Raw genomic sequence first — 72,089 nt, 5'->3', positions numbered from 1 at the left:
CACTTGTAGCTCTAGTGCATCCGTTGCATGGCAATCCCTACTCACTCACATTGATATCTATTAATGGGCATCTCCATAGCCCGTTGATACGCCTAGTTGATGTGAGACTATCTTCTCCTTTTTGTCTTCTCCACAACCACCATTCTATTCCACCTATAGTGCTATATCCATGGCTCACGCTCATGTATTGCGTGAAGATTGAAAAAGTTTGAGAACACCAAAAGTATGAAACAATTGTTTGGCTTGTCATTGGGGTTGTGCATGATTTAAATAATTTGTGTGGTGAAGATAGAGCATAGCCAGACTATATGATTTTGTAGGGATAACTTTCTTTGGCCATGTTATTTTGAGAAGACATGATTGCTTTGTTAGTATGCTTGAAGTATTATTGCTTTTATGTCAATATTAAACTTTTATCTTGAATCTTTCGGATCTGAATATTCATGCCACAATTAAGAGAATTACATTGAGAATTATGCTAAGTAGCATTCCACATCAAAAATTCTGTTTTTATCATTTACCTACTCGAGGACGAGCAGGAATTAAGCTTAGGGATGCTTGGTACGTCTCCAACGTATCTATAATTTTTTATTGTTCCATGCTATTATATATTCTGTTTTGGATGTTTAATGGGCTTTATTATACACTTTTATATTATTTTTGGGACTAACCTATTAACCGGAGGCCCAGCCCAAATTGCTGTTTTTTGCCTATTTCAGTGTTTTGAAGGAAAAGAATATCAAACGGAGTCCAAACGGAATGATACCTTCGGGAACGTGGTTTTTGGAACAAACGTGATCCAGAAGACTTGGAGTGGACGTCAAGCAATCAACAAGGAGGCCACGAGGCAGGGAGGCGTGCTTGCCCCCTGGGCGCGCCCCCACCCTCGTGGGCCCCTCGTAGCTCTCCTGACCGACCTCTTTCCCCTATATATACTCATATACCCTGGAAACATCAGATACGGAGCCAAAACCTATTTCCACCGCCGCAACTCTCTGTACCCGTGAGATCCCATCTTGGGGCCTTTTCCGGCACTCCGCCGGAGGGGGCATTGATCACGGAGGGCTTCTACATCAACACCATAGCCTCTCCGATGATGTGTGAGTAGTTTACCTCAGACCTTCGGGTCCATAGTTATTAGCTAGATGGCTTCTTCTCTCTCTTTGGATCTCAATACAAAGTTCTCCTTGATTCTCTTGGAGATCTATTCGATGTAACTGTTCTTTTGTGGTGTGTTTGTCGAGATCCGATGAATTGTGGGTTTATGATCAAGATTATCTATGAAAAATATTTGAATCTCCTCTGAATTCTTTTATGTATGATTGGTTATCTTTGCAAGTCTCTTCGAATTTTCAGTTTGGTTTGGCCTACTAGATTGATCTTTCTTGCAATGGGAGAAGTGCTTAGCTTTGGGTTCAATCTTGCGGTGCTCGATCCCAATGACAGTAGGGGAAACGACACGTATTGTATTGTTGCCATCGAGGATAAAAAGATGGGGTTTATATCATACTGCATGAGTTTATCCCTCTACATCATGTCATCTTGCTTAAAGCGTTACTCCGTTCTTATGAACTTAATACTCTAGATGCATGCTGGATAGCGGTCGATGTGTGGAGTAATAGTAGTAGATGCAGGCAGGAGTCGGTCTACTTGTCACGGACGTGATGCCTATATACATGATCATACCTAGATATTCTCATAACTATGCTCAATTCTATCAATTGCTCGACAGTAATTCGTTTACCCACCGTAATACTTATGCTCTTGAGAGAAGCCACTAGTGAAACCTATGGCCCCCGGGTCTATTTTCCATCATATTTATCTCCCGTCAACTATCTATTTCTATTGCCGTTTATTTTACTTTGCAATCTTTACTTTTACTCTTTATCATAAAAATACCAAAAATATTATCTTATCATCTCTATCAGATCTCACTTTTGCAAGTGGCCGTGAAGGGATTGACAACCCCTTTATCGCGTTGGTTGCAAGGTTCTTATCTGTTTGTGTAGGTGCGTGGGACTTGAGCGTGGTCTCCTACTGGATTGATACCTTGGTTCTCAAAAACTGAGGGAAATACTTACGCTACTTTACTGCATCACCCTTTCCTCTTCAAGGGAAAACCAATGCAGTGCTCAAGAGGTAGCAAGGCAAAGGTGTGCTTACGAATTGGTGGGATTAAGTCCATCACTTTGTAAGCCGGAGTCGGCATCTTCTGATTCTCCTTGTCATAAGCCGGATGATACTTGGAAAGATCCGAGTCATTGGCAATCAGAGTGGCCATTGGACGTATTTCCTTTACGCAAGCCGAGAAGTCTTTCTGATCAAAAGGTGTACCATCTTCTTTTAAGCTTGGGTAACCAGTAGCTACCTCAGACAGGTCAAGCTCTGGTACCCATGCCTTGGCCCGGCTCAAAGCCGTCAGAGCACCGGCTCTTGCAGATGACTGTTTCATCTCATCAAATCTTACAGGCAGCATAGAGAGTTTCTTCAAAACATCTATCAGCATAGTCGGCGCTTGACTTGTTGGTGAAATGGCGGCTAATGCACGTTGAGCTCCGGTGTACAGCTGCTCGACAAGTGTATAGACAACTTTGAGCTTCACAAGCATGTCTTGATTCAGGTTGTTGCTCCTGGGACCTGGATATATCACAGATTGGTTAATGGCGGGTTATGTTGTCACAACAAGGATTCACCTTTGATGACTAGTAAAGGCGACTCACCAAAGATAGCAGAAACCATCTGAGATACACGGTGTTTTAAGCCGGGGAGCTCAGTGGTCACTTCTTGAAGAGCTGCTTCTGCATTCTCAGCCCGCTGCGTTAAAGCAGTCTTTTCTTCAGCCCAAGTCTTTTTCTCCGCATCAAAACTGGTCTTCAGCTTTTCTGACTCAGCCACGCTAAACTGGAACTTTGACTCAGCTTTCCGGGTCTCGGTTTCCTGAGTCGCCAGGCGGGTCTTTGCACCATTCAATTGAGACTCCAGTTCAGTGGTAGCAGCCTGTATGAAGCACAGAGTTATCAACACATTTATATCAGGATTACAAGAATAAAAAGTCCCAAGTCTTTTGCAAGCAACAACACTTGACACTTGGGGGCTAATGTCTGTCAAAGAAATTTTTCAAGGAAACGGCTCTTATGAATAAAGTCCCAAGCACTTTGCAAGCAAGACTACTTGGCACTTGGGGGCTAATGCATATCGCTTGTATCTTCTTAATGATGAGCCGGATGTGATGTACATAGTCCCAGCTGACTCATGGGGGCTATGCAGCTAAGCTCTCCTTTCTTACACAACGGTAAATAGGACCGGCTCATTCATGCTGATTAAACCGGCCCTTGAGGAATACGAATGCAAAGCTAAACTGCTTAAACATCCGGTTTAATTTTAAACCGGACTTGGAGGGATTCTATGATAGAAACTTATGGACTCTTCTAAGTCTACAACCTATCCAATATTATCATAACCAGTAGACTTGGGGGCTGGCAGGATGTGCATAATTTATTCAAAAGCCGGAAGTCATACCTCATACTTCTGGTGCATTTGTTTCACCATCTCAATTTCAAGGTCGCGACTGGAATGAAGTTGGTTAAGATAACAAGAGAATACTTCATTCACGGACAGTTGAGAGTAATCAGCAATGTCAAATTTCATCTTCCGCCTCTTAATGAACTCATCTTTCGCGGAGTGCTTTTGGCTAAGACAGTTGGTTGTCCTGGTTCTTTGAAGCTGGTCCCAGTAATGATAACATCTTCACCATGTTCTTCTGGCAGCTTAAGTGGGTTGGATGACTCGGTGAGCACAAGATTGGCATCTGTGTGATCACGGGAGAGGTCAGGAATCTTAGGCGGAGTCTTAATGGCGGTTTCTTCTGGCTGTTTGTCAGAAGCTTCAGGTACAGGGACTGCTGCTCCGACTCAACAACTTCAGGTGCCTCAGTTGGCTTGGTCACCTTCGCCTTCTTGTTGGGCTTTGCTTGTCCACTGCGCGGATTATGATAAGTCAGTATAGTTATCAAAATATAAAGAGATGCAGAGTAAGAAGTAATTGTCATTACCCAGGGGCAATCTTGAAAGCCGGTAGCTCGGTTTGCGATGAGTCGCCAGAGGAAGAACGAGCAAGCTCCTGATCAATTGAATCAATAGAGTTAGGAGGAAAACAGATAAGACCCGCCAACGGGTAAAAAGAGTAAGTGAAAAAGAACCTCGTTTCGACGTTTTCGGGGAGCAGGAGTGTTCGGTAAACCGGAGGACAATTCATCACCTCCGCTGCTCCGGGTCTGACGTCGATTCTCGTGTTGATGTTGCTTCAAAGGAAAGTGAGGGTCTAAATAAGCCAAGGGGTGTGAAAACCTTACTTTCCGGGTTACTTGCCGAAGTTTCTGTCTTGGCAAAGGTTCTGAGCCAGAGGAAATAATAGTTACCTCTTCTTCAGCTGCTTGGCTGGCTCCCGTGTCATCCTGATAATAATCAGTGTCAATAAATTGATTGAAAAACAAGCCAAGAGAGTCAAGGGCTACCTGTCGGTATCAAAACCGGCGGATCTCGGGTAGGGGGTGCCGAACTATGTGTCTAAGGTCGATGGTAACAGGAGACAGGGGACACGATGTTTACCCAGGTTCAGGCCCTCTCTATGGAGGTAATACCCTACTTCCTGCTTGAATGATCTTGATGAATATGAGTATTACAAGAGTTGATCTACCACGAGATCAAGATGGATAAAACCCTAGAAGTCTAGCCTGTATGATTATGATTGCCCCTACGGACTAAGCCCTCCGGTTTATATAGACACCGAAGGGGTATAGGGTTGTACCAAGTCAGTTACAGAGAAAGGAATCTTCATATCTGGACGCCAAGCTTGCCTTCCACGCTAAGGAGAATCTCATCCGAACACAGGAGAGAGTCTTCGGTCTTTGTATCTTCACAGCCCATGAGTCCAGCCCATGCTACATAGTCCGGACGCCCGAGGACCCCTTAATCCAGGACTCCCTCAGTAGCCCCTGAACCAGGCTTCAATGACGAGGTGTCCGGCGCGCTGATTGTCTTCGGCATTGCAAGGCGGGTTCCTTCTCCGAATACTCCAAAACAGTCTTCGAACACAATGAACGTGTCCGACTCTGCAAAACAGGTACCACACACAACCGCAGAGAGTATAATATTTCACGAGTCCAATCTGCTGACAACTTTTTGCAGCGTGACATCACGTCACCACCCGGTTATTATTTTGAACCGTTTTTCGGCCTGTCGCTCCATGTTTCGAGACGCGGTTTTAGTGGCACGTCTTGTCAAGGCAGAGATCGTGTCCCCTTATTGCGGGATTCTCATCAATACGGGCGTGGGCAACCCAACCGTTCCGTTGGCATGGTTCCTTAGGAATAGGCAGGTTTCAAGGCTTAGGAGGAGGCGTTCGATATCCATCGCCTTTATAAAGGGGCCAAGGCCCGTCTTTCTTCTTTACGCCGACCCTTTCCTCAACCTTTCCAACCTCGAGTTTCAGCACCCAAGGTTCAATTTAATTGCTTCGAGCTTCCCAATCATGTCCGTACCCGGCCCTCAAGGCGGGTGGGTGGCTTCCTCTGTCACAGAGGAGGATATTGCGAAGCTCCGGGCGGCAAGTGATACGTCTCCAATGTATCTATAATTTTTGATTGCTCCATGCTATATTATATTCTGTTTTGGACATTATTGGGCTTTATTATACACTTTTATATTATTTTTGGGACTAACCTATTAACTGGAGGCCCAGCCCAGAATTGCTATTTTTTGCCTATTTCAGAGTTTCGCAGAAAAAGAATATCAAATGGATTCCAAACGGAATGAAACCTTCGGGAACGTGATTTTCGAAACGAACGTGATCCAGAGGACTTGGACCCTACGTCAAGAAAGCTACCAGGAAGCCACGAGGTAGGGGGGCGTGCCTACCCCCCTGGGCACACCCTCCACCCTCGTGGGCCCCATGTTGCTCCACCGACGTACTTCTTCCTCCTATATATACCTACGTACCCCCAAACTACCAGACACGGAGCCAAAAACCTAATTCCACCGCCGCAACCTTCTGTACCCGTGAGATCCCATCTTGGGGCCTTTTCCGGAGCTCCGCCGGAGAGGGCATCGATCACGGAGGGCTTCTACATCAACACCATAGCCTCTCCGATGATGTGTGAGTAGTTTACCTCAGACCTTCGGGTCCATAGTTATTAGCTAGATGGCTTCTTCTCTCTTTTTGGATCTCAATACAATGTTCTCCCCCTCTCTCGTGGAGATCTATTCGATGTAATCTTCTTTTGCGGTGTGTTTGTTGAGACCGATGAATTGTGGGTTTATGATCAAGATTATCTATGAACAATATTTGAATCTTCTCTGAATTCTTTTATATATGATTGGTTATCTTTGCAAGTCTCTTCGAATTATCAGTTTGGTTTGGCCTACTAGATTGATCTTTCTTGCAATGGGAGAAGTGCTTAGCTTTGGGTGCAATCTTGGGTGTCCTTTCCCAGTGACTGTACGGGCAGCAAGGCACGTATTGTATTGTTGCCATCGAGGATAAGAAGATGGGGTTTATATCATATTGCATGAGTTTATCCCTCTACATCATGTCATCTTGCTTAAAGCGTTACTCTGTTCTTATGAACTTAATACTCTAGATGCATGCTGCATAGCGGTCGATGTGTGGATTAATAGTAGTAGATGCAGGCAGGAGTCGGTCTACTTGTCACGGACGTGATGCCTATATACATGATCATACCTAGATATTCTCATAACTATGCTCAATTCTGTCAATTGCTCAACAGTAATTTGTTCACCCACCGTACTATTTATGCTCATGAGAGAAGCCACTAGTGAAACCTATGGCCCCCGGGTCTATTTTCCATCATATTAATCTCCCGACAACGAGCTATTTCTGGCGCCGTTTTTATTTTGCTTTTATTTTACTTTGCATCTTTATCATAAAAATACCAAAAATATTATCTTATCATATCTATCAGATCTCACTCTCGTAAGTGACCGTGTAGGGATTGACAACCCCTTATCGTGTTGGCTGCGAGGATTTATTTGTTTGTGTAGGTGCGAGGGACTCGTGCGTGGCCTCCTACTGGATTGATACCTTGGTTCTCAAAAACTGAGGGAAATACTTACGCTACTTTGCTGCATCACCCTTTCCTCTTCAAGGGAAAACCAACGCAGTGCTCAAGAGGTAGCAGCAAGATACCTGACCGCGGAAATCCCCCACAGGCTTCCTGCTCAAGGGCAGGTTATTCCTACTCCCAGATCCGGCGAGAGGGTCGTATTCATCTCCCACTTCCTCCGAGGGCTAGGGTTTGCTCTTCATCCCTTCGTCCGAGGGCTCATGTTTTATTACGGGCTAGATTTTCACGATCTAGCTCCGGACTCGTTTCTTCACGTCTCAACGTTCATCATCATGTGTGAGGCCTTCCTCCGTATTCCCCCACACTTTGGCTTATGGCTCAAGACCTTTAATGTGAAGCCGAAGGTAGTCGATGGGAAACAAGCGGAGTGCGGTGGTGCTATAGTGAGAAAACATACCCATACTCCTTGGCCAAAAGGCTCTTTCACAGAAACTTCCAACCTATGGCAGCGGGAGTGGTTTTACATCACTGAACCCCATGGTACCAAGTGGGCAGCTATACCTGCGTTCTGATCCGGCCCTCCGTTACAGCTTGCATCATGGATTAATAAGGGGCTGGACTGGGGATCAATTGATGAAGTGCAGACGCTGCAAAGCCGCCTCCGGAGCATCATTGAAAAGGACACCGGCCTTATCAACGTAATCCAAGTAATGCTAGTCCGCCGGGTCCTTCCGTGCCAGCGACGGCCCCTACGCATGTGGGAGTTCAACCAGGAAGGACCACGAACCCTTCAGCACTTCTTCGGCACGACGCACAGAGGAATGTGGAAATTATTCTTTGGGACACAAAAACAATGGCCCGACACTACAGAGGACATCGGCCTCGACTGCAACCATCCGGATACTTCGGTAAGCATTCGACTCCTGAACATGGCTTGGTTAAATATCTCGTAACAATATACTGAGAGAACCATATTCGGCCAGGGCTGGATAAAGAAGGCGGAGAGAATTAGGTGTTTGGCCCCTCTTCCCAAAGACTCAGCTGATCCGGTGTTAACATGGATGCTGGTTCCGGCACCATATCAAGTGCCGGCGAAGGAAGACAAGGAGGAGAGCACGAAGGCCCAGGATGGCCCCCCATTCTAAAGGTACGCCAGACACCTCGTCCAGGGAGACTGGAGCTCCTTCTTTTGAAGACGAAAGGGAAGGAGAAGCTAACATCCCTTCTTCCCATGGGAAGAAGAGGACCGCCTCCAAAGACTTGAAGATAAAGGCTTCCAAGCGAGGGAACATATCCCTGTCAGGCGGTTCTGGTTCGGGAGGCGACGTTGTCACGCAGTTTCTCCATAAGGACAAGCCCTTAGCCAAATCATAAGTGAACAAGGGTTTCTTAAACATATCTCGTTCTTTCCTGGTTGCAAGGGTAATATTTAAAATATATGTTTGCAGTCTGGCCTACAGCCTTTCTCAATAGTCCTCCTCCTCGGGGGATCTTCTTCTGGAGATGATGGAAAGCGAGACGCCTCCACCGACTTCCCCGCCCAATAGGGCAGATGACTCCGAGGTGTCGTCCCGGAGGATCTCTCCCGATCAACAAGTGGTGCGAGGGACAATGAAGACCAGGCCCGAAGGTGATACTTCGGCCGTCCAGGGTCCGGGGTGTCCGGCCCCTACGGGGACCAACAATAAAGGCCCCGGACTATCCGATTTACAGCCAGAGACGACTCCAAGGTCGAGTAGACATATTCCTTTGAAGGGAGTCCGTACCCCTACAGCTACTTCCAGGGATCCGGAGGCGCTGGATACATGGACGGACATGTTGCGACATGCGCCCGTCTCAGAGGAACATCATACCTTGATGGGTACGGTGGTTGACAGGATCCTATCTGCGAAAAGCGGATTGAATGAAGCCTTTACGGGCCTGCTAAGAGGCTTCGAGGTACGTAATGTAATATTTTCAATTATGCTATAAACGCAAAATGTGCCTATGTATAGATAGTAGCCCCTGAGACTCTAGTTGGCGCCCGAAGGGAGGTGATCAGAGGATCAAAAAAGATATGCCCAGGAAATAATCTGATTAATTGGAACACAGGCTGCTACATCCTTGGCAACTGCCCAAGCTACAGAGGTTGCAGATTTGCAGCGGAAACTTGATATGGCAGATGATGACATCACGCTTATTAACAGGCGGCTCGACGAGGCGCAAGGTATGTCTTTGGGGCCGTCAGTATATGCAAGTACTATAATATAAGCATGACGCTGAGAATTGTATACTAAGATATGCATAATTGTAGATAGTGTCGCCGCAGTTGAGACCCTTCGGGCTGAGCTTTCCCGGGCCAAGGAGCAAGCCAGGATGAGTAATGCGGCTACCGAAAAGGCAGCTGCTGAGTTAAATGCCGAACAGGCTGCTCAGCACCAATGCAAGGAGAGAATATCTACTATGGCGCTTGAGCTAAAGGATGCCGCTAGCCGCTGCGAATTTCTCGAGAAGGATAACAAAGCCAGAACGTCCGATCTCGACAAGGCCTTACAAGAGGCGAGAGAAGCACGGTCCGAGTCTAGAGCGGCTCGGGAGGAGATCCGGCAAGCTGGGGAGATCGCGGCCGGTAAGCCCTTTTATTACAAACTAAGTTCGGCGATCCGAATTATGCCCCGCTTAATCAAGTGTAGAGTCCTCCAGGCGCATTTTTGGACTTGCCGAAGAGTGTCTCCGATGCGACGCAGTTTTTCCAAGCGCAAGAAGGACATGCAACGGAAAAGCTTTTCTGGTCGCAATTTAGCATGCCAAAGCGTCCGCTGTTGCTGAACGAACAGATGGTCTAGTGGGCCGAGCTCCACAAGATGTCCGGATCTTCCATGAAAGACGTCGTGGTCCGGCTGTGGCCGACTGAGCCAATTCCGAATAGTTATTTCGGTTTGGTGCAGCGACTTGTTGATGCGGTGCCGCGTATCGATGCCGTTAAGCGGTCATCATGCATTGAAGGTGCACGGATGGCCTTTGCCCGCGTCAAGACGTACTGGGTGAAGATGAAGGCCACCGATATTGCAGCAAGGAGTCCACCCAAAGGCAAGGACCATCACACGTCAGAGCATTATTTTGAGGATGTCCTAGAAGGTGCCTTCTTAATAGAGGGTCAGTGCTTGAAGGATACGATGTTCGAGTGAAATGTACCTAAATTGTAAAAACAATATTATGATATATTAAGGCTATGTTTTTTATACTTTTGCCTGAAAGTTTTGGTTCCTCCTGTGCGGCCGTTTTTGTATAATCTGAAAGTTTACCAGTCGTCGGCTTCAGCCCCCTTGCATATAATACGGGGGTGTTCGGAAAAGCACTTGATCACTCTTGGCCCAACGTCTTGGTCCATGAAGGTGGTGTCAATGCGGTGAACTAGGCAATCGGACTATAGGGCTTTAACACTTTCACTTAGCCATAGGAGTTTGACGGTGGGTCTACGATATAGCCCCTGGTATGTACGCGATTTGTCCGAATACACGTGATACGTCTCCAACGTATCTACAATTTTTGATTGCTCCATGCTATATTATCTTATGTTTTGGACATTATTGGGCTTTATTATGCACTTTTATATTACTTTTGGGACTAACCTATTGACCCAGAGCCCAGTGCCAGTTCCTGTTTTTTCCCTTGTTTCAGTGTTTCGAAGAAAAGGAATATCAAACGGAGTCGAAACGGAATGAAACCTTCTGGAGAAGTTATTTTTGGAAGGAAAGCAACCCTGGAGACTTGGAGTCCACGTCAAGAAAGCAACGAGGAAGGCACGAGGCAAGGGGGCGCCCTCCACCCTCGTGGGCCCCTCGTGGCTCCCCTGACGTACTTCTTCCGCCTATATATATCCATATACCCTAAAAACTTCGGAGAACAGAATAGATCTGGAGTTCCGCCGCCACAAGCCTCTGTAGCCACCAAAAACCTCTCGGGAGCCCGTTCCGGCACCCTGCCGGAGGGGGGAACCCTCACCGGTGGCCATCTTCATCATCCCGGTGCTCTCCATGACGAGGAGGAGTAGTTCACCCTCGGGGCTGAGGGTATGTACCAGTAGCTATGTGTTTGATCTCTCTCTCTCCCGTGTTCTTGATTTGGCACGATCTTGATGTATCGCGAGCTTTGCTATTATAGTTGGATCTTATGTTTCTTCTCCCCCTCTACTCTCTTGTAATGGATTGAGTTTTCCCTTTGAAGTAATCTTATCGGATTGAGTCTTTAATGATTTGAGAACACTTGATGTATGTCTTGCCGTGCGTATCTGTGGTGACAATGGGATATCACGTGATTCACTTGATGTATGTTTTGGTGATCAACTTGCGGGTTCCGCCCATGAACCTATGCATAGGGGTTGGCACACGTTTTCGTCTTGACTCTCCGGTAGAAACTTTGGGGCACTCTTTGAGGTTCTATGTGTTGGTTGAATAGATGAATCTGAGATTGTGTGGTGCATATCGTATAATCATACCCACGAATACTTGAGGTGACATTGGAGTATCTAGGTGACATTAGGGTTTTGGTTGATGTGTGTCTTAAGGTGTTATTCTAGTACGAACTCTAGGGCTGTTTGTGACACTTATAGGAATAGCCCAACGGATTGATTGGAAAGAATAACTTTGAGGTGGTTTCGTACCCTACCATAATCTCTTCGTTTGTTCTCCGCTATTAGTGACTTTGGAGTGACTCTTTGTTGCATGTTGAGGGATAATTATATGATCCAATTATGTTATTATTGTTGAGAGAACTTGCACTAGTGAAAGTATGAACCCTAGGCCTTGTTTCCTAGCATTGCAATACCGTTTATGGTCACTTTTATCACTTGCTACCTTGCTGTTTTTATATTTTCAGATTACAAAAACCTATATCTACCATCTATATTGCACTTGTATCACCATCTCTTCGCCGAACTAGTGCACCTATACAATTTACCATTGCATTGGGTGTGTTGGGGACACAAGATTCTGTTTGTTATTTGGTTGCAGGGTTGCTTGAGAGAGACCATCTTCATCCTACGCCTCCCACGGATTGATAAACCTTAGGTCATCCACTTGAGGGAAATTTGCTACTGTCCTACAAACCTCTGCACTTGCAGGCCCAACAACGTCTACAAGAAGAAGGTTGCGTACTAGACATCAATACGGTGCGTTACATAGGTGACCAAAAGAACGGTCCTTCGTGTAATACGGAAGGAATCGTGAAGATTCCGATGAGTCGTCGAGTGGTTGACCAGCTCTCACTGCATCATGACAGTCAGTTTTCGGCTTTCTCTACTGAGGTGCTCATCCTGATAAACCAGGACACAATCGTAGTAGTTCTCCCTTTACTACCCTAGCCGATAGAGTGGAACGTAAGGTAGTAAGCATAGGAGCCGGGCAACCCAACTATTGACCAAAGACATGATTCGGAGCTGATGCATATAAAGCCAAACTCGTGACGCTGAAGTATGCTTGTAAAGCTATTCGGACTTTGTCGGCAACTCATACGTTGCTGTATCGAGCCCCTGGCAAGATATGCCGAGGTGCGTGCGTGAAATAACCACAGAAGCAAAATTCAGTTCTTTGAGAAAAGCGAATACTGAATACGGGTGATGTTTGACTGGCATCTGAGTGATACGCCAAGCGTGATCTTTGCTACTACCAAGGCTATTTAACATGCCGGGGGTCGAGAGCTGAGAAAAAAGGGCACTTTACAGGTTTGAAATAAAAAGTGTGGTCTACAAAAAGCATTTGGACCTCCTGTCGCACGTCTGCGCTGCCTTGCCCTGGCTAAAGGACTTCTCAGCAAATATAGTCACTTGTGGTAAAAGATAAAAATTAGTTAGAAAAAGGAAAAGACTATGAGAGTGTGGACCGTATTGTAGGTCTGTCCGTATTGTGCCTCCGCTGATGACCATGGTATTTTAAGTGCATAATTATGTATGCACGGTACAAACTTCGTGGCTATATGGGGCGGATGATGGAGGCCGAACTGCTAATCCAGCTCTGAGATTGATCGGTCCTGTTCAATAGAGACCGGTGGCTTGGTGGCCGACGAGATGCGCGGCTTGATATGGCTGCTTTGTACTTCGGCCGTAGTGGCCATAGTATGTTCCTCTGTACGGAGGGAGCATTCCGTATTTCCGCTTAATTTTGGGGCGATTGGCTCTATGGCGTTGGCGTCCCGTAGTGCGTGCTCACGCTCCCCTATAGGGATATGCGTCACGTATACCATGTTCACTGTTTTTATTTCGGGGGAAAATTGCTTCTGACCCCCGGTGTTCGGTTGGCGAGTCTCTTCGTCATCGCTGTCGCTGGGCGGCCCATTCCCCTTGTGTTCGGCATTAAGCCTGCCGGCTTGTTTAAAGACCCAACAACTTCTATTGTTGTGATTAGCTGGTTTAACGGGGGTGGCATGAATCTGGCAGGGCCGATCCAGTATTTTATCTAGGTTGGATGGCCCGTCTCTGTTTGCCTTGACTGGCCTTTTCCATTGACCGGGTTTGGAACCACTGAATCTAGCGTTAACCGTCTTGTCTTGCGCTCCTTCATTATTATTTCAACGCTTGTGTTTATTGCGCCATGGCTTGCCGTTGTCGTCTCAAACCTCGGAAGTGCCCTGATCACGGTGTTGTTGCTTCTACGAGCGAGCCAGCTATCCTCTCCCGCGCAAAAGCGGGTCATCAGAGCGGTAAGGGCAGCCATGGATTTTGGTTTTTCTTGACTGAGATGGCAGGCTAGACACTCATCTCGGACGCTATGTTTAAAGGCCGCGAGGGCTTCGGCGTCCGGACAATCGACAATTTGGTTCTTTTTAATTCAGAACCTAGTCCAGAGCTTTCTGGCTGACTCCCCGGGCTGCTGGATGATGTGACTTAAGTCATCGGCGTCTGGAGGCCGGATGTATGTACCTTGGAAGTTATAGCGGAAGGCATCTTCCAAGTCTTCCCAGCTGCCAATGGAATTCTCTGGGAGGCTGTTTAGCCAGTGCCGCGCTGGTCCCTTTAGTTTTAGTGGGAGGTCTTTGATGGCGTGGAGATCATCACCGCGAGCCATGTGGATATGGAGAAGGAAATCTTCAATCCATACTGCAGGATCTGTTGTTCCATCATATGATTCGATATTCATGGGTTTAAACCCTTCCGGGAATTCGTGTTCCATTACTTCATCGGTGAAGCAAAGGGGGTGTGCGGCGCCTCTATATCGAGCCAAGTTGTGACGTAGCTCGGATGGAGTTCGTCTGCGGTGTTCGGCCCGGGCGTGTTTGTGTTTGTCACGTCTGGCTAGATGGCCATCGTCGCGCGTCAGGGCACGCCCCCGTGATCCGTAGATCGATCTGGTCTGACCTGCTCTGTTCTTTAGGTCCTGCCGCAGGTCATATGTATAACCCCGAGCTGCTTTATCTCTACCTTTTCGGTGAGGTAGGACGGGCTGGTGTTCGGCTTGAGGTGCCGCTTTATCCCGGCCGTGTGGTGGTCGGTCAGCCACATTATGCATTGACGGTACGGGTTCCAATGCCTCGTCATCGAATTCAGGTAACAATTTGCACTTCGGGTAACTTTTGGTTGGTCGTTCGAGGCCGTATTCCTCGGCTGCTAGGACATTAGTCCATCTGTCATTGAGCAGATCTTGATCAGCTTGAAGCTGCTGCTGCTTCTTTTTCAAGTTCCTTGCAGTAGCTATTAGCCGGCGCTTAAAGCGCTCCTGCTCGAGAGGTTCCTCAGGCACGATGAAATCCTCGTTGCGGAGGCTCACCTCATCCTCGGAGAGTGGAAGATAATTACTGTCCTCCGAGTCTTCATTTACGGCCTGTTCATCAGGGCTGACTCGTCCGTCCTCCCGTTCGTCTTGTTCGGAGGTTGGCTCAACGGGGTATTCGTTGTCTTTGGCATCGTCCGAAGTATTGTTTTCTCTCGTGCCGGTATCGCTATCTTTTCCATGGCGTGATTTAGAGCAGCGCCGCTGACGTCGGCGTTTTGGCTGTATCTCAGGAGGTTTATCCTCGACTGGATCTTTCTCGTTATCACCATTGTTCTCTTTGGGTGTATCCACCATGTACACGTCGTACGAAGAAGTGGCCGTCTAGCGCCCGGTAAACGGCGGGTTTTGGCCCTGCTCCTCTTCGGCATCGTCGTCCATACCGTCGATGTCTTCGGAGCCGTAATCGAGCATGTCGGTTAAGTCTTCGGCAGTGGCTATGAAGTGGGCGGTGGGTGGGAAGCGAAATTCTCCATCATCAGCCTCCAGTTTGAACCGGATATAATTCGGCTGTGAGTCCTCCGCTAAGGAGAGTGTTTTTAATGAGTTTAGCACGTCGCCTAAAGCTGAGTGCCGGAAGATGTCCGCGGAGCTGAATTCGACGATCGATGCCTGATCAAGCTCGACGTACGCGGACACCCGTGGTTCGGAACCTGTAGCCGGAAACGAGTCCGAGGTTCCGGTGGCACAGATTCCACTCGAGATTGGGTCTGTGTGCGGCTCCGACGCCGCTGAGTCTGCGGCTTCTGTGGCAGGGTTGAGCTTCCCATCCTCGGATGGCGCGATCTGCTCCGGATCTAGGGCCAGAGCAGTTACAGGTGCTATCTCCTGGGTATGGTCCGATGACAGATTTAAGTCATGTTCATCACGGTGGCAGGGAGCGGCTGCCGTGGTCTCGAATCCATCGAAGATCAAGTCTCTGCGGATATCGGCGACGTAGTTCAGGCTTCCGAATCTGACCTGATGGCCAGGGGCGTAGCTGTCGATCTGCTCTAGATGGCCAAGCGAGTTGGCCCGCAGTGCGAAGCCGCCGAATACGAAGATCTATCCGGGGAGGAAGACTTCCCCTTGGACAACATTGTTGTAGATGATTGACGGAGCCATCAAACCTTTTGGTGACGACACAACGGAACTCTCAATGAAAGCACCAATGTCAGTGTCAAAATCGGTGGATCTTGGGTAGGGGGTCCCGAACTGTGGGTCTAAGGTCGATGGTAACAGGAGACAGGGGACACGATGTTTACCCAGGTTTGGGCCCTCTCTATGGAGGTAATACCCTACTTCCTGCTTGATTGATCTTGATGAATATGAGTATTACAAGAGTTGATCTACCACGAGATCGAGATGGCTAAAACCCTAGAAGTCTAGCCTATATGATTATGATTGCCCCTACGGACTAAGCCCTACGGTTTATAGAGACATCGAAGGGGTCTAGGTTTGTACCAAGTCGGTTACAGAGAAAGGAATCTTCATATCTGGACGCCAAGCTTGCCTTCCATGCCAAGGATAATCTCATTCGGACACGGGAGAGAGTCTTCGGTCTTTGTATCTTCACAGCCTATCAGTCCGGCCCATGCTACATAGTCCGGACGCCCGAGGACCCCTTAATCCAGGACTCCCTCACTACCTCCGACTCAGAGGTGTCATCTAAGTCAAACAGTTCAGAGGCACTTGGTTTGTTTTTCCTCTTGGTGGCTCTCCTGGCGGCTTTCTTGGCGGCTCTGGCTTTCTTGGCAGCTTCATGATCATATTGTACTTTCCAAAAGTCAGATTTAGCCTGTGAAGGTCATTAAAAGTTGAGTTAATAAGGTATTTGAATAATAAGGTAAAAGTAAGTAATTTTAGAGACTCACATCTGGTGGCGGGTTAAGCTTGTTGAAAGGGGCCATACCCACTTTAGCACAATCTTCCGGATCTTCATTCAGAAGAGACTTAACCATTTCGTGAATGGCTTCATCAATTAATGGTGCAGAGCTATGGCGCAGTGGATCTTTTTCACCACCAGTGTAAGTACACATTAAGCCGGTGCGGCGGCTCAAGGGTATGATCCGCCAAGAAACCCAGCACCTGACCAAATCAATACCGGTCAAACCGTTTCCTAGCAGAGCTTTGACCTTTGCAATGGTAGGAGCAAGTTTTGCCCGTTCAGCAGTGGTAAGTTTCTCAGGGAGGTTGCGCTTCGGGTCTAGGCGTTCGGCACGGTAACCCGGCAGTGGATTCTCGTCAGCCGGAGAAGTGTCTTTGCAAGAAAACCATGTCTGGTTCCATTCCTTAGGGTGACTCGCCAGGATGGCGTAAGGGAAGATGGCATCTCTTCGGCGTTGGATTGAGATTCCGCCAAGTTCCAAGCTGGGCCCGTTCGTAAACTCATTCTGGCGGTTCAAGTAAAAATACTCTGTAAAGAGATCGATGCTGGGTTCTTCTTGAAGATATACCTCACAGAAGACTTGAAAGTTGCAGATATTTGACACGGAATTGGGTCCGATGTCTTGAGGATGGAGTTGGAAAAAGTGCAGAACATCCCGAAAGAATTTAGAGTCGGGCGGCGAGAATCCCCGGTTCATGTGATCAGTAAAAACAATAACTTCGCCATCCTTTGGCTGAGGTTTTTCTTCGCCTGGACTAGGGGCGCGATCCTGCATAGCACTCTTTGCTGGCAAATACCCAACTTTGACAAAGTCCTTGAAAGTATTCTCAGTGACAATGGAAGGAACCCAGTTGCACGTATAGACTGTCTTTGGCGGCATGGTGAACAGAAAAAGGCCTAAAGGAAAGGAAAAATTTGCCGATTCAGATTAGTTGGTGAAATCACGAGTTAACAGTTGCAGTGTATATTCCGAATGGCGGCTTAAGTAAGGGCTAATGATATATGAGTAATGGTAAGCCGGGGATGTAAGCCGCCATGACATGTACTAGTATTCAAGACCTGACAATCGTAAATCTTACTAAGTGCTGAGACAAACAGGTTCCACAGATTAAAGCTATAAGTTTGGATCTGCAGCTATTCAGAAAAAGGAAATAAATTCTAAACCTAAGGTGGCAGCAGCAGAAAGGTGGAAGTGCCCAGAGGAGATCTGTCGCAATGAGGATATGCTCTAGTATCAAAAACAGGTGCTAAAACTGCTATCGCACATGACCTATGTTATTTTCAGATCAAAGCTATGCGATCTAGGATGGGGAAAGGGAAGAAACGGTGATAAACGCCGACGAAGAGAGAAACCCTAAAACATAGATCTATGAAGAGGAAAGGGGAGGACTTACTGGTGCTAGCTGACAGCGGAGGAGTGTCGCGGCGTTTCTGGTTCGTTCAGGGTGATGCAGCGGCCAGAGTTGACGAAGGGGACGAAGGTCGACGACGGCGGAGCTCGGGCGCACTGTTGCGTCGCAAGGAGGAATAAGAAGGCGAGAAGGAAAAGGGGGAGAATGACAGGTGAACTTGTGGCCCTATTTATAAGGGTAGAAGGATAAGTGGCGTGCGCGAGAATCGAGGAGACAGAAAAATGGATAAACGACGCCGCGGGAGCCTCAATTTTCGGAGGGTCAGTAAAGAAAGAGATTTATTAAGATTTGAGTTATGTGAAGTATTAATCACAGGTGACGTCACGGCGGGTTACCACAATTTCCGGAGATGACGTCATGGCGGGTTACAGTATTTTACAGTAAGATGAAGAAGGAGTTTTCTAAGTGTTGAAGATTGACATGAACAAGTTCAAATCAATTTGGGGCCTAATGTTGGGGATATGACTATCAGATATGACCTGCCCAGGAGGGGCCGGGTCATCCCTATGGCGGTTCATCTCAATGAAGCCCAAGAGTATGTTAAAGATGGCGGTTCATAGACAGGCTTGAGGGCCCAACCCGAAGGCAGCTTAAGGCCCATGAGTATAAACCGCCATGTGTATGTAAACTTGTATTGTAAGGCATGTAAGATAAGTCACCGAGGCGGACACGTTGTATGAGCCGGCCGGGACTCTGTAGGCCGCAGGGCGTCAACCCGTGTATATAAGGGGACGACCCGGCAGCGGCTTAGGGCAAGAAAGAACAGATCGAGAGCCAGGCAAAGCGTATTCGCTCCCTGGTCATCGAAACCCTAGCAATACCACCTCAAACTGGATTAGGCCTTTACCCTCACCGCAAGGGGCCGAACCAGTATAAACTCCTCATGTCCTTTGTCCCGTTTTAACCCCTTTAAGCTAACTCCATCGCAATGGTTCCACAACTAAGTCCTTCCATGAGGACATCTGCTGTGACACTTCCACGACAAGTGGCGGTGCCAGGAATCCTAATATGTGTGGTCAAGTGAATGTTGGGTAGTCAGATGTATGCATTCATAAGATTTTTTGGCATGATTTCTACTTGATGTATGTTGTTTTTGCAAAAAGTTGCGTAGTCAATTGACTATTCAGCTCAAGTGTGGCTTCGCCACTCATTCATTGTTAGAGTGTTAGAGTGTGGATTCATTGTTTGTTTTTTGAAAATAAAGAATAATCACATATTCTTTCACACATTACCTGTAGGCATGTTGATTTGTGGTGAAAATTTATGCGTGAAATAATTGTCCGACTTTCCTTTCATGTTTATTGAGCGCATGTGGACAGGGTCTATCTCCCTTCGTCCCGGATCGTTGCAGTAGGGGTAAAATAGAGACCATTTATAGGTTGCGTCCATGGGAACCTCTTTCTACTTATATTTAGAAGAAAAACTTATTTATTTTCCATTGTACAATCTTACTTTCATGCGAAAGTAGTTGCATTACTTTTCTTCATTGAACATGCATAATAAATTATGAATGGCAATATCTGCAAAAAAAAAAAGAACGGCAATAACCATCGGGATGAACAGTAATAAGAAAAATTACCATCATAGCGGCAATATGAACAAGGTCGCCAGAAGTGCAGGGGAGCGTTTCGCTGACATTGAACAGAAAAACTTGCTACATAGACAAAAGGAGGACATTTACAATGCCCAAAGACCGATAGGGTGACTTCTGGAACTATCGCAAATTATCCTTCGTTCATCTTTAATCATGAGCACTTGAGTTATTCATATAGATATTGCCAGATCGGTCGCACCAACCCGCACATTTATTTTATCTGAATAACACCGAAGTGGCTTTATACAATAGCAACCACCATGCTTATCAGCATTGCGGATGGCATGTCGGGCAAATTGCATGACATTCTTCCACATGTTTCCAGCACGGTTCGTCGGGCAACAAGGGGCAGCACCAGCACTGATGCCAATAGAAATGACTGTTTCTACTGTTGCAGTCCCTTCTGTAACACCAATTTACCGAGATTTTGCTCCCGCTTGATGCCGAACCCGCAGTAGTAGCATTTGCGGTTACATTGGCACGACGGTCTTCGTAGCTTACATGACGACCTGTCGCATAATAAGCAACGCACGACATTTGTTAGTGCACAATGCACAAAATATATATACCACTGGAACAACGGGACACATCGATTTATCCAAGACAAGAACATATATAGCTGCAAGAGTATCGGAAATCCATTTTGGCTCTATACAAAGAAGATGGTGTTATGCTTACATTCTCCGAACATGAGGCTCCCGATGCTCAAGAGAGCAACCACGAACACCAGGCTGCTCCCTCTCATGATCGATCTTCAACTTGTGGAAATCTGATTCGAAACTTAATAGGCAATGGCCATGACCCCCTCCGGCAGCACTATATATATGACGATTTGGAGGTTAGCAGTTTACATGCGGCTTTATTTGAGCTTTATTATCATGAATACACCAGGTTGCATATGTACCTGTTCCTGCGGAGCAGTCAATCTTTTTCTCTGAGCGTGTGGAGCAGTTAATCTGTGGCAGTAGTTATCATGCATGCATCAGGTGAGATATTATTACCTTAAAAGACAATAAATTAGATGTATCACCTAAACACGTTACTACATATGCATCAGGTCAGATATCGACATGGGGGCAATCTGTGAGGTTAGTTAAAATGGATTTAGCTATGTCTTGTTGTTGGGCAATGTGTTGAGTCTCGTGCTAGTACGGTGAGTTTTATTTTCTCACGCTAAAAATGAGCTCTCTGTGGTGGGTTTTTTGCGATCAGTTGTCTCGGTTTTTTCGGACGTTGGTCTGTTCCATTTTTCTTTGTCCTAGACTACATATATGTGGTGGAGAGGTCCTAATTGGCGCCTTCAGCGCCCGTTCCTTGATCTCGGCGCTCGCAAACCACCTAAGCAGGCCGACGACCCATAGCACTCGACCTCACTCTCGTCGGTCGCCTGACACCTATGACCATTGGCCACTAGTAGTTGACCGATAAACCTTAACCAATGCATGTTGACCAAGACCAGAATGTTGACCATTTGTTTCACAGATTTGAAAAAAGTTCACAAAGTTGAAAAATGTTTGTAAATTTGAAAAATTTCACCAATTTTAAAAATGCTCACAATTTTGAAAAAAAAATACATGAATTTGGAGAAAAAGTTCATGAATTTTTAATTATTTCATTGATATGAAAATAAATTACAAAAAAGTGCAAGAAATATAAAAAACACGAATTGAAAAAAATTAAGAAATATATAAAAATAATAAAGCACACAATAAAAAGCGGCCAAACGAAAAACATAAAATGCCTGCAAAAAAATGGGGCTCTACCAGAAGCTTCCCAAAGCTATGGGCTGGCCCGTTCATTCGAGCGAAGATGTGCGCCAATTTGCCAAATGGCCTATAACAAACGCATGCTGCATGGGAGTCGAAGCTTGAAGGAGGTGAACAATCTTTAGATTCGGCGTTTTGGTTTTCTTTCTTGCTTTCTTTTGGTTTTTTACTTTTTATTTTACTATTTTCACTATTATTTATTTATTTTGTCACTTTTTTGGTGGGGAGAGTATATAAGCACTTTTGAGATTACTAATGTTGGAAATGTACAAGAATATAAATTGTTTTGATCCTTCTAGGTGGTTTTAGTATTAAGATTTTTTTTTTCATTTTGCATTTCTATTAGTTTTTATTTACTCTTTTGTGCTTTAGTTTTCTTTTCTAAATAGCATTTTTTTTAACCGTGCATCTAGTTGCTCGTCCGTCCCCAAGGTGCAACTGCATGTGTTCTGACCTGACTGCAAGAAGCACCACGGGGGCACAAACTAGGGGTTATCGGGGGGCTGGCTACGTGGGCGGCCTGATATGTTGGTTTATTATTAACTTATTTTATTTTTTAGTATACTTTATGCTTTTGATTTTATTTTATTTTTGTGTTTTTGGTTTGGTTTGGTTTTCTTTTCTAAATATTTGCGTTTTCAAATATATTTTCAAAACATGCCACCTTGTTACACTTTTGGCCTCATGTGTAAGTGCATGTGTTGTACCCCGTATGCAATTCCGAGGGACACTGCACGTAGACGGCCCAGTAGGTGAGTTTATTATTTGTTTCCCTTTTCTATATTTTTTCTATACTATTCTCTGCTTATTTTACATCTATGTTTCCGGTTTGATTTTTCTTTCTTTCTGGATAGCGATGTTTAGATTTTTTTTCAAACACGCCACTCAGTTGCACGTCCACCCTAGATGTGCAACTGTATGTGCTACATCCGCAGCTGCAAGCAGCATGACGTGCGCAACTAGGAGTATGGGGGCTGGGTGCATGGTAGCTCAGTGTGCGGTTTTTTTTAGTAATTTCTTTTCATTTTTCATTTTTCATTTTTATTTTCTATTTTCCTTTTATTTTATTTTTGCATTTGGATTTGCTATTTTCTCTCTCTTCTAGATTAGAGTTGTTTTGGCTATTATGAATATGTGCCCCTGGTTGCACATTTGTACCCCATGTGTAACTGCATGTCATGTATCTTGCATGCAACTGCAAGCCGCATAATGCGCAAACAACTAGGAAGCGTGTGGGCGGTCTAGTAGATGGTTAATTATTTTTCTTCTTTTTCTGTATTGTTTCTTCTATTTATGCTTATTTTTTACGCGTTTTGGGTTTGCTTTTATTTTCTTTTGTAAATATGTGTGTTCAGGGTTAAATTGTCAAATGCACAACCCAATTGCACGCCGATCACCCATGTTTTACTGCTGCTCCTTTGAAAACGCGCGCAATTAGAGGATGTGGGGGGCTCACTGCATGTGGCGGCCCAGCATGTGGGTTTAGTATTAACCATTTTTATTTTTCTATTCCAATTTCTCTTCTATTATATTTATTTTATTTTATTTTATTAGGTTTGTTTTTATCTTTCAAATGTGCTACTCAGTTGCACGCCCTCCCACGCATGCACTTTAGCGGCATCATGCGCACATAACTAGGTTGCGCGTGGACGGACCAGTAGGAGGTTTATTATTAAAAATATCATATTTTTTGTAATTTTTCTTTTCTATTTTACATTTATTTTCTTTGGGTCATTATTCATTTTCTAAGTAGGTGTGTTTTGGGGGAATGTGCATCCACAAGAAAATATAGCATAATTGCATATGCCTCTCCGGCATCGTCTCTCTTATTTTGTTAGTTGTACTGTTGTCAATTTGTGGATGGTACCAAAATTATAAACATGTGAGTAAGACAAGGCCCGGCCAACAATACCCAAAAACTGCTCACCATATATAAAAATGAGGCCCAAAACCACTGGCCCAAAAGCACAACCCAAATAATACGCACATATAACAAAAGACAAAGTCAAACACAAGGCCAACCCGAAAGAAACAAGAAGGAACAATCAGACTGAACAGGGGAATAAAGTCGGTTGGGCTATAAACGGATGACGTCAGTCAACCATGTCTCAATCAACTGAGCCTTAGGGGGACGCTAGTTAAAATCTAAAGATCGACCCCCGACATTACATACCAATTCATTTGATAGGGCAATAGAAAAAATATCAAAAAACATTACTATTTTAAGCAACTATAAATGGCTTATCTATATCATATCTTTTTTTAATATTTGTTTGTTAATCTCCCAGTTTGAAGTGAATTCCACAAAATACCACCTTAGTTGCAGTGTATCTTTTTTTAGTATGATGGTGTATGATATAGAGAAGCCTTTTCAAATATCTGGGCCTCAATTTGAAATGGATTCTCCATATCATATTTTTTTAGTATGATGCAACTAGGAGGCTCGTCGGAGTAGGTCGTCCGGGTCCCGACGACGAGCATAAGGAGGAAGAGCTGAGGCTCATAGGGGTCGGGCGTCCGGGTGGTGATTGTGAACATAATGAGTAAAAGCTAAGGCTTTCTGGGGTCGGGCATCCTGGTATGTAGGCGTCGATGTGATTGTAGCAGGGAAGGGGTAATTTGTGGTGGGAGACCTATGGGTATGCCGAGGAGCGCTGACGACACATTTGACTAGGGCCTCCTGTACTGGTTGAAGGGGCAGAGAGAGGGAGAGGGGGGGAGGGGGGAGAGCCTGGGCCTTGTGTCGGGGAAGATAAAGCGAAGCGATATCAAAATGACTAGGTGGTGGCATTCCTCTTGTAATTCTGGCAACTTTGTGCTTTACCCCTCCGGGAGACTAGGCTTCTGCCGCTTCACCATTTTGTGCTAGGGAAGGCATCCGTTTCGCAGAACTTGCTCCGCATGCGGAGTTCGGGGAGCACGGAGCCGCAAGAGATCTTAACGGGCCCTTTTATCTCCATTACCATAAATTATTTCAAAATACTCAATTTACCTCAATTGCGAGAAATTCAGGTGCTTCCAACTTTTAATTTGGCGTCCTAAGTTGAGCCATATGCCATATCAACGCAACATGTATTGGCCAAACCAGCTCCTTCGCCTTGGGTCTCACTTTGATGGAGGTTGTATGTCGGATGCGCCCAGCCGAACTATGCTTATGGTCTAAAGGTTGACTCGGGGTGCCACGCCGGATTGACAATCAGACCCATATGACCAAACATGAGTAACTTCAGAATGTGAAAAATGGAGCAAGAACAAACATGCTAAATTGGCCACACGCTGGAGAAATTTCTACGAAATGGGTTAAATATTGTCACCGAGCACTGAGACTTACGGTGTGTTAGGTAGGGTGCATGAGCTCAAAAGTTCCTTACAGAACCCACTTCTGACTGTTTGGCAGGGTGTATGGTATCACCTCGACTATGCTCATCTCATGCAAAAAGGCCTCTCAGCCATGTTCCCCCCAACGCTCAAAAAATGTCCAGAATTTCTAAATTTGTTTAGATTCTCAAAAAATGTTCATAATTTTAATTTTTTTGTAGGTTCTCAAAAAATGCTCAGAATTTTGAATTTTGTTAAGATTCTCAAAAATATTCAGAATTTCAAATTTTATTTAAATCCTAAAAAATGTTTAGAATTTCAGAATTTTTTAAAATTTTAAAAAATGGAACTCCAAATGTGTTTGAATTTTTCTAAAAAATGTTCAGAATTTTAAAATTTATTTAAATTTGTTAAAAATGTTTAGAATTTCTAATTTTGTTTAAATGTTTGAAAATGTTGAGAATTTCAAATTTTGTTTAAAATTTTGAAAAAAATCGGAATTCTAATTTTTTTTGAATTGTAAAAAAATCAGAATTCCAAAATGTGTACATGGCTATTCATGTTTTGCAAAGTTTGTTCACCATTCAAAAAAAAAATTATTCAAAATTCCAAATTGTTCAACATGTCTAAACACATGCAGACTGCCAAACAAAGTCTCAGCCCAGCAATGTCTCAACGCATATACCGCTACCGAACAACAGCAAGCGCATGTACTCAGCATGCTAGAGTTAGCATGTCTCAGAAAGGAACAACAGTGCTATGGTGGGAACTGCTACGAAACACACCCTTAGGGAGCAAGAAGTTGAATTCACCTCTAACTTTGTGCTGGTTTTTTCACTTGAATTTGTGTTTTTTTTAATCAAAACCTGTACAATTTTCTCCCATAGAAAATGTCTCCTAACTCTTAAATTTCTAATTAATTTCAAAGTCACATACGGCCAACAGCTTGTGCAGATAGTGCCAGCACATCCACCCCAGCTCACAGCTCACAGCTCACACCACCAACAAAAACACCAGCTAAAAATGAATGAACACACACACACGCCTGCATTTTCACTCACATCCAGTCAAAAACATTTACACATGCATACACACACACGATGCTAGTACATTGGTACTAATTGCAGAAATCACCAAGCCTCATCACAAAAAGGCAAAAAATGCAGCCCCACCCCCCTCATCCCGCGCCCACCGCAAATCCCGTGCCCTCCGGCGCCTCCTCCACCACCACCGCCAGCTTCAAAACAAAGCTGAGTCCCGTTGCATCCCCACCCCCAACGGCTACCTCCCCCCCCATTTCAAACCCCTCTCCCTCGCGCACGCCATCCACCCACCACACCAATCACGCGGATTTGCGCCTCGCCAGCCGTCGTCTCCACCCAGATCCGTCGATCCATCCCGCCCCCCGGAACCCTAGATCGGACCGAGCCCTGCCGCCGCGGATGGCGCCGCAGACGACGCCGTCGCCGCGGACGGGCCCGCCGTCGACGCCGCAGGCGTCGGCGGCGTCGGGGGCCGCGACCCCCTTCAGGACGCCCGTCTCCAAGCACCGCCTCCACTTCCCGCCCGCCACCCCGCGCCACGGCGGGGCCGGCGCCGCCACGGAGCACCCCGTCGAGGTCATCGGTCGCGTGCGCAACCTCACCGCCTCCGCCGCGGGCGCGTCCGTCCTGGAGGTCCCGGGCGGCGCGGGCGGGGGCGGCACCACCGTCCGGGTCCGCGGGGACGCGGGCGGCATCTCGTGCCGCGACTTCAGCCTCGACGGCGTGTCGGTCTCCGAGGAGGAGGACCTCGAGGGGTTCTACCGCCGCTTCGTCAGGTCCCGGATCCAGGGCGTGCGGGTCGGGGCCAAGTGCACCGTCATGGTGTACGGGCCCACCGGGTCCGGGAAGAGCCACACCATGTTCGGCTGCGCTAGGCAGCCCGGCATCGTGTACCGGGCGCTCCGGGACATCCTCGACGGGGGAGGAGGCTGTAGTACTGGTGGCGAAAGCGGCGAGGAGGAGGACGCCGGGTTCGGGGTCGGGCTGTTCGTGCAGGTCGCCGTGCTCGAGATTTACAACGAGGAGATCTATGATTTGCTTGTCGGCAGCGGAGCGAATACTAAAGGGAACGCCCCCAAGGTGATACGCCGATACTCCTGCTGCTTGATTTTCAGATGCTACTGCTGATTCATCGTTATAGATTATTTAGTTGCATAAGTCAATTGTTGTTATGTAAGGATGTCAGCTGGGTGGAACTGTGGCAGTAGCATGATTTGGGTTTAAACTTTACATCTTCGTTGCTTCAGAGAAGATCTGTTCTGCTTATCTTAGGTCTTTAATTACAGTTCTGGTTTGTCTCTGTGTTGACAATATTCGGTGCTTTCTTAGGAATTGTCACCATTTTCTAGTGAATTGTTAGCCAGTTGTGTATGCGTGCTGGTATATCAGATGGCTAATCTGAAGTTCCAAGTTCAGAACTTGTGATTCTAAGTGTGAAGTACTCTCTCCGTTCCAAAATAGATAGCTCAACTTTGTACTAATTTTATAAAGTTAGTACAAAGTTGAGTCATCTATTTTGGAACGGAGGGAGTAAAACTTGACTAGTATTGCTCATTGTTATAGCCTGTGAACTATGACTGCTGTTGTTGTGCGTGTATTAGTGTAGATGACTAATCTGAAGTGCCAAGTTAGAAATTGTGATTCTAAGTGTGAGTGTGAGGTCAAAGTGAAACCTACTGTAACTGATACTGCTCACTGTTGTTGCCCTCAGTTGTATGTGTCATCAGAGGTGAATCAATTACTATCTGAACTGTGACCGACCTAAAACAAGTGGTTATCTGGTACTTAAATTGCATTAGAAATATTCACTGTGCTTTCTAGTATTGTCATTTGTGTATGTGTGCTGGTATATTAGGTGCCTGATATGAAGTTCCAAGGTAACTTATGATTTTAGGTGTGAAGTAAACCTCACCGTAATTTAATATTGCTCATGGTTATGGCTTGTGATTGCTGTTTGCAATACTTTAGATGACTAACTTGAACTGTCAAGTTATAAATTGTGACTCTAGGCGTGAGGGCAATCCAACTGTAACTGATATTGTTCGTTGTTATGGCCCTCAGTTGTGTTAGTTACTAGAACTGTGACCTAGCTAAAAACAAATGGTTATCTGGTACTACTTGAAATGATCACTACGTTAACTGTGACCAACCTACAACAAGTGGTTATCTGATACAGTACTTAAGTTGTCATTGCCATGTTATTTAGGCTGGATAGTGTCACAGGGCTGACGAAAGATGTTGAAAGTGCTTTTCTGTGTGGCAATGCCAATGTGAATTTGTGACTTGATGTAATTTGTCCATTTTGTTTAAGTTTCTCAATACATTATGTACAGGTGAGGCTAGAAGTAATGGGGAAGAAAGCCAAAAATGCAACTTATATATCTGGAAATGAAGCTGGAAAGATATCCAGGGAAGTTGCAAAAGTAGAGAAGCGGCGTACTGTCAAGAGCACACTCTGTAATGAGAGAAGTTCGCGAAGTCACTGCATGGTAGGCTGCAATGAGCAGTTAGCACTTTTCACCTTGATTTTCATGAATGATCCAACTGTTTATGACTTTGCTTTTTTGTCACTTCTCCAGATTATCTTGGATGTGCCATCGGTGGGAGGAAGGCTGATGCTGGTGGATATGGCTGGTTCTGAAAACATAGAAGCTGCAGGCCAAACTGGATTTGATGCCAAGATGCAGGTGTGTGATGTTACCAATCCTTATAATTTCAGTAGAATCCAATTTATTTCAGTTGCCCTTTCAAAAATGATGTGCCATTGGTAATTAATGCATGTTTAATTGCGCCATAACATATTTTTAACAGCCGGTGATGTGCAACTTGCAATGCAAACTATATTAGAGTTTTCTCAAGATACAGTTCTGTTTTCTTTCTGAAACGATGATAAAGTTCTGTTTCCATACTTACATCAACATATGAATTCCAGCATGATACTCCCATAACCTAACCACAGCTTGTACTTTTACCACTACTATTTTTCTTTCTGCAATGTAATGAACCAGAGTATGTTTCTTTAGGTCACTTTGCTTTGCACATCTATTCTATATATAACATGGGTTGCTGCTCCACAGACGGCGAAGATCAACCAAGGCAACACAGCTTTGAAACGAGTGGTTGAGTCCATAGCCAATGGTGATTCACATGTTCCATTTCGAGACAGCAAGCTCACAATGCTGTTACAGGTACAAAACACTTGAAGAAGCACACTTTTCCTGATACCACTTTTCTCTCTCTGTTTATCCCAGAAAATTTAGAACTTGTTACTCTTCATGGAATTTCAGGACTCATTTGAGGATGACAAATCAAAGATTCTGATGATTCTGTGTGCGAGTCCTGACCCAAAGGAATTGCACAAGACAGTTTCTACCTTGGAATACGGTGCTAAAGCAAAATGCATTATCCGTGCTGCTCATGCATCAACACCAAGGGACAAAATTAGCTCTGAGGAGTCATCTTCAATGCTCAATTCAAGGATTGTTGCAATGAACCAGTTCATATACAAGCTGCAGAAGGAGAACAAGCAAAGAGAGAAAGAGCGCAACGAGGCCCAAAATGTTCTTCGGCTAAAGGAGGAGGAGCTAGCGCAAGCGAGGGCGAAGCTCAGGCTGCTAGAAGGGCAGGGTGCAGCTGCAAAGGAGGAAGAGATCAACTCAAAGGTCGCTGAGAAGACCCAGTTGCTAAAGAGTGAGCTCCAGATGATGGAAGAGAAAATGCTTAGGCAGCAGCAAGAGCTCCTTGCTTTGAAGCAGCGTTTGCAGGAGGTGGAGCTTGAAAAAGCAGATGCTCGTCAGCCTGCACAGCAGGATGTCATTGGTGGTAGACTGTTGGCGCGACTATCAGAGATGTCTGCAGGAGGAGATGCATGCATGTCAATGGCGATGTCGATGTCCATGGATTTGGATGCTGGAGATCAGCCGTCTGTGTTGGATGTGAAGGTGATCAAGGAGGATACTCGCCAGCAGCAGGGCCAGATGTGGAATCACACATCGACAGCAGGCTCTTGCACCACTGCCCTGGAGCAAGAAGATGTGGTCAGGCTTTCTGGGTTCCCTGAAAAGGCGGTCCTGAGCACTGTATTTGAGGAGGGAGATGAAGAAAGCGAAGAGAAGGACAATGGTGCTGAGGTGGAGGTGTGCAAAGAAGTGGTGGAAGAGGAGAGTTACAAGGTGGACCGAATGGAACAACCGATTGCTGAACCGGACCGGACCAACCGTATCCAGAACATCTTCAGGCTGTGTGGCAACTACCGTGAGTTGGTGAAGAAACAAAACGCCGATGAGTCACCGGCGAAGCAGCAAGTGTTTGGAGATGAGAACAAGCAGCCCGGACAGCAGCATTTGTTGGGAGATGAGAACAATCAGCAGGGAAAGCAGGTGTTTGGCGATGAGAACCAGGACCCATCAGCAGCATGGGCAGCCATAGAAACCCCCATGTGCGACGTCAAGGTTGCCGACAGCCCTGTGTCGTCGCAGCTCTCGCCCATCGTTTGCCATGTCGTGGACGATACCGAGCTGACAATGCCGGAAGAGCTAAAATCATGCACCACAGATGGCGAAGCAAATGAGCAGAGCAAGAAGGAGCGAGAGGGCTTGCTGGACGTCTACATCAAATGGGAGTCCGGCAGTCTGATCAAGGGGCTGAAGCTTCTGCCGACCGCTTGCCTTTCAGACCTGAGGAAGCTCATCGAGGCTCACTTTGAAGAAGCCGGCAGCAAGCAGCCACACCACCAGTTCACCTTCCTCCTCCTCGGGGTACGTCATTCAGCTCTGTCAATGCCACTCCTTCACCCAATTGTTGTTCTCTTGTTCCTATTGCTCATGGCGATGTTACCTGTCAATCGCTATATCCTACCTTGGTAATTCCAACCCGTTAATGATACGAGGCGTGTTGATGCCAGTAAAAAACGTCCACTCATCCATCCAGTGAAATAATGACGACAGTGAACAAAATGCAGGTGAGACGAACAACAGGTTGCCATCTACGAGTAACTAGGCTAGGGGAAACTAGTTTAGGCTATATTTTTGTCTTAGCTTCTTCCTCAGATCACACGGCCTCATATATATAGCTGGAGCCGGTAAATGACAGTGAAACAATTTTACCGCTCAACTAAAGGATCAACAGTTAACGCAGAGAGTAAACGCTGGGCATAAAAGTACTGGTTTCCTGGCTGTTGGATAACTTCAGTAGCTGTTGTTTCTTCAGAACAACGTCTTCAGTTTAGCCTGTACCTTTCTTTTTCTTGGTTCCTGAGACTTGGTAGATGTTATCCTGGCTGTTGATGCAATTAACTTCAGGTAAGTTTCAGAATAACATCGAAATGGCAGTGGAAGTTTTTCTGAATTATTTCTCTGCCGACGGTTTCCGAGTCTCAGGAATAGCCACTCCTGTTATTCTGACAACAACCTTCAGAAATGCTGCTGTTATTCTGATAACAACTTCAGAAATACTCCTGTTATTCTGATAACAACTTCAGAAAGAAATGCTGCTGTTTGGGAGCTACACTTGCCTGACAATGGAAAACTCTTGTTGGTGTGTATGTATATGCAGGATCCTTCGGGTGCTCCGGTGTCGAGGGAGAAGGAGCCGACGGTGCAGATCAGCAGGCTGCCCAACTGGAATAACCAGACCAACAGCTACCTGGCCTGCCTGCGCGTCGCCAAGAAGCCGGCGACGACGGAGCAGCAGCAGCAGCTCCACCAGACGCCCTTCAGCCCGTTGGAGAGCAAGCTCAACTCCTTGGCCCTGAACGAGGTGCAGCAGCACCACCATGCCGCCGCCGGCGCGCTCTCGCCCAAGGTCGCCGCGCAGATGAGCCCCAGCTACATCCGGGAGCTCAGGGCTTGAGCTCCGTCGTCAGATGATTGATTGTTACCTCTGCATTCATTTTCTGTTGGCTGGTTGGTTGCCGTGGGTCACATGTGGTGACGAACTGACGACGATGTATCTCGCCGTGTCTAAAATGTAATCTTTGGCCTGTGTAAAATTGCTACTAGCTTGAACTCCGACCGTCAGCACATTGCTTGTTGCTGCATTATTCCGCTGTTGGTTGTCGTCGGTCACAACATATATATGTGGTGACGGCGATGTATCCATCTGGTCTGTGTAAAATACAGTACTACTCCCTCCATCTCAAAATGTAAGATCATTTTGACACCATCATAGTGTCAAAAATGGTCTTACATTTTGGGACGGAGGGAGTACTAGCTAGTCTGGCTTTGCTCCTCGTGATGTAACCATGTTAAATACTTACACGAGTGGCTGGACACCCCACACAGTATGATTATGATAGATCGTCTAGTTTGAGGGGAATGCACGTGACCGGTTCGTTGCTTCTTGTCGTCTGGATACACAAGTGGTAAATAACTCTTTTCTACAAGGGCCTAAGCAATGTCTTCCTCCATGCAAAAAAATTAAAATAAGCAATGTCTTCCTGTGGTATGACTGAAAATTCTCAAAGGAAGTTAGAGTTGCTGCGAATATTCATTTCCGAGCCCGAGCTCATCATCACCCTACGAACAGTAAAATAAAATAAAAATACTAATTTTTTTTAAAAAAAATTCGGATTTTTTTTTTGTATGGAAGATGTTTCAGTGCATGAGGTTCGTGCCAAATTTCAGCATGGTTACCATAGAAATTTTTGGCTCTCATGCGGTATCCATGAGTACCCTATCAACCTTCTCGTACGTCGGCACAAAACGGTTCTTAGCCGAAGTGAATTGCCGCCCTCACATACAATCCTCCTGAAGATGCAAAATGCCAGTCACAACATTGAATAGGAAAGGCAAATGAGTGTCAAAGCGGTCATTATTTTTCTCTTCCAGGTACCTAAGGATATTAAAATCCCCTCCAATAAGCATTGGGTACGGGTTATCCTTATCTAGGTTCACTAATTCACTGAGGAACGCAGATTTATGCTCATCTTGGGCAGCCCCATAGACTGCGACCAGCCTCCACATAAAATTATCAGCCCCGTTTCGTAGGTAGAATTTGATTTGAAATTCACCGGTCCAAAAGGCCAACAAGTCCATGGTCGTGGTATGTATCACAAGGATTCCTGCAGACCTTCCATGAGCTGGTAGACTATGCCATGTGTAGTCCAAACCACCTGATAGGTGATCGAGGGCATGCAGGCGGAAGTCACATTTACCAGCCTCGAAAATTGCCACAAAATCCAATTCATTTTCTCGCACACAATCACTGGCGTGTTTATGTTTAGCCAAGTCTGAAAGACCTCTGCTATTCCAAAACATGCCTCTCATGTGGAAACTCGGATTGGGGGTGGAACATTTCGCCTTCTTGGGCGGTTTGTGTTTCTTTTTACAGGAATGCAATTTAGATTTCCGCAAAGATGCTGTGAAGTCATAAAACATGGACCCATGTCTTGCGTCATCTAAACTAATCTCAGTAACATCACGAACCAAGTGGGATATAAGTGGACCATCATATTTGGCATCCCTTTCATCCTCCTCCTCGGTTTCAGGGTTAGGTAGGGTGTTATTACACTTCGGATAAACCTTTAAAGATCAATCTCCATGTGGTTAAGTGCCCCGACTGACAGGTTAATTTCATCATCATTCTTTCGCATAGATACACCAACGTTCTTTACACTAGTGGAAATGTGAGTATCCGAAAAAGAAAGAAAAGGTTGGACGAACGATGTACCTTGCATGGGGTCCAAATTCCTCAAGGCTTGGTGGTGCATTGCCTTCTTTAGTGAATGCTCATCAGTCGTAGAGGAATTATCAGCATAAATGGAATGACGGTTACTACGTCCAAGGGGCGAAGCCAGCCCTCCAAACATAGAACCCGTCGATGCCATCGGTTGAGCCGCAGGTGAAGAAGTATACACTCTTGGTGGAGTCCGAACTTTCCTAGAGGTCGGAGAAGAGGGACGTGCCACAGGACCCACCGGAACGGTCACAAGTGGTGCCGAGGCAGAACCAGTTGCATGGACCCCCGCCGGACCAAGAGGAACCACGGCGACCGAAGCGCGAGTTGGAGATGCCGTCGCGGACGCCGTCAAGGATCCGCGCACGTGTACCGAAGCAGCAGCAGCCGCCTGCTCAGCTGGTGGTGCACCGCGCGCGCGGCCGGCTGCATCAGCAGTGAGGCTGCACATGCACCATCACCCTTGTGCACCCGTGCCATGCACACATGGGCAGCCTCCCCATGCACTTCACCCAGCGCGTCCGCTACGGGCTGTATGGGTGCACATGCATGCATGGAACGCCCCACAGCATCCCCATGCACGTGCATCGATGGATGTTTGCACGCCCGGTAGCTGGCGCCTCCACGACGTCTCGCATGGGCGCTGTAACAGCAGTGTAGTCCCAGCAACGTCTGATCGCAGCACTTCACAAAAAGGAGTCCTCGTGGGTTGCACTCGAGCTGATACTGCACATCATGAGAAATGTTTTGCAAATCGGAATTGTTAAATCTCGGTCGATTGAGACTTAAAGTCTCACGGTGCTATATTTATGGGATCTTACGTTGAGATCCGTGCAATTTTTTTAATTTTTCTTTTTCTTTCTTACACTTAGTTAAGTCTCAGTCGACTTATACTTGGTTAAGTCTCAGTCGACTGAGACCTAACCATATCCTTTGCAAACTATTGGTCTGGTGTGGAAGTGTTGCCAAGTCAGAGCCCAACTGAAAAGTCTGAGCCCAACTGAGAAGTCTGCATGGGAACGGTGGTTGTTTGAGCCCGACACCGTACTTCCACCATCATATTGACAACATCCCCATGAGGTATGTCTACTACTCCAGAAAACAAATCAGCTCAAAACTTGAGGTACAGTTAGAGATTCAAAAAAGACAAATTCAAATATGAATAGTGACAACTTTGGGTGAATAGTACTTTGACGCTATTCACATCTGATTTGTATTTTTTTTTGTTTCTATTAATGTAGGTCGAATTAGGAACTGAAACTTTTTTAGGTTGTATATCAAACATTGACATGTGTCTCCAATTTTTTAAGAATGTTTGAACATATATTTTTTCCAAAAAAATCAAAATCATTGAGCTCACATAATGTAAAATCTCACACAAATCTGACTAAGCTGAAGATTGGGCGGAGCGATTTGCGATGGTGGCTGCTACAGATTATGAGCTTCCTCTGCCTACTGCTTTCAATCTCCATGGGTGTCGCTTCGATTTCTGATTTAATCTGTGCAACTTTCAATTTTGTATGTCAATTATACCAATTTGTTTACACACAAGATACACTCAATAAAGGTGTGAAATATGTGCCAACTAGGGGGGCGATGCCCCCCTACCCTTAGATAATTTTGTGAAGAATTGTTTTTTTGTTGGGTGGGAGGGGGAGGGTGGTGGGCGAGGGTGTTAGATTACAAATATTGATGCTGGCTCAGTGGAAGAAGGGATCCCCAACGGCAAGGGCCTCATTGGCGTTGGCCTCGGCCATTGTATTGGCCATCGGCCTCCGCGTGGCTCTTCCGTCCTGCAAGATCTTGTGGCAGCCACGGTGGTCTAGTCCTACTTGCCCGGATTTGACGTTGATCTAGGTGCACGTACCCGGCCTCCTCGTCCGGCGACTCGTTTGCTATCTCTCCTCGTCACAAGCAGCGTACTTATGGAAGGGTTCGACTCGACTCGAGCGAGAGTCCGGATCATTTTTTAGGGGATCGTTTTACTTTTTTTTAGAAGAAGAAAGTATGTTTTTTTTGAGAGAGAAAAGAAGTGATCGTGAGCTGCCAGGGAGGCATGAACGGGAGAAAGAGGCGATGGGCTGGCTCGGCCCAAATCGGGCTTGCTTCGTTGGCAGGAACCCACACAGATGCAGTTGAAGTTTGGGTTGGGTCCTTTTAAATCTCAACCGTCAATCTTTATGTTTAACATAAAATTAACGGAGATAAAGAGGTGACGTATGGAGAATTATGAAAGCTTCCTCCTTTTAATATTAGGTATAGATATAGATATAGAGTATAGAGTATAGATATAGATAATCGTGCTAGTTCTAGTTTTGCTTTTGCGGGCGCTCGATGGCCGATACTTCCTTCTCAAATTGAAACGTGTTATTCATGCTCTCCTTGGGCATCGCTTGCTGCAACATCTCACACACTCCAACAATCTACATTTTGTAACATCCAACCTTCATAGTGCAAACTCTAGAAACCTCTATCAAGGTGCATGTTAGACTCTTTTGCTTTACTCTCCACCAAGATACTTGAGGATACTACGGTTATCGTAACCAAATATCAGTGATATTTAGGGAGAAAATATGGTCCGATTGAGGAAGTTGGCAGCAGAGGATGCGCCTGTCACAACAAAATAGCTGCACGCTCATCCATCCAACCTCTGGTTTCTCGAAAACGTAGAGAGAAAGAAGAAATATCTTCCCCTTCCATTATCAACAATGAGGAGTGACTCCATCTCGGTTTCTTATACATCAAAGAGACGGGATCTAGGCTGCCTGGTCGTCTAGCATCACATATTGAATCTAGAGTTTTGCGTTTTCTTGCTTCCTTGAAGGTTTTCCCTCCTCCTATGAAGCTTCTGTTGGATCTTTCTTTCTTTTGATGAAGCATACTGCATCTCTGCTATTCTTCATGGGGTTTCGTTTCACCTGTGTCTATCGGCATTCTTGGCATGGTGGGTTTTTTTGGTTCATGTATCATTGTTCTTAGTGACAAAGCATTGTCTTTTCCTTCATGAAAAACAACTCTGGTTAAGGACAGGAGCATGTTACCATGTAACGAATGAAGTTTTCCATGTCTTCTTAGTGAAAGGGTTCCATTTGTGTTGGTTCAGTTTTGGGGCTAACATTTTAAAGGTTTTAGAGGTGATCCATGTTATTTTCTTATGGGTGTGTTCAATGGATATGTAGGATGGTGTTTGTTGCAGTTGTTTTAACCCTCTTTATCCTCTTTGTTCAGATTTTTTTCTTCATCCTCTCTGTTCAGGTGAAGGAAAATAGTTTCCTTTTTGTGTGTCTTGTTTTGATGGACTTTTGTGCAAACTTTCCCCTTCCTTTTAATCTGTGTTAGCTATAAATGTTCTAACATTCTTGTAGTTTTTGTTTTCTGTTTTGCCATCTTCATATCACTATTATATGAGTTGATCCTTGTATGTGGGGGAGGGGGCACTCCCATTTAGCAGGCTTATGGTGGAGTTTTTAAATATCTCAGAAAAAGGGTTTTTGGGTTCGTTTGGTGGAGGTGACAATTTGAAGTATTTAGTTCAATCCATGTCTTTATTTTGGGTATATCGGTTTCCAATGTAGAATGGTGTTTCTTGGATTACTTGGTGTCCACTTTTTCTTCTATGTTGAGAAGAAAAAAACAAAGAAGAGCTCCTTTTTTGTGTGTGTCTCTCGTGTTTTATATTCTTTTGCCAAAGCTTTTCTATAAATATTATCACCTCCTTGTAAAGTTTACTTTTTTATATTTTGCAGTAGTTTTGTCATTGTTATATGAGTTGGTCGCTTGCTTCTGTGTAGGGTAGAGAGGCCGTTTTTGTAGTTGCGACAGCCAGTAAGTGTCTTCTCTTCATAACCGTATTCATATCGTTGTTACATGTGATGTTCAGTTGTTTATGTGCCCTCTTCACGTGCTTTTGCCATATCATTTGGGTGCGGTGCCTATTCTTTATTATAAATATCGTGTCATATCAGAATAATGGTGTTTTTGGAAACATTAGTGATAGGTGATCTAGTTATGACAAAATTAATTCTTAATTTTCCTCTTAGCCCGTTGTGATTTTAGTTATCTAATAATTTTTGCACGCATCTTTTCTACATATTGAAAAGCTTTGCCTTTCTAAATTGTTTTCCCAACTCTCTAATGTCGCATTTTCTGCGTATAATCGAAAGGATGCCGGTATTATCCACCCCATAAAGCATGTACTAATGTGTCATTTTTGTTGAAAAGTAGCATTATGAACGCTTGGCCAATTTGAATCTATTTAGGAATCATATGAATTATGAAGAACTAATTTGCTTCAGCTCACTCATGATCTTTCGTATTCAAAGTACGTTGACATGTCAGAATGAATTGAACTTCATTTTCATTGTTGTATTTACTATACAAAATTTGATTAATTTGGTGCCTACACACACCCTATTTTTGTGGTCAGCTATTAACCTTTGTGTTCTACATATGATATATTGACTACTGACTAGTTGTTTCCACAAACTTAGTCAAATAAACGGAGTGATGGATAATGGGAGAGAAAGGAGGGGAATTTTTTTACCACGATGTGGCATATGGCGTAATCTGCTCGGCTTTCGCATTCTGGCCTTCACATGGTCGTTTGCCCAGCTTGGTTGGGTAGTGGCAATTTTCCAACTAAGCTTCTGTGGAATCACAAATCCACATTGCTTAATAATATCTTACACTACACCATGTATATATGGTGACATGATACATTAATTAACGCAAACAACTATTGAAGAACCAGTGTGCACAATTATTGAAAAATTAGTGTAAGGTGTTGCGAGGGGGAGGGGGGCTATGCCCCCCCCTCCGCCCTGACATAAGGTGGGGGATATGAGGGGAAACCCCTTCCGTTATCATAACTTAAGTAGTCACTCATGGTTGGTGCAAGTGTAGATCATCGATTTGCAAGGCTTGGCTTACAATACTAATACAGTTTGTGGTGTCCAAATTTGATATATATTTTTTTCAAAATTTTCAATTTCATGAAATTGTTAATCTTGGACCTGACTAAAAGAAAATCCTCAACCGAAATATTATCCCAATATTCGGGCGACCCTGCTAGGTTATCAAGTCGAGCTACATGACATGTTCTGATGCGGCATATTCAGTATGTCAATATTTAGGCGACCCCGATAGGTTATACAATCACCGCAAGTGACAGTATAAGGATACACTTTCATGTCTTGGACTTCTTAGGAGAATAACCGCATAACATCACTACACTTTTATGCTTGTTGCACCAATTTAGTACTCATGTATATAATTTATGATTTAGTAAATAGACAAATATTCCATCAGTTCCAAAATAATAGACAAATATTCCTTTCGTTCCAAAATAATAGAAAAATATTTCCTCCCTTCCAAAAAACTGCAAATATCTACAATATCAAATATAAATAATATGAAAATATATTTCATAATTAATCCAATGAAATAAATTTGATTTTGTAGATGTTGATATATCTTTACATAGATTTGGCGAAACTTAATGAAGTTTCACTTAGGACAATCCTTCAACTTCATTTATTTTGAAACGGAGGGAGTACCCTCTTTATATTATGCGCTTGTTAATTGTAGTGCATTGCAACGGGGTATACATATTCTAGTGGTTCAACACTGATAGTGTCTTTCTTAAAAAATCACTAATAGTTTCAACTTCTTTAAACCCCAGGCGGAACTATCAACCTATTTAAACCCGACCGTGATCCAAGCTCAACACTTTTGTCAATGGTGCATCCAGCTGGCAATCCCACAACCACCACAGCACCCGCACACTTTCCAAATATCCAACCTCGTCAAATACCCATCTTCATCTCTTCAATCTCTCTCTACCTTCCTCTCTCATTTCCTCCCTCCTACATTCTCTTGCTCCATGCCACCATTGGAGGGAATTGACATGCATACCAAGCATGTTGAACGTGTAGGATTGCGGGATGGGGGAGGATTCAAGAATGGGATCGGAGTCAAAGCAAGTCCAATTCATCATGTATGTGGGACGACCTAGGGGAGTCCCGCATCACACCGCACATAATTTATGTGGGATTAAGCGATCTGCCCACTTAAAATATCTAGGATTATGCGAGCCGCCGCAAGCCCGCATACTCTCTATACTACTTGTGTATGCAACAGACAAGAGGATTTAGTAATTCAACTCAAAATGATAACTGAAAATGATTAAAGTGTACTACTACTACCCCTGTTTATAAATGTAAGGTGTTATTTTAGTTAAACTGAACTGACAAAACATCTTTTATTTAGGAACAAAGGGTGTACTATTTTGTATTATTAAAGAAATGGTGTGCCAAACTCAAAATGGTGTATTAATTCAAGTCTTTGTCTCAGCCAAATTGACATACACATGAAATTGCAGGTGCATGCCAGAGCAATTGTTACGGTAGTCAATCCATCACAAAAAGAAGAAAGAAGAAGCATGAACGCAACTCACAATATAATCTGAACAAAGAAGGCATGTCAGAACTCACACATAAAAAGTGTGTTTAATTTCTTTGAACCCATGGCTCTAGTTCTTCTAATCGCATCTGTTTATGCAGAATCAACATTAATTACCAACCAACACTATAAACTATCCCCCTCCGATCCATAATAAGTGTTGCAACATTGAACTAAGGTTGTGTTCAACCTTAGTTCAATGCTACGACACTTATTATGGATCGGAAGGAGTATATCAGGAATTGAAACTGGATCATTAACTCATGCCATTATCACAAAATATAGTTTTGTCTTTCTTATGTCATGGAAATGGTCAGAGAAAAGGAATGCATCACTGAATGATACTTTAGTCTATTACTAACTTCAGTGTCCCTTTGTCAGTTGCACTACACTTTGATCAGATATCCTCAATCTATGCAACACTGTACTGCACTTCTTGGCTGAACAACAGCAAAATAGTTTTTCTTGTTGCAAGATGACCTTAATTTGCAATTTACTTTTCTGTACTACCACCAATCGGTGCTTCACACATTTATATTCCTGCATGCAGTGAACACAAACACAAGAAATTAACAATGGGATGCTCTAGGTCATGGCCAACTTGTGTCTTTTTTTTTGCGGGGAAACCTGTGTCTTCGAATCAATTTTCTCCACGAAAGGTAGGAGATCTTTCCAAATGATGTTTTTGATGTCAATCTTTTCTTCTAATCATTTAATAGTAGCTTGTTGCCATGGGGTTGTGACAACATCAATGATGCATGATGTTAAATATGATACTAAATCATCAATGGTGCGCGTAGCCGCGCCCGTCTATTTTTTGCGATATAATAATAGGAACTTTCATATATTTGTGCATTAATGAAGTGCTCAAAGACGGATATAATTTTTTTGTTAAAATTTATATGCTGTAAATAGTTGAAAAGTATTGCACTACTTAAACAAAGTAATAGAACCGGACAAAAAACATTAGGAATCATTGAAATGATATCTGACATATTGTAGGCTTGCATAGCAGCCCAATCAACCACATGTCTTGGAAAAAGTCACAAGAACAGCGTCCCGTTGGGACATGTGGGCCAGGTCGTGGTAATAAACGGAAGCAGAAATGAAGATCTGACGGCCAACAGTGATCTAAATACGAAACCCAATGACCTGGGGCATGAGAGAGCTCGGTTTAGGTCTAAAAAAGGACGACTAAGGGGCATCAACCCCTCCTGGCCGCGTTCTTCCTCCCGGCTAGCTCCCTCGCTCATCCCAATCCCTCTGCACCGCGAGGATCTCGCCTCGCACCCCTGCCATCCGCTTCACAACCATGATTCAGAGTAAGACTATTGTTGGCTTCACCCTGATAATCCCCAAGTGCAGGGAATCATCGTAGCAATTCCCAAAGGTGGAAGTGATAAGCATGGAGTGTTGAACCCACAAGGAGCTAAAGGTAAGATCAATATTCTCTCAAGCCCTATCTGCCACTGATACGACTCTACGTGCACCGAACGTTTGCTTCCAACTAGAAACGAGAAATAAAACTACGTTGTGGGTATGAAGAGGATAACTTTGCATGGTATCGGAGAGCTAAAATATAAAAGTAGGTGTTGTTATCATAAAGTTAGAACATATTACTAAATATTATAAATAGCGAGTGTGGAATAATGGTGGATCGGTGTGCGGAATTGTCCTAGGCAATTGTTAACAAGACTGATAGTCGTCATTGCAATTTCATATGAGGGAGAGGCATAAGCTAACATACTTTCTCTACTTGGATCATATGCACTTATGATTGGAACTCTAGCAAGCATCCGCAACTACTAAAGATCATTAAGGTAAAACCCAACCATAGCATTAAAGCATCAAGTCCCCTTTATCCCATACGCAACAACCCCCTATAGAGGGAATCCCTCACGCTTGCGCGACACGGAGGGCAACCCACTATAAGCGAATCATGAATGTATTGCAACACCCTACAGCGGGAATCCCTCACGCTTGCGCGACACGGAGGGCACCATAGGACAGCACCAAAATAAAACATACAACTCATACCAATCTAGATCATCAATCAACCCAAAGAAAAAGGATATCTACTCAAAACATCATAGGATGGCAACATATCATTGGATCATAATATGTGGCATAAAGCACCATGTTGAAGTAGGGATTACAGCGGGGTGGGGGAGAGTGGACCGCGTAAAAGAGATGAGGATCGTGATGATGGTGGTGATGTTGATGAAGACGATCACCGCGGCGATGATTCCCCTCCCGATGGCACTCTGGCGCCACCGAGAGAGAGGAGGAGAGGTTCTCCCCCTTGTGCTTCCTCCTCCATGGCCTCCCCCCTAGATGGGGAAAGGTTCTCCCTCTGGTCCTTGGCCTTCACGGCGATGATGGCCTCTCCGGGATAATCCTCCATGGCCACCGGTGATGATGGCCCCCTCCGGCAGGGTGCCAGAGAGGGCCTAGATTGATTTCTCGTGGCTACAGAGGCTTGCGGCGGCGGAACTCCCGATCTAGGTTAATTTTCTAAGGTTTCTGTATTTATAGGAATTTTTGGCATCGGTCTCACGTCAAGGAGGTGCCTGAGGCGTCCACGAGGCAGGCCCACGCGCCTAGGGGGGTGGGCGCGCCCCCACCCTCGTGGGCGCCCCGGGACTCTCTTGGCCCAACTCTTTTACTCCGGGGTCTTCTTTTGGTCCATAAAAAATCGTCAAAAATTGGCACGTCAATTAGACTCCGTTTGATATTCCTTTTCTATAAAACTCAAAAACAAGGAAAAAACAGGAACTGGCACTGGGCGCTAGGTTAATAGGTTAGTCCCAAAAATCATATAAAATAGCATATAAATGCATATAAAACATCTAAGATGGATAATATAATAGCATGAATACTTCATAAATTATAGATACGTTGGAGACGTATCACACCCCCCTCTCCATCCATCATCCTCGTACTACGAAACGCCTCTGAAACCCTAACTGCGGTGCCGACTTGCCCGGCGACCTAGGGCCTGAGGAACCTGGATGTGGAATTCTGCATTGCTCCATCACCAATGGTGGAGGAACATTGCTGGCTGGGGAAGAGGCGATGGATGGTTGAAACAACATGTATCAGGCACACGAGTCTATTGGGGGAATGGGGCTGAGAATGAGATATGCCTTCCTGAATCTCTTGGCTCTCAACGCAAGCCCAAATGTCTTTTCTCATCATTTTTGTGGCGTGCCTTCTTTCACCCTGTAGCATAACTGAATTAATTATATAACAAAGAGATAATACAAATGACACATGCTATTAGTCATATTTGCTTAACTGCTTGTATTACTGGCAAAACTATGGCTCTCAAACAGAGCAGATCCATGTCAAATGCTTTTTGTCAAGAAATGGCACAAACAATCCTACTTATGTGCGACCAGTAAATGTTCTGAAATGATTAACCAGTAAGAAAAGACAGATGATAACATTGGATAATTGCAATTTCTTCATAGAACTGAGAAGCAAGTTGAGCTAACAAACTAATCAACTAATAGTAGTTCAAGGTTATTAATATCAGTCATCAATTCTCAAAATGTAGCTACTACAAAGTAGGAGTAGTGACCATTTATAATTGTGATTTCACTATGTTCTTTTTTTCTCTTCGGAAGTGCAAGTTTAGAAGTAATGGATGGGAGGAGCATGATGCAGGTATAGATACTCGTCGTTTTCTGGAATAAATGAGCAACTCCTAGAAAGTTACTCCTACCAATGTTCAACGGTTTATAGTAATCAAAAGCAACTGGTCCACAGGGATGACAATTTGCTAACCAAATATGAGTTCTATGCCAAAAATTATACCATTATAAACTTTTTTCCAAAAACTAATTCAACGATTTAATTTTTGAACAATAATGCATATTTCATTGGAAAAATTGATGATCTAGGAATACGCGTAGGCCTTCTATACCATAATAGAGGTAGTATCTAATATTTATCCCTGGTTCTAGCATACTTGCAAAGATATTAGGTTTTAACAAAAGTTGACATGATTGGCTTAGATGATGAAGCATCTTTACACATGTTGTTTTTCACAGAGCAGTTCAGATAGAAGTACTTGCTGAGTTTAGTATCGCTCCTTCCAGATTTCCCAACGAGGGCAGAATTATTGTTGGTGCTCTCACTTTATGTACCATGTTCAATCAACCTAATGCCCATCTGCCATAATATTGCAGTAACAATGTCGTTGAAGCTATTTATTTCATTCTATTGTTGCACCCTCACCAACTGGAAGATCTCTACTGGAAGTTGCTACTTAACTATAAAGGTTCCTTGAAGGTACATACATATCATACATCAGATAAGCTCGAAGTCCAAGTAATATACTTGTTTCGTCAAGCAAGAAGTTGGAAATGGTATATTTGCCGTATTGCAAATATAGCCTCTCCATTTTAGCTAGGAACAAGCATTGTTTATCTGAAAACACAGAAGCATAACATCTGGAACATATGCTATATTGCAGCACTCTTCTTCGCATATCTACTGAGATAGCGCATAAAGAAAGATAAAAGCCAGATAAAGTAGTTACAATGTAAATAGTGCTTGCTGATGCTGGGGTTAACATAAGTGAAATGCAAATCATGATACAAATATCTCAGCTGGAAGCCTGGAACGTTATCTGGTCTTCATGATACAAATATTGAACTTTTTTTCTAATCATTTGTGATGATACTGCCACTGAAGAAAACAAACGAAACCTCACATGTTTTAATTTCATTCAAAGGATATCATGTCTTAATTAAGGAGAGAGTCCCATAGAGGAAACAAATAGTGATTGGACACCAATAAGATGAACTTTGTACAGTGAACCCATATCTCTTTGGGAGATAATTGACAGAGTAAACACAGGGTGTATGAGGGCATAATTTGCACACCTCAAAGAAGTAGCAGTGTATTGCCCTTTGGGTCAATGCAAACGAATTCGGCTCCTGGTGGGCTTGAATTCTTGTGGCACATTTTGACATAGGGAACCTCTTATCTGATGCTAGCCATAATAGTGTAGTATTGGATTGTATATACCCCATTCTTGTTGGGATATCCTCCTCATGTGGGCTGTGAGGAGATGATCATTTGAGGCCTTTTAGGCAGCCCAAAGAGGTGCAGAAGCCCACTACCCATTAGGGTTATGACCTAGGGTCATTTTGGACTTTGCACATGAGAGGATGGGGATGCTTTACCCTCCATCCAGCAGCCACCACCAAAAGTGACGAAAATCAGTTCATCCTCCAGGAGAGAAGAAGAGAGAAAACCAAGAGAGCAGGGGAAGAAGAGGAAGATTGAAGGAAGAAGCAAAGGGAGCTCCTCCCCAAGGTTGTGATGGTCCAGATCCACTATCTTGTCTCCTTCAAGCTTCGGTTCCATCATCTTTGGTGAGATTGTTCCAGTCCCTAGTTCTTGAGCCCCAAATCTTGTTGTGTTCATCCAAGATTCAGAAATCTTGATGTATGAGATCCTCTAGTGCTGTCTAGAGAAGAACTTGTTGTATCCCGCATTTGATAATAGTGGAAGAGGATTTGGGTGGCTTCGTCCCATGGTTTTCCCCCTCAAGTTGGGGGGTTTTCCACGTAAAAATCTGGTGTCTCTTTGTTGATGCTTGGTGTTGTCCAGAAACTTACTCCTACCACAAGACACTAGGCTGAGGAGTGTCTTGCCTGCTGAGTAACATTTTCTGCCTCCATATATGCTGCTGCATATGTTTCCTTCCGTGCTAAGCTACGATCCTTGAATTAGTATATGATGTGGTGCTGAGATTACTTGTTTCCGCTGCAGTTTTCAGTTAACAACAAGTGCATTTGTGTGCTAATTCCCAAAAGAGTGGCATCAGAGCCTTGGTTGCTTAGAAGGTTGCAAATCCCAGTTGCTTGGTTGTTGCTGGAAGTGCTGCTCACAATGGCTTTGGAAGAAAGCGCTACTACAAGTGGCATGATAAAACTTGATTCTTCCAATTACTCATTATGGAAGCCCATGATGGAAGACATCCTTTATTGCAAGGATTTGTATGAGCCAATTGTGAAAGACAAGATACCCACAGGTGTCACGGAAGAAGAATGGAGAGTGTTGCATAGAAAGGCAGTAGGTATGATTCGGTTGTACATCAACCACAATATTTTCCACCATGTTGCAACACAAATGCTTATGAGATGTGGCAGAAGTTGGAGTCTATGTATGAGAGGAAGACATCAATGAACAAAGCCTCGGTGATCAAAAGACTTGCAAAGCTTGAGTACCGAGATGGCACAAGTGTGATTGAGCACTTGAATGTCTTCCAATGCCATATAAATCAACTTTCAGCCATGAAGATCAACTTTGAGGGTGAGGTGCAAGCATTGTTGCTGATGAGTTCCATGCCTGATAGTTGGAACACGCTTGTTGTGTCACTTAGCAATTCAGCTCCAGATGGGAAGCTGACTTTGGAGATGGTGAAGAACAGCATGCTGAATGAAGAAGCCAGAAAGAAGGAAAAGGGTGATGCCTCTTCTTCTGATGCGTATGTGGCTGAAACCCATGGGAAGAATGAGAACAGTGGATGCAGCAATACAAGATTTCAGCAAGGCAAAAGCAAATCCAGGGGGAGATCAAAGTCAAAACAGAGAAAAGATATTACTTTCTTTCATTGTGGAAATCCGAGACACATAAAGAGCGAGTGCAGGAAGTACAAAAGAGGGCTTGCAGAGGGGAAATTCACAAAGAAAACCGAGCAAAAGGCTGAGAGCAGTTCAACCATGACCACAATAGATGAGGACTATCTAGTCATTGAAGATGAAGATTGCTATAGTGCTGTACGTGATGATGCCATTGTTGGGGAACGTAGTAATTTCAAAAAAATTCCTACGCACACGCAAGATCATGGTGATGCATAGCAACGAGAGGGGAGAGTGTTGTCTACGTACCCTCGTAGACCGTAAGCGGAAGCGTTATATCAACGCGGTTGATGTAGTCGTACGTCTTCACGATCCGACCGATCCAAGTACCGAAAGCACGGCACCTCCAAGTTCTGCACACGTTCAGCTCGATGACATCCCCGCCTTCTCGATCCAGCAAGAGGGGTGAAGTAGTAGATGAGTTCCGGCAGCACGACGGCGTGGTGACGGTGTTGGTGAAGAACAATCTCCGCAGGGCTTTTCCTAAGCACTATGAAAACTATGACGGAGGATAAACTAGAGGGGACGAGGTTGCCGGCACACGGCTTGGTGTTTCTTGATGTGTCTTGGGTGCTAGCCCTACCCCTCTATTTATATGTTGAGCCTTGGGGTCGAAACTTGGAGTAAAAGCCTCCACAAAGTCGGTTTCACCTGAAAGGCAAGAGTCCTTCTCGGACTCCAGGGCCAGACGCCACGGTTCCCGGCGTCTGGACCCAGACGCCAGGGACCCTGGCGTCTGGCCCCTGGACTCCACAAAACTTCCTTTTGCTCTTTCCAAAAACCTCGTGGGCTTTCCCCTTTGGCCCAGATAAAGTGTTCTCGTGCCCAAACATTTCGGGAAACATCCGGAACCCCTTCCGATGGATTCCGGAACCTTTCCGGAGATCAAACACTACTATCCACATATCAATCTTTACTTCCGGACCATTCCGGAGTTCCTCGTCATATCCGTGATCTCATCCAAAACTCCGAACAACATTCGGTCACCAACATACATAACTCATAGTACTATATCGTCAACGAACGTTAAGCGTGCGGACCCTACGGGTTCGAGAACTATGTAGACATGACCGAGACACCTCTCTGGTCAATAACCAATTGCGGGACCTGGATGCCCATATTGGCTCCTACATATTCTACGAAGATCTTTATCGGTCAGACCGCATAACAACATATGTTGTTCCCTTTGTCATCGGTATGTTACTTGCCCGAGATTCGATCCTCGGTATCTCAATACCTAGTTCAATCTTGTTACCGGCAAGTCTCTTTACTCGTTCTGTAATACATCATCCTGCAACTAACTCATTAGTTGCAATGCTTGCAAGGCTTATAGTGATGTGCATTACCGAGTGGGCCCAGAGAAACCTCTCCGACAATCGGAGTGACAAATCCTAATCTCGAAATACGCCAACCCAACAAGTACCTTCGGAGACACCTGTAGAGCACCTTTATAATCACCCAGTTACGTTGTGATGTTTGGTAGCACACAAAGTGTTCCTCTGGTAAACGGGAGTTGCATAATCTCATAGTCATAGGAACATGTATAAGTCATGAAGAAAGCAATAGCAGAATACTAAACAATCAAGTGCTAAGCTAACAGAATGGGTCAAGTCAATCACATCATTCTCCTAATGATGCGATCCCGTTAATCAAATGACAACCCATGTCAATGGCTAGGAAACATAACCATCTTCGATCAACGAGCTAGTCAAGTACAGGCATACTAGTGACACTCTGTTTGTCTATGTATTCACACAAGTATTACGTTTCCGGTTCATACAATTCTAGCATGAATAATAAACATTTATCATGATATAAGGAAATAAATAGTAACTTTATTATTGCCTCTAGGGCATATTTCCTTCAGTCTCCCACTTGCACTAGAGTCAATAATCTAGATCACATCGCCATGTGATTTAACATCAATAGTTCACATCACCATGTGATTAACACCCATAGTTGACATCGTCATGTGACCAACACCCAAAGGGTTTACTAGAGTCAATAATCTAGTTCACATCACTATGTGATTAACACCCAAAGAGTACTAAGGTGTGATCATGATTTGCTTGTGAGAGAAGTTTAGTCAACGGTTCTGCCACATTTAGATCCATATGTATTTTGCAAATTTCTATGTCAACAATGCTCTGCATGGAGCTACTCTAGCTAATTGCTCCCACTTTCAATATGTATCCAGATTGAGACTTATAGTTATCTAGATCAGTATCAAAATTTGCATCGACGTAACCCTTTACGATGAACCTTTTTGTCACCTCCATAATCGAGAAACATATCCTTATTCCACTAAGGATAATTTTGACCGCTGTCCAGTGATCTACTCCTAGATCACTATTGTACTCCCTTGCCAAACTCGGTGGTAGGGTATACAATAGATCTGGTACACAGCATGGCATACTTTATAGAACCTATGGCTGAGGCATAGGGAATGACTTTCATTCTCTTTCTATCTTCTGCCGTGGTCGGGGTTTGAGTCTTACTCAATTTCACACCTTGTAACACAGGCAAGAACTCTTTCTTTGACTGTTCCATTTTGAACTACTTCAAAATCTTGTCAAGGTATGTACTCATTGAAAAATCTTATCAAGCGTTTTGATCTATCTCTATAGATCTTGATGCTCAATATGTAAGCAGCTTCACCGGGGTCTTTCTTTGAAAAACTCCTTTCAAACACTCCTTTATGCTTTGCAGAATAATTCTACATTATTTCCGATCAACAATATGTCATTCACTATACTTATCAGAAATGTTGTAGTGCTCCCACTCACTTTCTTGTAAATACAGGCTTCACCGCAAGTCTGTATAAAACTATATGCTTTGATCAACTCATCAAAGCGTATATTCCAACTCCGAGATGCTTGAACCAGTCCATAGATGGATCGCTGGAGCTTGCACATTTTGTTAACACCTTTTGGATCGACAAAACCTTCTGGTTGCATCATATACAACTCTTCTTTAATAAATCCATTAAGGAATGCAGTTTTGTTTATCCATTTGCCAGATTTCATAAAATGCGGCAATTGCTAACATGATTCGGACAGACTTAAGCATAGATACGAGTGAGAAACTCTCATCGTAGTCAACACCTTGAACTTGTCGAAAACCTTTTGCGACAATTCCAGCTTTGTAGATAGTAACACTACTATCAGCGTCCGTCTTCCTCTTGAAGATCCATTTAATCTCAATGGCTCGCCGATCATTTGGGCAAGTCAATCAAAGTCCATACTTTGTTCTCATACATGGATCCCATCTCAGATTTCATGGCCTCAAAACATTTCGCGGAATCTGGGCTCATCATCGCTTCCTCATAGTTCGTAGGTTCGTCATGGTCAAGTAACATGACCTCCAGAATAGGATTACCGTACCACTCTAGTGCGGATCTCACTCTGGTTGACCTACGAGGTTCGGTAGTAACTTGATCTGAAGTCACATGATCATCATCATTAGCTTCCTCTCTAATTGGTGTAGGAGTCACAGGAACAGATTTCTGTGATGAACTACTATTCAATAAGGGAGCAGGTACAGTTACCTCATCAAGTTCTACTTTCCTCCCGCTCACTTCTTTCGAGAGAAACTCCTTCTCTAGAAAGGATCCATTCTTTGCAATGAATATCTTGCCTTCGGATATGTGATAGAAGGTGTACCCAACAGTAACTTTTGGGTATCCTATGAAGACGCACTTTTCCGATTTGGGTTTGAGCTTATCAGGATGAAACTTTTTCACATAAGCATCGCAACCCCAAACTTTAAGAAACGACAGCTTAGGTTTATTGCTAAACCATAGTTCATACGGTGTCGTCTCAATGGATTTAGATGGTGCCCTATTTAACGTGAATGCAGCTGTCTCTAATGCATAATCCCAAAACGGTAGTGGTAAATCGGTAAGAGACATCATAGATCGCACCATATCTAATAAAGTACAGTTTATGACGCTCGGACACACCATTACACTGTGGTGTTCCAGGTGGCATGAGTAGTGAAACTATTTCACATTGTTTTAACTGAAGGCCAAACTCGTAACTCGAATATTTTACCTCTCCGATCATATCGTAGAAACTTTTATTTTTGTTACGATGATTCTCCACTTCACTCTGAAATTCTTTGAACTTTTCAAATGTTTCAGACTTGTGTTTCATCAAGTAGATATACCCATATCTGCTCAAATCATCTGTGAAGGTCAGAAAATAATGATAACCGCCGCGAGCCTCAACACTCATCGGATTGCATACATCAGTATGTATTATTTCCAATAAGTCAGTTGCTTGCTCCATTGTTCCGGAGAACGGAGTTTTAGTCATCTTGCCCATAAGGCATGGTTTGCAAGAATCAAGTGATTCATAATCAAGTGATTCAAAAATTCCATTAGCATGGAGTTTCTTCATGCGCTTTACACCAATATGACCTAAACGGCAGTGCCACAAATAAGTTGCACTATCATTATTAACTTTGCATCTTTTGGCTTCAATATTATGAATATGTGTATCACTACGATCGAGATCCAACAAACCATTTTCGTTGGGTGTATGACCAAAGAAGGTTTTATTCATGTAAGCAGAACAACAATTATTCTCTAACTTAAATGAATAACCGTATTGCAATAAACATGATCAAATCATATTCATGCTCAACGCAAACACCAAATAACACTTATTCAGGTTCAACACTAATCCCGAAAGTATAGGGAGTGTGCAATGATGATCATATCAATCTTGGAACTACTTCCAACACACATCGTCACCTCGCCCTTAACTAGTTTCTGTTCATTCTACAACTCCCATTTCGAGTTACTAATCTTAGCAACTGAACTAGTATCAAATACCGAGGGGTTGCTATAAACACTAGTAAAGTACACATTAATAAAATGTATATCAAATATACCTATGTTCACTTTTCCATCCTTCTTATCCGCCAATTACTTGGGGTAGTTCCGCTTCCAGTGACCAGTCCCTTTGCAGTAGAAGCACTTAGTCTCAGGCTTAGGTCCAGACTTGGGTTTCTTCAATCGAGCAGCAACTTGCTTGCCGTTCTTCTTGAAGTTCCCCTTCTTCCCTTTGCCCTTTCTCTTGAAACTAGTGGTCTTGTCAACCATCAACGCTTGATGTTTTTCTTGATTTCTACCTTCGCCGATTTTAGCATCGCGAAGAGCTTGGGAATTGTTTTCGTCATCCCTTGCATATTATAGTTCATCACGAAGTTCTACTAACTTGGTGATGGTGACTAGAGAATTCTGTCAATCACTATTTTATCTGGAAGATTAACTCACACTTGATTCAAGTGATTGTAGTACCCAGACAATCTGAGCACATGCTCACTGCTTGAGCTATTCTCCTCCATCTTTTAGCTATAGAACTTGTTGGAGACTTCATATCTCTCAACTCGGGTATTTGCTTGAAATATTAACTTCAACTCCTGGAACATCTCATATGGTCCATGACGTTCAAAACGTCTTTGAAGTCCCGATTCTAAGCCGTTAAGCATGGTGCACTTAAACTATCAAGTAGTCATCATATTGAGCTAGCCAAACATTCATAACGTCTGCATCTGCTCCTGCAATAGGTCTGTCACCTAGCGGTACATCAAGGACATAATTCTTCTGTGCAGCATTGAGGATAATCCTCAGATCACGGATCCAATCCGTATCATTGCTACTAACATTATTCAACTTAGTTTTCTCTAGGAACATATCAAAACTAAAACAGGGGAGCTAAACGCGAGCTATTGATCTACAACATAGATATGCTAATACTACCAGGACTAAGTTCATGATAAATTTAAGTTCAATTAATCATATTACTTAATAACTTCCACTTAGATAGACATCCCTCTAATCATCTAAGTGATCACGTGATCCAAATCAACTAAACCATAACCGATCATCACGTGAAATGGAGTAGTTTTCAATGGTGAACATCACTATGTTGATCATATCTTCTATATGATTCATGCTCGACCTTTCGGTCTCAGTGTTCCGAGGCCATATCTGCATATGCTAGGCTCGTCAAGTTTAACCTGAGTATTCCGCGTGTGCAAAACTGTCTTGCACCCGTTGTAGATGGACGTAGAGCTTATCACACCCGATCATCACATGGTGTCTGGGCACGACGAACTTTGGCAACGGTGCATACTCAGGGAGAACACTTTTATCTTGAAATTTAGTGAGAGATCATCTTATAATGCTACCGCCGAACTAAGCAAAATAAGATGTATAAAAGATAAACATCACATGCAATCATAATATGTGACATGATATGGCCATCATCATCTTGTGCCTTTGATCTCCATCTCCAAAGCATCGTCATGATCTCCATCGTCACTGGCATGACACCATGATCTCCATCATCTTGATCTATATCAATGTGTCATCACATGGTCGTCTCGCCAACTATTGCTCTTGCAACTATTACTATCGCATAGCGATAAAGTAAAGCAATTATTTGGCGCTTGCATCTTATGCAATAGAGAGACAACCATAAGGCTTTTGCCAGTTGCCGATAACTTCAACAAAACATGATCATCTCATACAACAACTTATATCTTCATCACGTCTTGACCATATCACATCACAACATGCCCTGCAAAAACAAGTTAGACGTCCTCTACTTTGTTGTTGCAAGTTTTACGTGGCTGCTACAGGCTGAGCAAGAACCGTTCTTACCTACGCATCAAAACCACAACGATAGTTCGTCAAGTTAGTGCTGTTTTAACCTTCTCAAGGACCGAGCGTAGCCACACTCAGTTCAACTAAAGTTGGAGAAACTGACACCCGCTAGTCACCTGTGTGCATAGCACGGCGGTAAAACCAGTCTCGTGTAAGCGTACGCGTAATGTCGGTCCGGGCCGCTTCATCCAACAATACCGCCGAACCAAAGTATGACATGCTGGTAAGAAGTATGACTTGTATCGCCCACAACTCACTTGTGTTCTACTCGTGCATATGATATCTACGCATAAAACCAGGCTCGGATGCCACTGTTGGGGAACGTAGTAATTTCAAAAAAAATTCTACGCACATGCAAGATCATGGTGATGCATAGCAACGAGAGGGGAGAGTGTTGTCTACGTACCCTCGTAGCCCGTAAGCGGAAGCGTTATATCAACGCGGTTGATGTAGTCGTACGTCTTCACGATCCGACCGATCCAAGTACCGAAAGCACGGCACCTCCGAGTTCTGCACACGTTCAGGTCGATGACGTCCCCGCCTTCTCGATCCAGCAAGAGGGTCGAAGTAGTAGATGAGTTCTGGCAACACGACGGCGTGGTGACAGTGTTGGTGAAGAACAATCTCCGCAGGGCTTCGCCTAAGCACTACGAAAACTATGACGGAGGATAAACTAGAGGGGACAGGGTTGCCGGCACACGGCTTGGTGTTTCTTGATGTGTCTTGGGTGCTAGCCCTACCCCTCTATTTATATGTTGAGCCTTGGGGTCGAAACTTGGAGTAAAAGCCTCCACAAAGTCGGTTTCACCCGAAAGGCAAGAGTCCTTCTCGGACTCTAGGGCCAGACGCCAGGGTTCCCAGCGTCTGGACCCAGACGCCAGGGACCCTGGCGTCTGGCCCCTGGACTCCACAAAACTTCCTTTTGCGCTTTCCAAAAACCTCGTGGGCTTTCCCCTTTGGCCCAGATAAAGTGTTCTCGTGCCCAAACATTTCGGGAAACATCCGGAACCCCTTCCGATGGATTCCGGAACCTTTCCAGAGATCAAACACTACTATCCACATATCAATCTTTACTTCCGGACCATTCCGGAGTTCCTCGTCATATCCGTGATCTCATCCAAAACTCCGAACAACATTCGGTCACCAACATACATAACTCATAGTACTATATCGTCAACGAACGTTAAGCGTGCGGACCCTACGGGTTCGAGAACTATGTAGACATGACCGAGACACCTCTCTGGTCAATAACCAATTGCGGGACCTGGATGCCCATATTGGCTCCTACATATTCTACGAAGATCTTTATCGGTCAGACCGCATAACAACATACGTTGTTCCCTTTGTCATCGGTATGTTACTTGCCCGAGATTCGATCGTCGGTATCTCAATACCTAGTTCAATCTCGTTACCGGCAAGTCTCTTTACTCGTTCTGTAATACATCATCCTGCAACTAACTCATTAGTTGCAATGCTTGCAAGGCTTATAGTGATGTGCATTACCGAGTGGGCCTAGAGATACCTCTCCGACAATCGGAGTGACAAATCCTAATCTCGAAATACGCCAACCCAACAAGTACCTTCGGAGACACCTGTGGAGCACCTTTATAATCACCCAGTTACGTTGTGACGTTTGGTAGCACACAAAGTGTTCCTCCGGTAAACGGGAGTTGCATAATCTCATAGTCATAGGAACATGTATAAGTCATGAAGAAAGCAATAGCAGAATACTAAACGATCAAGTGCTAAGCTAACGGAATGGGTCAAGTCAATCACATCATTCTCCTAATGATGTGATCCCGTTAATCAAATGACAACCCATGTCAATGGCTAGGAAACATAACCATCTTTGATCAACGAGCTAGTCAAGTAGAGGCATACTAGTGACACTCTGTTTGTCTATGTATTCACACAAGTATTATGTTTCCGGTTAATACAATTCTAGCATGAATAATAAAAAATTATCATGATATAAGGAAATAAATAATAACTTTATTATTGCCTCTAGGGCATATTTCCTTCAGCCATGAGTTGGGTTGTGGATTCAGGTGCGTCCTTCCACATCACATCACACAAGGAGTATTTCACATCTTACACTAGTGGTGTTACTGGCCAAGTGAGGGTGGGAAATAGTGGTTCATCAGCAATTGTTGGCAAGGGCTCTATATGCATTGAAACAAACACAGGTTGCAGATTGGTGCTCGATGATGTGAGGCATGTTCCCGACATAAGGCTGAATTTGTTGTCAGTGGGCAAGCTTGATGATATCAAACATCCTAGTTATTTTGGTGAAGGAAAATGGAAGCTCACCAAAGGCTCTTTCATTGTGGCGCGAGGAAGTAAGCAAGGTAATCTCTATGTGACTAAAACCAAGTTGTGCAATGAGGTGTTGAACATTGCTAAAAAAGACACTTCGATTGAATTGTGGCACAAGAGACTTGGGCATATGAGTGAGAAGGGCATGCATGCTCTTGCTCGCATGGAGTACCTCCCTGAGTTGAAAGGTATATCCTTGAAACCCTATGCACATTGTTTTGCTGGCAAACAACATAGGGCTACATTTCGTACACTCCCTCCACATCATGTAGAAAATGTTCTTGATATTGTGCACACTGATGTTTGCTCCATGACTGAAAAATCTCATGGTGGAGCATTATACTTTGTGACCTTTATCGATGACCATTCCAGAAAGGTTTTTGTGTATGTGCTGAAACGCAAATACCAGACGCTTGAAGCCTTCAAGGAGTTCCATGCCAAAGTTGAAAGAGAAACTGGCAAAAAATTGAAGTTCTTGAGATCAGACAATGATGGTGAATATAGAGGTCCTTTTGAAAGGTATTGCAGAAATGTTGGTATCAGGCTTGAGAAGAGTCCACCAAAGACACCTCAGCTCAATGGTCTTGCAGAGAGAATGAACAGGACACTCACAGAGAGGGTCACACCTATGCTCTCTCATGCTCATTTACCTAATTCATTTTGGGCTGAAGCATTGATGAATGCTATGTATGTTGTTAACCTATCTCCCTCAGTTCCTCTTGCAGGTGATATTCCTTAGAGAGTTTGGTCAGGGAAGGAGGTATCATACAAGCACTTGAAGGTCTTTGGTTGCAGGGCATTTGTACATGTTCCAAGGGACGAGAGATCCAAGCCTGATAGCAAGACAAAGCAGTGCATCTACCTCAGCCAACCAAGTGAAGAGTTTGGCTACAGGTTGTGGGATCCAGCAAATAGAAAGATTGTGAGAAGCCGAGATGTGGTGTTCATTGAAGATGAAACAATAAAAGATATTGGGAAACCAGAGAAGCCAATGACCAACACACCTCAGGTTGACATGGATCCAATCCGTCCTCCTCTTGTGCATGACAATCATGGGGGAGATGATGACACTAAAGACAGTGGAGATGCAACTGATCGAGGCAGTACAAGTCAAAGTGGCGAGCAGCCATCAAGTGATGATGATGATGAAGTTGGTAATGATGATGCCAACGAAAATCCATCTGATTCACCACCAGTGCAGCAGCAAAGAAGAAGTGAAAGAGTTCACATTCCTTCTTCTAAATATCCACCACATCAATATGTGTTGATGACAGATGCAGGTGAGCCCTCATGCTATGAGGAGGCAATGTCTGATGAGAACAAAGAAGAATGGTCAGAAGCCATGCAAGATGAGATGAATTCCTTGTATGAGAATGATACTTTTGAGTTGGTGAATCTGCCAAAGGGCAAGAAAGCACTCAAGAACAAGTGGGTGTACAGAGTGAAGACTGAAGAAAACACCTCACACCCAAGGTACAAGGCCAGATTGGTTGTGAAAGGATTCAGTCAGAAAAAGGGCATTGATTATAATGAGATATTCTCTCCGGTGGTCAAGATGTCTTCGATCCGAGTTGTGCTTGGCATGGCTGCCACCATGGACTTGGAAATTGAACAACTTGGTGTGAAGACTGCATTCTTACATGGTGACCTAGAGGAGGAGATATACATGGACCAGCCAGAGGGATTCATGGTTGCAGGCAAGGAGCACTTAGTTTGCAAATTGAAGAAGAGCTTGTATGGCTTGAAGCAAGCTCCTCAGCAGCGGTATAAGAAGTTTGAGTCTTTTAAGACTGGGCTTGGTTACCATAAAGCACAACCTGGTCATTGTGTCTTTATGAAGAGGTACGCCGAGGGTGACTTCATTATTCTCTTGTTTTATGTTGATGATATGCTGATTCTTGGAAATGGCACAAAGAGGATTGCTCTCCTCAAGAAGGCATTGAGTAAATCATTTGGCATGAAGGATTTAGGACCAGCTAAGCAAATAATTGGCATGAAGATCTCCCGTGATAGATCAAAGAAGCTGCTTTGGCTCTCACAGGAAAGATACATTGAGAAGGTACTTGAAAGGTTTAATATGAAAGATGCAAATCTGTTATCTCTCCACTTGCAGGCCATCACAAACTGAATTCTAAACAATGTCCTACAAGCAAGAAGGAGAAAGAAGAAATGAGAAAAGTACCTTACCAATCTGCTGTGGGCAGTTTGATGTATGCCATGGTATGCACTAGGCCTGACATTGCCTATGCAGTTGGAGTTGTTAGCCGGTTCATGACAAATCCAGGTAAAACTCAGTGGGAAGCAGTGAAGTGGATTCTCAGGTATCTCAAATGTACTTCTACATCTTGTCTATGCTTTGGAAGTGGTGATCCTGTATTGCAGTGCTATACAGATGCAGATTACGCAGGTGACACGGATCATAGGAAGTCCACATCCGGATACTTGATGACTTATGCAGGGGAGCAGTGTCATGGCAATCAAGATTGCAGAAATGTGTTTCTACATCCACTACAGAAGCTGAGTACATTGCGTTGATGCTGGCAAGGAGGTTTTGTGGATGAATAACTTCTTGCAAGAGCTCGGCATGAAGCAAGAGAAGTATGTTCTGTTTTGTGACAGCCAGAGTGCTATTCATCTTGCCAAAAATTCAAGCTATCACTCTCGAACCAAGCACATTGATGTGAGGTACCATTGAATTCGAGATGTTGTGAGTTCCAAGTTGCTGAAACTTGAGAAGATCCATACCGATGACAATGGTTCGGATATGATGACCAAGATATTGCCAAATGAGAAGCTACAAGCATGTTGCAAGGTAGCGGGCATGGCGGTGCCCCTCTCATGAGTCAGAGGGGGAGATTTGTTGGGATATCCTCCTCATGTGGGCTGTGAGGAGATGACCATTTGAGGCCTTTTAGGCAGCCCAAAGAGGTGCAGAAGCCCACTACCCATTAGAGTTATGACCTAGGGTCATTTTGGACTTTGCACATGAGAGGATGAGGATGCTTTACCCTCCATCCAGCAGCCACCACCAAAAGTGACGAAAATCAGTTCATCCTCCAAGAGAGAAGAAGAGAGAAAACCAAGAGAGCAAGGGAAGAAGAGGAAGATTGAAGGAAGAAGCAAAGGGAGCTCCTCCCCAAGGTTGTGATGGTCCAGATCCATTATCTTGTCTCCTTCAAGCTTCGGTTCCATCATCTTTGGTGAGATTGTTCCAATCCCTAGTTTTTGAGCCCCAAATCTTGTTGTGGTCATCCAAGATTTAGAAATCTTGATGTATGAGATCCTCTAGTGCTGTCTAGAGAAGAACTTGTTGTATCCCACATTTGATAATAGTGGAAGAGGATTTTAGTGGCTTCGGCCCGTGGTTTTTCCCCTCAAGTTGGGGGGTTTTCCACGTAAAAATCTGGTGTCTCTTTGTTGATGCTTGGTGCTGTCCAGAAACTTACTCCTACCACAAGACACTAGGCTGAGGAGTGTCTTGCCTGCTGAGTAACATTTTCTGCCTGCATATATGCTGCTGCATATGTTTCCTTCCGTGCTAAGTAACGATCCTTGAATTACTATATGATGTGGTGCTGAGATTACTTGTTTCCGCTGCAGTTTTCAGTTAACCACAAGTGCATTTGTGTGCTAATTCCCAACAATTCTCAATTGGATCAATGAAATTCAGGTACTCAAGTTTGACAACTTCCGGTTCAGTTCCTGAAGGAAGGCTCTACTATACTTCTAATCTTTTGCTGCCAATAAATAAGTATACAATTAGATGTAGAATAAAAAGTTGGGTGAATGAACGAACCTGTCCAGCAGTTATTCAAACTCCACTAAGTGATGTACGCCCTGAGTCCGTCCCAACAGAGGAACCCTCAATTAAAACCACCCTTATGCCTACGCGTACCTCCGTCCGGATGCTCGTGCAAGGTTGGATCAGGTGGCGGCACGCCCGAGGGTTCTAGATATGGCATAGGAAAATTCCGGTTAATGTTGCAGTGGTGTAGTGTCGCCACCAGTCAGAGAGTGGAGCTCGTCGCCGCCACGAGGCGGAGCCCCTCTCTGCTGCACCACGAAGAAAACAGTGACTGGTGAAGACGGAAGCGTCGTTCCACCATGAAGGACGGGCGACCAAGGAATGCGCTGCGAGGGGCTGCAAACCGAAGCGGATGGCAACCGTGGCGGCACAACCAGCGTGGCGAGCAGGAGAGAGAGGAGAGATCGAGGGTGATGAGAGGAATGACCGGTCCGTATCCCCATCTATACGATTGCTCGCCTAGGGGCGCCGGTTCTACCGGCGACGCCGCCAAATCGTGGTGGGATCTGCCGCTCGAGTTCTCAAGGTCGGGGACTCAGGGGTATGGGTATGGGGGCACGCTCGCGTAGGTAGTGGAGTAGCGGCGTCAAATCGTGAGCGGAGTAGCGGCGTCGTCAAATCGTGAGCGGAGTAGCTACGCCGCCAAATCGTGAGTGGAGTAGCGGCGTCGTCGATGTATGGGCGCCCCTATTCCTCGCCTTCAGCGAGCAGGAAGGAACCCCACGCTGAAGGGGGGACTTAGATGGGCCGGCCCACCAGCACGAGAGGCCACAGCCTCCTTTTTTGTAATTATTTTTACGTTTTTTGTTTCTTTTTTCCCTATTTTTTCTTTTTTTATACTTTAAAATATATTAAATGTATATATTATAAAAAAGACACTCTATCGAAACATTTGAAAAATGTTGAACAATTATTTGAAAAGTGTTGAACAAGTATTTGAAAACTGTTGAATAGGTATTTTAAAAATGTTGAAGACGTATTTTAAAAAAATGTTGATCATGTACATAAAAAAATACAAATCAAGCATTTGAAAAAAAATGTTGAACAAGTATATGAAAAATGTTGAACAAGTATTTTTAAAATATTGAACAAGTACTTGAAAAAATGTTGGTCATGTATAAAAAAATGTTGAACAAGTATTTGAATAATGTTGAATAAGTATTTGAAAATGTTGAATAAGTCTTAACAATGTCGAACACGTATACCAAAAATATTGAACTTGTATTTGAAAAATGTTGAATAAGTATTAAAATATTGAACAAATACTTGAAAAATGTTGAATAAGCACTCGGACAATGTTGAACTTGTATAAAAAAATGTGAACACTTTTTTTTGACATATACGAAAATGTAAAGTGAAAACGAAAACAAACATAAGAAAAAACCCAAAAAAATGGAGAAGAAAGAAAATGCAAGAAAAAAAAACAAAGAAACAAAATTCAAAAGAGAATGCAAAGAAAATGGAGAATAAAAAAACAAAGAAAACAGGAAAAAAAAACCCGGATAGAGTAGCCTCAAGTAGGACGCGCCCTACAACTAATCACGAGTTGGACCCTAGTTGGAGTGGCTAGTAGCAGCCGAAATCTTACTGGAGACCAGGGATCGATCCCTTGTTCCCCATTTCTTTGCCTTCACGGACAACTGAAAATGCCAATCGTGGAGAAAGCTCGGTTTAGACTCAGTTTTACTGTCATAAATAAATTAATAATGCAGAGTTTGCAAGAAGAACGACTCTTGCCTTACTTTTTCCATCGACACATTGACAACAATGGCGATAGACTTGTTCTCGGCATTTCTGCCTAATCAAGATCTCTCTCCACTGTGGAATAAGAAATTAGTATCCGTAAATGGTCACAATCCAAGTATTTTTTTTCTTCTGATATCGCTAAGAACCATGACTGCCGAATTATACACATAGAGAAGGTCTAAAAACACCTGCTAATGGTTGGACACAATTTATGTAGTGGTCCAAATTATCAATCTGAGCAAGCCTTTGGCGCATCATCTTGAAGGAAATATGCCCTAGAGGCAATAATAAAGTTATTATTTATTTCCTTATATCATGATAAATGTTTATTATTCATGCTAGAATTGTATTAACCGGAAACGTAATACTTGTGTGAATACATAGACAAACAGAGTGTCACTAGTATGCCTCTACTTGACTAGCTCGTTGATCAAAGATGGTTATGTTTCCTAGCCATTGACATGGGTTGTCATTTGATTAACGGGATCACATCATTAGGAGAATGATGTGATTGACTTGACCCATTCCGTTAGCTTAGCACTCGATCGTATATTATGTTGCTATTGCTTTCTTCATGACTTATACATGTTCCTATGACTATGAGATTATGCAACTCCCGTTTACCGGAGGAACACTTTGTGTGCTACCAAACGTCACAACGTAAATGGGTGATTATAAAGGTGCTCTACAGGTGTCTTCGAAGGTACTTGTTGGGTTGGCGTATTTCGAGATTAGGATTTGTCACTCCGATTGTCCGAGAGGTATCTCTGGGCCCACTCGGTAATGCACATCACTTAAGCCTTGCAAGCATTGCAACTAATGAGTTAGTTGCGGGATGATGTATTACGGAACGAGTAAAGAGACTTGCCGGTAACGAGATTGAACTAGGTATTGAGATACCGACGATCGAATCTCGGGCAAGTAACATACCGATGACAAAGGGAACAACGTATGTTGTTATGCAGTCTGACCGATAAAGATCTTCGTAGAATATGTGGGAGCCAATATGAGCATCCAGGTTCCGCTATAGGTTATTGACCGGAGACGTGTCTCGGTCATGTCTACATAGTTCTAGAAATCGTAGGGTCCGCACGCTTAATGTTTCAATGACAGTTATATTATGAGTTTATATGTTTTGATGTACCGAAGGTTGTTCGGAGTCCCGGATGTGGTCACGGACATGACGAGGAGTCTCGAAATGGTCGAGACATGAAGATTGATATATTGGAAGCCTATATTTGGATATCGAAAGTGTTCCGGGTGAAATCGGGATTTTACGGGAGTACCGGAGGGGTTACCGGAACCCCCCGGGGGTTAATGGGCCATAGTGGGCCTTAGAGGAGAAGAGGAGAGGCGGCCAGGGCAGGGCCGCGCGCCCCTCCCCCTAGTCCGAATAGGACAAGGAGAGGGGGGCGGCGCCCCCCTTTCCTTCTTCTCCTCCACCTCTTTCCCCCTCTTCTCCTAATCCAACAAGGAAAAGGGAGGGAGTCCTACTCCCGGTGGGAGTAGGACTCCTCCTGGCGCGCCCCTTCCTGGCCGGCCGCACCTCCCCCCTTGCTCCTTTATATACGAGGGCAGGGTGCACCCTAGACACAGACAATTGATCGTTTGATCTTTTAGCCGTGTGCGGTGCCCCCCTCCACCATAGTCCACCTCGATAATACTGTAGCGGTGCTTAGGCGAAGCCCTGCGTCGGTAGTACATCATCATCGTCACCACGCCGTCGTGCTGACGAAACTCTCCCTCAACACTCGGCTGGATCGGAGTTCGAGGGACGTCATCGGGCTGAACGTGTGCTAAACTCGGAGGTGCCGTGCGTTCGGTACTTGATCGGTCGGATCGTGAAGACGTACGACTACATCAACCGCGTTGTGCTAACGCTTCCGCTTTCGGTCTACGAGGATACGTGGACAACACTCTCCCCTCTTGTTGCTATGCATTACCATGATCTTGCGTGTGCGTAGGAATTTTTTTGAAATTACTACGTTCCCCAACAGTGGTATCAGAGCCTGGTTTTATGCATAGATGTCATATGCACGAGTAGAACACAAGTGAGTTGTGGGCGATATAAGTCATACTGCTTACCAGCATGTCATACTTTGGTCCGGCGGTATTGTTGGATGAAGCGGCCTGGACCGACATTACGCGCACGCTTACGCGAGACTGGTTCTACCGACGTGCTTTGCACACAGGTGGCTGGCGGGTGTCAGTTTCTCCAACTTTAGTTGAACTGAGTGTGGCTACGCCCGGTTCTTGCGAAGATTAAAACAGCACCAACTTGACAAACTATCGTTGTGGTTTTGATACGTAGGTAAGAACGGTTCTTGCTAAGCCCGTAGCAGCCACGTAAATTTTGCAACAACAAAGTAGAGGACGTCTAACTTGTTTTTGCAGGCCATGTTGTGATGTGATATGGTCAAGACGTGATGAAGATATAAGTTGTTGTATGAGATGATCATGTTTTGTTGAAGTTATCGGCAACTGGCAAAAGCCTTATGGTTGTCTCTCTATTGCATAAGATGCAAGCACCAAATAATTGCTTTACTTTATCGCTATGCGATAGCAATAGTTGCAAGAGCAATAGTTGGCGAGACGACCATGTGACGACACATTGATACAGATCAAGATGATGGAGATCATGGTGTCATGCCGATGACGATGGAGATCATGACGATGGTTTGGAGATGGAGATCAAAGGCACAAGATGATGATGGCCATATCATGTCACATATTATGATTGCATGTGATGTTCATCTTTTATACATCTTATTTTGCTTAGTTCGGCGGTAGCATTATAAGATGATCTCTCACTAAATTTCAAGATAAAAGTGTTCTCCCTGAGTATGCACCGTTGCCAAAGTTCGTCGTGCCCAGACACCACCTGATGATCGGGTGTGATAAGCTCTACGTCCATCTACAACGGGTGCAAGACAGTTTTGCACACGCGGAATACTTAGGTTAAACTTGACGAGCCTAGCATATGCAGATATGGCCTCGGAACACTGAGACCGAAAGGTTGAGCGTGCATATAGAAGATATGCTCAACATAGTGATGCTCACCATTGAAAACTACTCCATTTCACGTGATGATCGGTTATGGTTTAGTTGATTTGGATCACGTGATCACTTAGATGATTAGAGGGATGTCTATCTAAGTGGAAGTTCTTAAGTAATATGATTAATTGAACTTAAATTTATCATGAACTTAGTCCTGGTAGTATTAGCATATCTATGTTGTAGATCAATAGCTCGCGTTTAGCTCCCCAGTTTTATTTTTGATATGTTCCTAGAGAAAACTAAGTTGAATAATGTTAGTAGCAACGATACGGATTGGATCCGTGATCTGAGGATTATCCTCATTGCTGCACAGAAGAATTATGTCCTTGATGCACCGCTAGGTGACAGACCTATTGCAGGAGCAGATGCAGACGTTATGAATGTTTGGCTAGCTCAATATGATGACTACTTGATAGTTTAAGTGCACCATGCTTAACGGCTTAGAATCGGGACTTCAAAGACGTTTTGAACGTCATGGACCATATGAGATGTTCCAGGAGTTGAAGTTAATATTTCAAGCAAATACCCGAGTTGAGAGATATGAAGTCTCCAACAAGTTCTATAGCTAAAAGATGGAGGAGAATAGCTCAAGCAGTGAGCATGTGCTCAGATTGTCTGGGTACTACAATCGCTTGAATCAAGTGTGAGTTAATCTTCCAGATAAAATAGTGATTGACAGAATTCTCTAGTCACCATCACCAAGTTAGTAGAACTTCGTGATGAACGATAATATGCAAGGGATGACGAAAACAATTCACAAGCTCTTCGCGATGCTAAAATCGGCGAAGGTAGAAATCAAGAAAAACATCAAGTGTTGATGGTTGACAAGACCACTAGTTTCAAGAGAAAGGGCAAAGGGAAGAAGGGGAACTTCGAGAAGAATAGCAAGCAAGTTGCTGCTCAAGTGAAGAAGCCCGAGTCTAGTCCTAAGCCTGAGACTAAGTGCTTCTACTGCAAAGGGACTGGTCACTGGAAGCGGAACTACCCCAAGTGATTGGCGGATAAGAAGGATGGCAAAGTGAACATAAGTATATTTGATATACATGTTATTGATGTGTACTTTACTAGTGTTTATAGCAACCCCTCGGTATTTGATACTAGTTCAGTTGCTAAGATTAGTAACTCGAAACGGGAGTTGCAGAATGAATAGAAACCAGTTAAGGGCGAGGTGATGATGTGTGTTGGAAGTAGTTCCAAGATTGATATGATCATCATCGCACACTCCCTATAATTTCGGGATTAGTGTTGAACCTAAATAAGTGTTATTTGGTGTTTGCGTTGAGCATGAATATGATTTGATCATGTTTATTGCGATACGGTTATTCATTTAAGTTAGAGAATAATTGTTGTTCTGTTTACATGAATAAAACCTTCTTTGGTCATACACCCAACGAAAATGGTTTGTTGGATCTCGATCGTAGTGATACACATATTCATAATATTGAAGCCAAAAGATGCAAAGTTAATAATGATAGTGCAACTTATTTGTGGCACTGCCGTTTAGGTCATATTGGTGTAAAGCGCATGAAGAAACTCCATGCTGATGGAATTTTGGAATCACTTGATTATGAATCACTTGATGCTTGCAAACCATGCCTTATGGGCAAGATGACTAAAACTCCGTTCTCCGGAACAATGAAGCAAGCAACTGACTTATTGGAAATAATACATACTGATGTATGCAATCCGATGAGTGTTGAGGCTCGCGGCGGGTATCATTATTTTCTGACCTTCACAGATGATTTGAGCAGATATGGATATATCTACTTGATGAAACACAAGTCTGAAACATTTGAAAAGTTCAAAGAATTTCAGAGTGAAGTGGAGAATCATCGTAACAAAAATAAAAGTTTCTACGATATGATCGCAGAGGTAAAATATTCGAGTTACGAGTTTGTCCTTCAGTTAAAACAATGTGAAATAGTTTCACTACTCATGCCACCTGGAACACCACAGTGTAATGGTGTGTCCGAACGTCATAAACTGTACTTTATTAGATATGGTGCGATCTATGATGTCTCTTACCGATTTACCACTACCGTTTTGGGATTATGCATTAGAGACAGTTGCATTCACGTTAAATAGGGCACCATCTAAATCCATTGAGATGACACCATATGAACTATGGTTTAGCAATAAACCTAAGCAATCATTTCTTAAAGTTTGGGGTTGCGATGCTTATGTGAAAAAGTTTCATCCTGATAAGCTCAAACCCAAATCGAAAAAGTGCGTCTTCATAGGATACCCAAAAGTTACTGTTGGGTACACCTTCTATCACAGATCCGAAGGCAAGATATTCGTTGCTAAGAATGGATCCTTTCTAGAGAAGGAGTTTTTCTCGAAAGAAGTGAGTGGGAGGAAAGTAGAACTTGATGAGGTAACTGTACCTGCTCCCTTATTGGAAAGTAGTTCATCACAGAAATCTGTTCCTGTGACTCCTACACCAATTAGTGAGGAAGCTAATGATGATGATCATGTAACTTCAGATCAAGTTACTACCGAACCTCGTAAGTCAACCAGAGTGAGATCCGCACCAGAGTGGTACGGTAATCCTATTCTGGAGGTCATGTTACTTGACCATGACGAACCTACGAACTATGAGGAAGCGATGATGAGCCCAGATTCCGCGAAATGGTTTGAGGCCATGAAATCTGAGATGGGATCCATGTATGAGAACAAAGTATGGACTTTGATTGACTTGCCCAAATGATCGGCGAGCCATTGAGATTAAATGGATCTTCAAGAGGAAGACGGACGCTGATAGTAGTGTTACTATCTACAAAGCTGGAATTGTCGCAAAAGGTTTTCGACAAGTTCAAGGTGTTGACGACGATGAGAGTTTCTCACTCGTATCTATGCTTAAGTCTGTCCGAATCATGTTAGCAATTGCCGCATTTTATGAAATCTGGCAAATGGATAAACAAAACTGCATTCCTTAATGGATTTATTAAAGAAGAGTTGTATATGATGCAACCAAAAGGTTTTGTCGATCCTAAAGGTGTTAACAAAATGTGCAAGCTCCACCGATCCATCTATGTACTGGTTCAAGCATCTCGGAGTTGGAATATACGCTTTGATGAGTTGATCAAAGCATATAGTTTTATACAGACTTGCGGTGAAGCCTGTATTTACAAGAAAGTGAGTGGGAGCACTACAACATTTCTGATAAGTATATGTGAATGACATATTGTTGATCGGAAATAATGTAGAATTATTCTGCAAAGCATAAAGGAGTGTTTGAAAAGAGTTTTTCAAAGAAAGACCTCGGTGAAGCTGCTTACATATTGAGCATCAAGATCTATAGAGATAGATTAAAACGCTTGATAAGTTTTTTCAATGAGTACATACCTTGACAAGATTTTGAAGTAGTTCAAAATGGAACAGTCAAAGAAAGAGTTCGTGCCTGTGTTACAAGGTGTGAAATTGAGTAAGACTCAAAGCCCGACCACGGCAGAAGATAGAAAGAAAATGAAAGTCATTCCCTATGCCTCAGCCATAGGTTCTATAAAGTATGCCATGCTATGTACCAGATCTATTGTATACCCTACACTGATTTTGGCAAGGGAGTACAATAGTGATCTAGGAGTAGATCACTGGACAGCGGTCAAAATTATCCTTAGTGGAATAAGGATATGTTTCTCGATTATGGAGGTGACAAAAAGGTTCATCGTAAAGGGTTACGTCGATGCAAATTTTGATACTGATCCAGATAACTATAAGTCTCAATCTGGATACATATTGAAAGTGGGAGCAATTAGCTAGAGTAGCTCCGTGCAGAGCATTGTTGACATAGAAATTTACAAAATACATACGGATCTGAATATGGCCGAACCGTTGACTAAACTTCTCTCACAAGCAAAACATGATCACACCTTAGTACTCTTTGGGTGTTAATCACATAGCGATGTGAACTAGATTATTGACTCTAGTAAACCCTTTGAGTGTTGGTCACATGACGATGTGAACTATGGGTGTTAATCACATGGTGATGTGAACTATTGATGTTAAATCACATGGCGATGTGATCTAGATTATTGACTCTAGTGCAAGTGGGAGACTGAAGAAAATATGCCCTAGAGGCAATAATAAAGTTATTATTTATTTCCTTATATCATGATAAATGTTTATTATTCATGCTAGAATTGTATTAACCGGAAACGTAATACTTGTGTGAATACATAGACAAACAGAGTGTCACTAGTATGCCTCTACTTGACTAGCTCGTTGATCAAAGATGGTTATGTTTCCTAGCCATTGACATGGGTTGTCATTTGATTAACGGGATCACATCATTAGGAGAATGATGTGATTGACTTGACCCATTCCGTTAGCTTAGCACTCGATCGTATAGTATGTTGCTATTGCTTTCTTCATGACTTATACATGTTCCTATGACTATGAGATTATGCAACTCCCGTTTACCGGAGGAACACTTTGTGTGCTACCAAACGTCACAACGTAATTGGGTGAATATAAACGTGCTCTACAGGTGTCTCCGAAGGTACTTGTTGGGTTGGCGTATTTCGAGATTAGGATTTGTCACTCCAATTGTCGGAGAGGTATCTCTGGGCCCACTCGGTAATGCACATCACTTAAGCCTTGCAAGCATTGCAACTAATGAGTTAGTTGCGGGATGATGTATTACAAAATGAGTAAAGAGACTTGCCGATAACGAGATTGAACTAGGTATTGAGATACCGGCGATCGAATCTCGGGCAAGTAACATACCGATGACAAAGGGAACAACGTATGTTGTTATGCGGTCTGACCGATAAAGATCTTCTTAGAATATGTGGGAGCCAATATGAGCATCCAGGTTCCGCTATTGGTTATTGACCGGAGACGTGTCTCGGTCATGTCTACATAGTTCTCGAACCCGTAGGGTCCGCACGCTTAACGTTTCGATGACAGTTATATTATGAGTTTATATGTTTTGATGTACCGAAGGTTGTTCGGAGTCCCAGATGTGATCACGGACATGACGAGGAGTCTCGAAATGGTCGAGACATGAAGATTGATATATTGGAAGCCTATATTTGGATATCGGAAGTGTTTCGGGTGAAATCGGGATTTTACCGGAGTACCAAAGGGGTTACCGAAACCCCCCGGGGGTTAATGGGCCATAGTGGGCCTTAGTGGAGAAGAGGAGAGGCGGCCAGGGCAGGGCCGCGCGCCCCTCCCCCCCTAATCCGAATAGGACAAGGAGAGGGGGGCGCCCCCCCTTTCCTTCTTCTCCTCCACCTCTTTCCCCCTCTTCTCCTAATCCAACAAGGAAAAGGGAGGAGTCCTACTCCCGGTGGGAGTAGGACTCCTCCTGGCGCGCCCCCTCCTGGCCGGCCGCACCTCCCCCCTTGCTCCTTTATATACGGGGGCAGGGGGCACCCTAGACACAGACAATTGATCGTTTGATCTTTTAGCCGTGTGCGGTGCCCCCCTCCACCACAGTCTACCTCGATAATACTGTAGCGGTGCTTAGGCGAAGCCCTGCCTCGGTAGAACATCATCATCGTCACCACGCCGTCGTGCTGAAGAAACTCTCCCTCAACACTCGGCTGGATCGGAGTTCGAGGGACGTCATCGGGCTGAACGTGTGCTGAACTCGGAGGTGCCGTGCGTTCGGTACTTGATCGGTCGGATCGTGAAGACGTACGACTACATCAACCGCGTTGTGCTAACGCTTCCGCTTTCGGTCTACGAGGGTACGTGGACAACACTCTCCCCTCTCGTTGCTATGCATCACCATGATCTTGCGTGTGCGTAGGAATTTTTTTGAAATTACTACGTTCCCCAACACATCTTCTTGATGAAATTGATCTCCCACATGATTTTCGATAACGCTGACACAACATGTAAAACAAGGCAGAAATCATGGTTACGCAGACTTAAAGATCCATGCTTAACACACACGAAAACAATCGAATTAATAACTCCATTCGCACATTCCTGGATGGATTTATCAATTTGAATTAGTAGGTGGGCATACTCAACAAGGAAGGCCTGAAAGATGCCACCTTTGATTTAGAACTCGTGGCTGTGTATATGCCTGTTCTTCAAGAGAGACAGACAAACAAGTCTAGCCGCAAACTCTTGGGGAGCACTGGTCAGCTCTTCTTCGGCCTCCTCGCTCGCCACATAGCTGACAAGTCTTCACTCTTCAGTTTCACTCCTCTTGTGCCACTGATGCATGTTTTCCATGTTCTTCACGTTCTTGAACCCCTGAAACAAAGATGAAAACTAATTAATTTACATCGATCTCAAGTTCTCAATCAGACATGGCAACCAATCTTACTAAATCAACCAACCATTCAGTGACTAACTAAGCGAGACATGCTACTTACGTCGACAAGGTAATAAGATTAGTAATGATTACGCCCAGAGTCCAGAAACCCCCACACTTCCGCATGCTGTAGTAAGGACTTAGAGACACATTGAATTAGTTGATATTTTATAAGTGCGTGTTCTTTGTACTTACATCTCAAGTTAGTTCTTAAGTTTGCCATATTATTTTGGTGTGATTTTGCCATATTATTTTGATGCAGTGCCTATCCTTTATTATAAATATCATGTAGTATCAGAATAATGGTGTTTTTGGAAACATTAGTGATAAGTGATCTAGCTTTGACAAAATGAATTCTTAATTTGCCTCTTAGCCCATTGTGGTTGTAGTTCTCTAATAATATTTGCATGCATCTTTTTAAACATGTTGAAAAGCTTTGCCTTTGTAAATTGTTTTCCCAACTCTCTGAGTCGCGTTTTCTTTGTATAATCGAAAGGATGTCGGTATTATCCACCCCTTCATAAAGCATGTACTAATGTGTCACTTCTGTTGAAAAGTAGCATTATGAATGGTTGGCCAATTTTAATCTAATTAGGAATCATATGAATTATGAAGAAATAATTTGCTTCGGCTCAGTCATGATCTTTCTTATTCAAACTAGGTTGGCTGGTTGAATGATTTGGACTTCATTTTAATTGTTGTATGTACTGTACAAAATTTGGTTAATTTCGTGCATACACAGCGGATATTCAATTCGGTGTCCGGGCTCATCGGCACCCGATGAACAGTAAAGTAAAAAAACAGTAGAATTTTTTTAAAAATCTGAATTTTTTTTGGATGCAAGATGATTCAGTACGCCAGGTGCGTGCAAAATTTCATGGCTAAATGACATTCGAGAAGCTCATGGCAAAAAAGACAAAATGAGCTTTGAACAGTATTGTTTTCAAAAGTTTCTCACATAACCGAAATTTGTTTTTTGCTGGGAGCTACTGAAATATCCAAACTCCACGAAATTTGGCACGAACTTCACCCACATGAGCATCCCGCATCACAAAAAAAGGTTTTTTTTTCTTTTTTTAATACTATTTTTAAGGATTTTTACTGTTCACTCATGGGTGCAAATGCACCCGAGAGCCAAAACGCCGCTTCCCATACACACACCCTACTTTTGTGGTCGGCTATTAATCTTTTGTGCTCTACATATGATACACTGCCTACCGACTAGGTTGTTTCCACAAACTTAGTCCACATAAACGGAGTGATGGATAGTGGGAGAGAAAGGAGGGAAACATTTTTACCACGATGTGGCATGTGGTGACTAATCAGCTCGGCTTTGGCATTCTAGCCTTGGCATGGTCCTTTGCGCATTTAGGATGGATAGGCGGCCCCGTTTTCCTGCTAAGCTTATGTGGCATCACATACTACAAATCCGTGTTGATTAACAATATCCTAGAGTACACCATGTAAATATGATGACATGATACATTACTCGAACGTAAACAACTATTGGTTGAAGAACCAATGTGCACAACTATTGAAGAAAATAGTGTGAGGTGTTGCGAGTGGGAGGGGGGCTATGGCCCTCTGCCCTAACATG

The 72,089-nt window shown here is 43.9% G+C and overlaps 1 protein-coding gene across 1 annotated transcript; it reads left to right on the top strand.

The window, feature by feature from the left end:
- The first annotated feature begins 26,206 nt into the window (after positions 1-26,206).
- On the top strand, positions 26,207-31,921 carry LOC109762208 (kinesin-like protein KIN-10A). The gene is made up of 6 exons (XM_020321022.4): positions 26,207-26,903; positions 28,157-28,312; positions 28,403-28,510; positions 28,901-29,011; positions 29,111-30,580; positions 31,377-31,921. The coding sequence occupies exons 1-6, from the start codon at positions 26,223-26,225 to the stop codon at positions 31,671-31,673; spliced, it is 2,823 nt and encodes a 940-aa protein (XP_020176611.1). The 5' UTR covers positions 26,207-26,222; the 3' UTR covers positions 31,674-31,921.
- Positions 31,922-72,089: the final 40,168 nt, after the last annotated feature.

The sequence above is a fragment of the Aegilops tauschii genome, chromosome 6, assembly GCF_002575655.3.
Source record: "Aegilops tauschii subsp. strangulata cultivar AL8/78 chromosome 6, Aet v6.0, whole genome shotgun sequence".
Taxonomy (NCBI): Eukaryota; Viridiplantae; Streptophyta; class Magnoliopsida; order Poales; family Poaceae; genus Aegilops; species Aegilops tauschii.
This window is presented reverse-complemented; position numbering and strand designations above follow the sequence as displayed.

Coding starts and splice junctions, on each gene's coding strand:
- LOC109762208 (XM_020321022.4), top strand. CDS start 26,223: ATGGCGCCGCAGACGACGCCGTCGCCGCGGACGGGCCCGCCGTCGACG. Junction 28,511..28,900: donor GATTTGATGCCAAGATGCAG/GTGTGTGATGTT, acceptor GCTGCTCCACAG/ACGGCGAAGATCAACCAAGG. Junction 30,581..31,376: donor TCACCTTCCTCCTCCTCGGG/GTACGTCATTCA, acceptor ATGTATATGCAG/GATCCTTCGGGTGCTCCGGT.